The 72,089-nt window shown below is 42.7% G+C and overlaps 1 protein-coding gene and 1 long non-coding RNA gene across 5 annotated transcripts; one reads left to right on the top strand and one right to left on the bottom strand.

The window, feature by feature from the left end:
• Window positions 1–37,115: 37,115 nt before the first annotated feature.
• On the bottom strand, window positions 37,116–63,843 carry RAD23B (RAD23 homolog B, nucleotide excision repair protein). Of its 4 annotated transcripts, none has more exons than XM_083719407.1 (10): window positions 63,340–63,843; window positions 55,589–55,670; window positions 52,107–52,186; window positions 49,182–49,459; window positions 46,943–46,998; window positions 45,634–45,761; window positions 42,198–42,351; window positions 40,856–40,983; window positions 40,398–40,568; window positions 37,116–38,451 (listed from the first exon to the last, which is right to left on the bottom strand). In XM_083719407.1, the coding sequence occupies exons 1-10, from the start codon at window positions 63,403–63,405 to the stop codon at window positions 38,338–38,340; spliced, it is 1,257 nt and encodes a 418-aa protein (XP_083575533.1). In that variant the 5' UTR covers window positions 63,406–63,843; the 3' UTR covers window positions 37,116–38,337. The 4 variants fall into 4 exon arrangements, with proteins under 4 accessions (XP_083575533.1, XP_083575531.1, XP_083575534.1 ...); XM_083719405.1 differs by having other exon boundaries at window positions 40,398–40,587; window positions 40,857–40,983; window positions 63,340–63,758; XM_083719408.1 differs by having other exon boundaries at window positions 45,634–45,755; window positions 63,340–63,758.
• Window positions 55,636–61,999, top strand: LOC310835326. Its single transcript, XR_014559554.1, has 2 exons — window positions 55,636–61,290; window positions 61,663–61,999. It is a non-coding gene; the product is annotated as an uncharacterized lncRNA (long non-coding RNA).
• Window positions 63,844–72,089: the final 8,246 nt, after the last annotated feature.

The following is a 72,089-nucleotide window of genomic DNA, read 5'->3' as shown; positions in this document are numbered from 1 at the left end:
AAACATTTCATTATAAAAATTAATTAAAATCAAATTGTTCGCAACTATTAAGCTAAAATTCTGTGGAGATTGCCAAAGGAGGAAGTCAGGCTGCGCCCTGACCAAAAGCCTGGTGGAACAGCTCTGTCTTACAGGCCCTGCGGAAAGATGTCAAGTCCCATAGGGCCCTAGTCTCTTGTGACAGAGCATTCCACCAGGCAGGGGCCACGGCCGAAAAGGCCTTGGCCCTAATTGAGGCCTGCCAGGATTAGAGTAAGGTTACCAGATGTCCCTGTTTCCCGGGGACAGTCCCCGGATTTACAATCATTGCCCTGACAAAATCCATTGATGTTGAAAAGTGACCCTGGATGGATTGGGGGAAAAACCTTAGATTAGGGCATGTTATCTTAGCAAACAGAATGGGATGCAAAACAGAATGGGAAATACCTCTTCTATAACAACTCATATCTTGTGCTTTTTATATATAGTTTATGCGTTTTTTATTTTAAAAAGAAAGAAAGAAAGTCTCCAGGTTAATAAAATCAATAGAGATTAAGATACCAGATTATATTGATGGATATGTTTTTAATGAATTAACCGGCAAGGAATTGCAGTAATAAACTAAATAAATATCTGTTGGCGCCTCTTTTTAGTTTTAGTTTGCAATCCTGATTCATCTGCCCCATGCCTTAAATAACATCAAGGTTATAAAATGCTAACCTTATATACCAACCAGTCACTGGGAAGCCCAAAACATAGAGCACGTTTTTGCAAGGACAGATGAGCTGTTCACTACAGGATGACACATGCCTGTTTGGAAAGCGCCAACTTTTTAAATTCAAGGGGAAAGAAAGAAACCCAAGGCAATGAATAGCATTGTTCTTCATTAACCTTTCCTCTGTGTCTGCTACAAAGTCTGGAGAGGAACCCCGTGTGCATTAAAACAATTTAATTATTTGTAACTCAGCATAAATGCCTTTGGCACTCCCCCGCTAGGCAAAAACGCTCAGTCTTTTAATAAGATCAGCTTCTTTTCTAGTGGATCCATTACTCTTGTGAAGAGAGATTCCTGCTGCTATTGACGTGAACCGAAAAGACTCAATTAAGCCGGTGTGAATCACTCACTCTATCTAATTCTACTTCAATGAGTAAAGAACAAAGAAAAGCATCAGTACAAGACTCTGCTATGTAGGGAAACACTAGAGCTTGGGTGGATTAATTAGATAATAGGTCTAACTGACGGAAGAGTTTGTTTGTTTGCTTTAAACCCACAAAAGCTAGCTGTTGAAGAAGGGAGTCATTCAGGGGCGCCAAACCACCGTCCCACTCCCATTTCTCCAGCTCCACACAACTAGCACTTGTATTTGTTGCTACCACGCCGGTTCCAAACACCAAGTAAGTGCTACCACAATCAAATGAGCCTATTTACAAGGGATAATGGCCAAAATACGGCAAGCACCTTTGGAACTCCCTGCCAATTGATATTCGCCAGGCACCGTCACTGCATGCTCGCCAGAAACATTTGATTTGGTTCCTCCTGAATCAGTTTTCGATGCTAACATTGGGTTTTGTTGCTTTAAGATATTTTTAAATATTTCAAGTATATATTTATTATATTATATATTTTGAAAGAAAGAAAGAAAGAAAGAAAGAAAGAAAGAAAGAAAGAGAGAGAACCTCTGATCGATGGAAGAGCAGGAAATAAATCTAATGAATAAATGAAGTTCAATCAAAAGGAAGAGATCTATTTGCTTTAAAAAAGTGGGAGAAAGACAATGATGATCCTAGGTTGGTATCATTGCTGTAGCTGTAATTAGGTATAGATATATAAAAACCTAAAACAAAAGCTACTAAAATTGGCCACGTTCAGGAATCAGACTTTAAACTTAGCTGAGAATCACTCCCTTCCAAAAGAAACTCTCTATCCCATGCCCCCTTGTCGTCCTCATTCCCAAAATCTGATGTGATGCCTCATTATATCATCTGCAGGCTTCCACTGCCACCATCAGGTCCTTACCACTTTCTCCACTCTCTGCAGCTGCATCCAGCAACTAATAATAATAATAATAATAATAATAATAATAATAATAATTTTATTATTTATACCCCGCCCATCTGGCTGGGTTTCCCCAGCCACTCTGGGAAGCTCCCAACAGAGGACCAAAAACAGAATAAAACATCAGACATTAAAAACTTCCCTAAACAGGGCTGCCTTCAGAAGTCTTCTAAAGGTCAGGTAGTTGTTTATTTTCTTGACATCTAATGGGAGGGCATTCCACAGGGCGGGTGCCACTACTGAGAAGACCCTCTGCCTGGTTCCCTGTAACCTCACTTCTCACAGTGAGGGAACCACCAGAAGGCCCTCGGAGCTGGACCTCAGTGACAGGGCAGAACGATGGGGGTGGAGATGCTCCTTCAGGTATACAGAGCTGAGGTCGTTTCGGGCTTTAAAGGTCAGCACTAACAAGCCAAGTTACAGGGAACCAGGTAGAGGGCCTTCTTGGTAGTGGCACCCGCCCTGTGGAACACCCTCCCCCCCAGATGTCAAAGAGAAAAACAACTACCACACTTTTAGAAGACATCTGAAGGTAGCCCGGTTTAGGGGAGCTTTTAATGTTTAACAGACTATTGTATTTTAATATTTTGTTGGAAGCCGTCCAGAGTGGCTGGGGAAACCCAGCCAGATGGGTGTTGTATAAATTATATTATTATTATTATTATTATTATTATTATTATTATTATTATTATTTCCTGTCTTGATAGAAGTGGACGAAATTTGCAGACAGGGTAGATCCAGGGCCTTTTGTTCCCTGGACCAGGTATACTAACTAAAAATTCTTCAAAGAAAGTACATTTGTTTGTTGGAATAAAGACAGTGGCCTCTTATCCCATTACATTAATTGTTTCAGCAATGTTCAGATGATTGTGTTATCACCAGTTACTCTGTCATGAAGGGTCACTGGACTCATTTAGCAATTTAATTTCTGATTAAATTGTCATTTAACAACATCTTCTACATTTTGTACTTTCTGCATTTCCGTGCCATTTCATTATACCTTCCACATTTTTCACATGAACCAGGGGTGCCACCTTGAACAAAAAATTGTGGGGGGGGGCAGGTAAGCCCCTCCCTGCATAATCAAACACATGATGTGATGCATACACACCATTTGAATGGCAATGCCCATCAACTTTAGTGGGGCTGACCCCCTCAAATATTTTATTGGGGGGGTGAAGACACCCTCAGCCCCTAGGAGTTGGCTCCTATCTCTCTCACGCACACCTGCCAACCAAGCATTACACTCAATTTACGTCCTCGTGATGAGAATTCTAGTCCTCAAAAGCTCATACCATAATAAATTAATTAGTTTTAAAGGTGCCACAAGGTGATTCTGTTATTATTCCTCAAAGTGTTTTTGTGAGGATGAAAATTGGAGAATCACCTCAGCCATAATCAACTCACTGTGCAGGTTTAGCAGCAAGTCCTGCCATATTGCCTTCATCAGCAAATGGCAAAGAACACCTTGGCCTGCCCATAACATATATCAGATTTGTAAAAATCTTTATAAAAAGCCTCCCCCAGCTCCCTACGCCCCCAATTTTTAACCAATGTCCTGTCACATGTTTGTTCAAAATGGCTGCCAATCCTCTAAACATACTCCTGTTATGAAAGGGTTCAAAGACATGTCAAGACAAGCTTTAGCAAGGTTAAAAAAAAAGTAATAATATTTGGAGCACTCTGATGAAAATTAAGCATGCTGACATCCAAGCAAATTGTTCTGGGACTTCAGAACAAACCCTATCTCATTTATTCCAGTGGTACTGAAGCACGCTTATCCAATGCTCATTTTTCCACAGTCCACCGAGAATTAAAAATCAGTGTGACATAAATACGCCATAAAATGCTCAAGTTGACCATGGTTATTGTTATGTACTGAAGTTCTCACCCTGGGCCAGCAGGGGGATACTGTAGATAGTTATGCAAATAAGGGATCGAAAGTGACGTTCAGTGATTGGATAGTTTTAGAAAATTGTTACAGTTACGTTGTACTGGAGCTCTATATAAGCAGGCTGACTCAACCTTTCAGTTCAGTTCTGTTCTGTGAATAAACAAGAGCTGTTTGAAGAATCGCTGTGTCGTCTGATATGTTCACCCACAACTTAACAGTTATAAAACAAAAAGCATCAAATTACAAACTGAATCTAGGCCACAGACAACAGTCAACCAGGTCTTGAACTGCTGCATCAGCGATTTGTGTTTTCTATTTTCATGGGGCCTTTTCAGCAAAAGACCCTTATAAACCTCCCCTTCCAAAGTAGTGCCCCACATGCTATGTGGGGCTTCAACGTTGTTGTTGTTATTATTATTATTTAAGCTCCCAATCTTAGCATGCACACACACAGGACCAGCCCAAAACATTTTGCTGCCTGAGGCAAAGGACAATATGGTGTCCCCCTCCTCATTCCACATGCAGGAGCTGAGTGCAATGACAGATGAACTTCAACACTGGTAATGGGACAATATTTTCCACTTCCCCTGAAGAAAGAGCAATAGTTTAGGGAGGCCAGGGCAGGCTAGGCTGCGTAGCTTTATTTACATTTGCTTCCGAACAGAAGGGGTATGCCCAAAAGGCTTAGGAAAAACAGCTATAGGGCTGCTGCTACTTCTCTCCAAAATCCACTGCCTGAGGTGGTCGCCACATTTTGCCCAATGACAGGGCCGGCCCTGCACATGTAAGAAACATATTTGGGGCGAGGGTGGGTGAATTGTGGCCGTAAAAGAAATCGTGACCAGATTCCTGAACAGGAGGCCTAATGAAGCGATGAGCCTCTCTTTGTTGCAGAAACAGCAGTTTGCAGATGCATTTGTGCGGTTGTTAACAAGCAATTAAAGTTTAAGAAACCCCAAGCACATTTCACAGAAGAACTTAGTCAGATTGCGAGGCTGATAACGAGAAAATGTGCTGCATCGACTGAGCCATCGAGCTGCAGCTCAGAAACCTTTTTTGCATAATTTTGTTTTGGACTCGGCAGGCTTGATTTTGATGCATGTTAAGGCTTGCTAAATCCTGTTAGTCGGGTTCCGCGCTATTAAGGTTTCAGACATTCAATGAAAATGCAGTCTCTTTACATCGGCAGAGTCCCCTCCTCTCCTTGTGTTGTAAAAATGCAGTTACATGCATTGCGCGAGGTCACGGGCAACTCAGAAAACACACTTCCTTGTCACGAGGAGGATTGCGACAGACTGGAAACTAGGGTATTAATATCTGAATTGATCACAAAACAAAATCACATTGCGTTCATGGATGAACAGAGGGCACCTTCCAGCTGATGTAATAAACAGTGTCAGCATTGCAGCCTGCTCACTTTCCCTCCAGAAGCATCTGGCTTATGGAAGCAGAGAGGGAAAAAGAATATTTTTGTAGCTTGCAAAAAAAAAAGTTATTCTGTGCATAGCTTAACTATGGAAGTCCCTCCCACAAGACACAGGATAGCCACCAACTTGGATGGATTGGACAAATTCGTGGAAGATAAAGCTATCAGTGGCTACTAGCCAAGATGGCATTACTCTGCCATGGAAGGCAGGATGGGTGCCACTGCCGAGAAGGTCATGTGCCTGGTTCCTTGTAACTTCACTTCTTGCAATGAGGGAACCTCCAGAAGGCCCTCGACGATGGACCTCAGTGTCCGAGGCTGAACAATGTGGGTGGAGACACTCCTTCAAGTATACTGGGCTGAGGCCATTTAGGGCTTTAAAGGTCAACATCAATACTTTGAATTGTGCTCGGAAATGTACTTGGAGCCAATGTAGGTCTTTCAGGACCAGAGTTATATGGTCCTGGAGGCCGCTCCCAGTTGGCAGTCTAGCTACCACATTCTGCATTAGTGCAGTTTCTGAGTCACCTTCAAAGGTAGCCCCACATAGAGCATATTGCAGTAGTCCAAGCGGGAGATAACCAGAGTATGCACCACTCTGGCAAGACAGTCTGCAGGCAGGTAGGGTCTCAGCCTGCATACCAGATGGAGCTGGTAGACAGCTGCCCTGAACACAGAGCTGACCTGTGCCTCCATGGACAGTTTCTTATGCTTTAAGGTTCCCTTTGCTGTTAACTTCCTTGCTACTCTTTGGTGAAAGATGTCAGTTACAGCTGGAGAGCAAGTCAGCCACCTATATCACTAGATAGGAAAGCACCAAGAGCAGTTACAGGCACTTGAAGGCTTCTGAAGCCATGGAGAATCAATTACCTTGCACCATCTCACAGGCGAAAATGTGAACTTTTTTTTTTCCATTTATGACACCTCTTCTCTCATATCAAGAATCACTGAAGTAACTCTGTCCCCCTGCTATTGCAGATTTCTAATGCCTGCTTGCTCTTCAATATTCTGTTTCTATTCAAAGTGTTTACATTTTGCTCTTCAGCTAGGAAAGTTCCCAGTAGTAGCACAGTGGTTGGCAGTCTAAAAGGTCAGGGCACAAAAGGAAAAAGAGATGAGGAGGAAAGAGGAAAACAAGCAAGCTCTTGAACAAGCAAATTATTGGTGTTACAAGGTTCTTCTGATGACCAGCTTGGATATAAACAGAGGCTGGGGGGGGTCATATTCACCTTCATTAATGCTGCTTTCATTTCCTCTACATTACAATAATCTATCCCTTGCTGATTTAAAAGCAAAGAGGGTGTGTGTATTACTTTCATTAAAGATATACTACAAAAACATAACCATCCTAAAATGTATTATCAACAGTTTCATAATAATCTTCCATCAGCTAAATTGTGTGCCAACAATTGCTGATCCCTGGCACAATTTAATCCCAAGTCAATATGCATTCTCTTTTACATACATCCAATTTAACTCGAAAATTGGAAGTACAACAAACAATGTTTCTAAGATTGCAGAGGTCCTCCCAAAATGGAGACATGGATTAACCAAGGACTTGTACCAGGAAATAGGGAATGTCCTGGATAAATAAGAGGACGCATGGGAGATTAGTTTGCAAAGCAACTGTCTCAACCAAGGTTCAACAACTGATGCCATTTGCCTGCTGTTTTAACTGTGAGCGCTATGCGACAGGATAATGGCCTAGAGCAGGGCCTTCTCCGTTGTTGCCCCTCAGTTTTGGAACTCCCAAGAAAAGTCCCTCTAAGCCTGAAACTTCAGACACTTAGGAGGAAGACGTTCCTACACCAGCTAGGTTGAGTCAGGAGGCAATTATAATTAACAGAAGCTCTTGTTGCTGATGTTATACCTATTATGTGGTTACTAGCGCTCCTTCATGTAATCGCTTGTGCTAGCCTGTTTGGACCTTCATGCAGGAGGGAGAAAGAGGCAGATAAAATGTTATTAATAAGGAAATAAAATTGCAGTGTTGTAATTGGGAGTAAGAGATGTATCCTACAAGTCATCGGATGAGTTGAATGACTTCCGCTCAGCAGATCATTCTCCCTCTTTCCCTTTCTCCCTCCCGTCATGCACCCCGCCCATCTCCCAAATTCTTCTCAGAGGGAAGAATCCTGCAACCATCCAGAACAGATTTGGGGTGGGAAGGTGAGGAGTTCTGTTATATGAGTGGAAACTGGAAGTTGGAGCCAACTCTGAGTAATAATAAAAACAGGCGAGAGAAAAAGAGGCTGTTTTCAGCTACTAGAATCTGATTGCACCTAGAATGGGCCCAAGGATGAAAAGGGAATTCTAATGGGAGAAGGAGGCCATCTGAAAAGGCCCCTAGAAGACATTATATCATGCTTGGTGGACATGTAAAAAAGGCAAGAAATATTGGATACAAATACATATACTGTTACGGAGAATTTTGAAAATTAACTTTTGACTAAAACCAGAACCCTTCCTACTGGAGCTTGTGGATATGCAATTAGAAAAGGACTATGGAACTTGGTTTCAATATACGATTACGGCGGTGAGACTTTTAGATGCACAAAGATGGAAAGGCTCATCGTTACCAACAATGGACGAATTGTTGTTAAAATTAACAGACTTAGTTGAGATGGCGAAATTGGCATGTCTAATCAGAGAAAAGTCATTGTTAACGTTTACTAAAGATTGGGAAACTCTCGCAGAAGAAGAAAATGAAATAATGATAGTTGGATTTGAAGATTGAAGATAATGTTTGTTTATAGAAAGTGGTTTTGTTGGGTGTTATATTGGATTGGACAAAGTGAACACTGTTTTTATATAGCAGACAGATGAAGAATCGGAAGTTCTTTAGTTTCTGAACTTTATTCTTCTTTCTCATTTAAGCTCTTTTCTATCTCCTTCTCTTCCTCTCTCCTTTTTTCTTCTTTTTTTCTTATTTAGATTAATGTTGGATGAAAAAATATATTTGATATTAAGTTTTGTATTTCTCCTTATAAATGCCAATAAAAATGATTTAAAAATAAACAATGGGTAGGGACACCAGCAGAAAAGAAACAAAAATAAAAATGGAAAGGCCCCCAGAAGAAAGTAGGAAGTGTTTCCATGTTAGATCTACACAATCTGTACCTTGCTTCTTGAACGCCTTGGTACTTGTACGTTTTGGCTCCCGAACACCGCAAACCCAGAAGTGAGTGTCCCAGTTTGTGAACGTTTTTTGGAAGCCGAATGTCCAACGTGGCTTCTGCGTCTTCTGATTGAGCATAGGAAGCTCCTGCAGCCAATCGGGAGCTATGCCTTGGTTTTTTAACATTTTTGGAAGTCGAACGGACTTCCGGAATGGATTACATTTGAGAACCAGACTACAATTGTAATTGAGAAAGACACAGATGTTGTTCATTGCCCCAAACACACGATTAATCAGCAGTAGGACACGGGTGGTGCTGTGGGTTAAACCACAGAGCCTAGGTCTTGCTGATCAGAAGGTCAGCGGTTTGAATCCCTGTGATGGGGTGAGCTCCCGTTGCTTAGTCCCTACTCCTGCCAACCTAGCAGTTCGAAAGCACGTCAGAGTGCAAGTAGATAAATAGGTACCGCTCCGGCGGGAACGTAAACGCCGTTTCTGTGTGCTGCTCTGGTTCGCCAGAAGCGGCTTAGTCATGCTGGCCACGTGACCCGGAAGCTGTACGCCGGCTCCCTCGGCCAATAAAGCGAGATGAGCGTCACAACCCCGGAGTCGGGCACAACTGAGCCTAATGGTCAGGGGTCCCTTTACCTTTACCTTAGGAACCAGCATGCACCTAGCAAGCCACACATTCTAGAAGCTGGAGCTTTAATAATCTGGGAGCCTGTACCCAAATGTCATTGATTCTATTTGTACTGCAGATCAGAATGCTCCTATGCGTCTCTGCATGGCTCACAGCATAATATGGCTTGTCGCAAGCAGCGCTAAGAAGAATTTGGGCAAGTCAGTGGTAGGTCTATGGCCAATCAAGATGGAATCTGGTGTATTAGATGTGAAGTCCACCACAACCTGGTGTTTATTGATTTTTCAGACTGTGGGTCGAACTGCGATTGTTTTCACGTCTGTTGCAGGGAGAACCTTAAAAAAGGAGGGATTTCCATGTTAAAGGTCACTCTTTAGTGGTATACTTAAAATAATATTTTAATTACTTTAATAGTGCACATGTCTCTTCTTTGACGTTACATTTACTTAACAAAACAGTTTTACAGGTCAGACCAGTAAAATACTGTCTGGCTGGAAACCATAATTGACCTTGTGCTTAATATACTTTCTAATTAACATCTAGCTGTGCTAGTATAAGAACTGTATTATTATTATTTTTAAGTCTGTTCATGTGGCTCACAATTTTAAATCTGAGTTAAAGACAGACTTGCCTGATTATGGGTAAATTCTTGTCCCTCTGTCCCAAGTTGGGACTCCCAACATCCCTTTGTGCAGTTGGAGACCTTAATTTACAGCATTTTAAAAATCTAATTAAGCTGTAAGTTTAAAACAAACAAACAAACAAACCTCCCTCCATTATTCTAAACTTGAAAGTAACACAAGTCTAAAACAGAGCTGGGAAACAATGTGCCCCTTAGAAGCTGTTGAGCTAGGGGTGGTTGGAGTTGTCTAACCATCTCTAACCACTGACTGTGTTGGCTGGAGCTGATAGGAACTGGAGTCCAGACACCACCCATGAGGGGAACTGCAACCCCTCCAAGGGTCCCTATTTTCAAGGGACAGTCCTGGATTTACAGAAGCCATCTCAGTTTCTGATTTGATCCCAGAATGTCCTGCTTTTCCTTAAAAAGGTAAAGGGATCCCTGACCATTAGGTCCAGTGGTGACCGACTCTGGGGTTGCGGCACTCATCTCACTTTATTGGCCGAGGGAGCCGGCGTACAGCTTCCGGGTCATGTGGCCAGCATGACTAAGCCACTTCTGGCAAACCAGAACAGCGCATGGAAACGCCGTTTACTTTCCCACCGGAGCGGTGCCTATTTATCTACTTGTACTTTGACATGCTTTCGAACTGCTAGGTTGGCAGGAGCAGGGACCGAGCAATGGGAGCTCACCCCGTCACGGGGATTCAAACCGCTGACCTTCTGGTCATTGGAGAAATGTTGGAGGCTTTGAAGTGATGCGACACCCCCCCCCCCAAGCCGAGGAGATGAGTAACTAGACAACCTTTAGAAAACCTCTGAAGGCAGCACCATACAGGGAAGTTTTTCAATGTTTAATGCTTTATTACGTTTTTATTTAAACCCATTAAATTCCATGCAATATTTATCAATTACTAATACTAAAATTAATGAAGTTATAATAAATTTCAATTAAAATATAACTTGAGGTGTAAGACAGCTTAAGCTAAAGTAATTAGGAGCAGACTGTCATCTCAACCTTCTGTGAGAATCTTTTCTTCCTACTCTACCACCCACAGCTCATCCCAACATCTCTCTTTCTCAAATGTCACTCACTGTTCCTTCGTATCTGCTTTGTCCTTCCTTCCACTTTGTTCTTCCTTCAACCAAGCCCAAGTGGCTGGGGCGGGTTTTATTATTGTTATTATTATTATTGAATAGGATGTCCCTATTTTCATCAGAGAAACTTTGGAGGGTATGGAATTGAGGTAGCCATCTCGGGTGGCAGAATCCCAAGGTGCAGCAGTCGCATAGCTGATTTCCCCACTCTGTTGCCCCTGCCATAGAAGCAAGGAGAACCAATAGCTTCCGCTGAGATCTCGTGAGATCTCACAGAACACTGACAAGATCTCGCCACTGCCGCCATGTCTCACTTCTCCCGTGGTAAGGCATGCCCTACCCATTCCCACTGGCGCCGCTAAAGAAGCAAGGAGAAGCAGCTGTGGCTTCTGGCAAGATCTCGCAGACATCTTGAGGAATCTCATCGGAACCTGGAAGCCATTTTGCCTCACTGCCAACTGGAGGGCCACTGGTTCCTCAGCTGCAGCGACGGAGCAAGCCAATCGGGCGGCTGGGGCAGTGCGTACCCTGCGTCCAGGGGCAGGGCCCGCGGCCCATGGGGTGGGGCAAGCTGGGGCAGGACACTCCGTGGGGCCTCTGAGGAGTCTGCCTGCCTCCTCCCACTCAGTCGCCCTACAGCTGAGGGGGAGGTGGTGGGTGGACCGTTTGGGGCAGCATGGAGCCTGCGGGCGCCCAAGCTACCACGTCACTCCCAGGAGAGATGCGTGGCTCGGGCGCGCTGTAGGCATTTTGTCACCCCCCTCAGTGGTGACACCCGGGGCGGATCACCCCCACCACACCCCCTTCCTCCACCCCTGCTCAGCTGGGGTCTAAAAGAATCAAATATCAAGGACATTTTGAAACAGCTCACAGCAGACCCAATGATATAACTGAATTATAGAGTTGGAAAGGGACCTTGAGGATCTTCAATGCCCTGCAGTGCGGGGATATGCAGCTATCTCTTACAGGGATCAAATCTGCAACCTTGGCATTATCATTTCCCCCCTTGAACATTCGGCTGGATGTTGAGTCCTATGATGCTCAGCGGCTTGCACACTACACTGTGAACAAAGAGAGACTTTTCCCACCCCATAAGCCTTCTGCTAGAAAGCCTACCGTGATTAGACCTGTAATGATTCAATTCAGTGGTTGCTTTGGGGAATAGGCCTGTGAATTTAGCACTAAAATAAAGTGTACATCAACAATGGCTTGCTTCTGTAACTGAGCAGATGTGCCTAATTTTCTTACCTTATTTATTCTGCATTTTTATTTTATTTTTTTGTAACTGAGCAGAACTTACACCAATAAGTATAAGGAGAAGCATGGGGCTGCCCAAGGCATTGAAAACCCACCCCTCCCCTAACCACAGGAAATCTGATGTAGTAATCCTCCAATTTCTGAGTTTTCAGCAAGCATTATCAACATACTTGCATGTGTTTTGTTTCAATAAGGGTGAGAAACTTGCTTTTAAAAAAAATAACAATGAAGATTCCCAGGAATTCCAAGAACCATGCAACAGGCAATTCTTTTTCTGCAGTCTTGCATAAATGTGGCATCAGTGCTTTTCCCCCTAGAAAAATAGGTGCCTGTACTCATCATGAAGTTGTTACAATAAGTGTCACGCTTTGTAACAGCAGCTTAAAGAGGTGCCAGTACTGCATACCCCAAGGAAAAAAACGCTTTGTGTGGCATGCATGCAACTCATAGCTGTCAAGCGTCCCTTATTTGGCGGGAAACTCCCTTATCCCAGCACCTGCAGTCCCTTACTGATGTTGTTCCTTAAATTTCCCAAGTTTCAAAGGAAGCAGCTCCTCTCCCTCCCTCCCTCCCTGCCAGCCAGGGAGGAGGGAGGCTCCAACTGTGTTGCTTGGCTGCCCGGCCTCCTCTAACCAGCCTCGGTCCCCAGGAGCCCCCAGGGACCTTCCACCACCATCCTCCTCGCGGCCGCCAAACTGAGCGTCTCTGCCTGGGGCCTCCCCTCTGCCCATCACCACTGCTCCCGCTAGGCTGTACTGCGGCTGCGCTGCCAAAGGGCCCGGATGAGATGGGCAGCCTGGCGCGGCCTATGAATTGCTGAGGAGCCTTGAGAGGAGAGCGAGGGCAACCATAGAGAAAGCAGTTCAGGGAGAGGAGGAGGAGGAGGAGGTGCGGGCAGGTGTTCCAAGGGCTAACCATAGAGGGGGAAAGTGGAGGAAGGACCGCAAGCGCTTTTCCCACAGATTTGTAGTGGTAGACTAGCATAGATGGTCTGATCTGTGGGTTTACTTTGGGCGCTATTTCCCCTCCCCTCCTCCCGCCCCGCCTGATGGAACTGAGAGCTGCAGATGGAGCATGAGAGAAGAGATACAGAAGTGCAACAGCATCTTTGTAGCTTGGACTTCGCTTTGCACGAAAATTGGTTGCTGTTTGTAGTTACTTAATTGCAGTGTTTCATCAGCTGGTGTCTTGAGCAGCAACCTCTGGAAATGAAGGGCCAAAAACCAGCGCTGCTCTCCAAAATTATCTGGTCCCTTTTAACTTCATATTTCCGCTGGTTGACTAAAATCCTTTATTTTGGCTACTGATCCCTTATTTTCGAGGCTGCTGGTCCCTTATTTTCAAATCTGTAAGTTGACAGCTATGATACAACTGCCTAACCCACAGTGTTGAAGTTAGGTCATTTTAAACTCTGGTCTTTATGATCTTACAGCCTGTCCACCCCCCTTTAGATGCACAGTCGTACCTTGGAAGTTGAACGGAATCTGTCCAGGAAGCTCCTGCAGCCAATCGGAAGCTGCGGAAGCCCTGTCGGATGTTTGGTTTCCAAAGAATGTTTGCAAACCAGAACAGTCACTTCCACTTTTGTGGCGTTCGGGAGCCAAAACGTCTGAGTACCAAGGCATTCGGGATCCAAGGTATGACTGTAATGTGTATTACTTTATTTATGTCAAAATATAACAAACCAACTCTACTGCACTTGAAAGCCCTCCGAAGTGATGATCTGGGGTTCTGGCCCAAGGTCCTATTCTGACAGCACAATTGAACCTTAATATTGATGCTGTACAGTAAATTCATTGACGGAGAGAGACCCTTGCTCTTATCTTTTTTATGTATCGGAATGAATACAAGCAATTTTATTTCTTAATTTAGGGGGGGGGGAACCTGTATCCCTCTGAACAGCTTAAATGAAGAAATCTGTGTACAGTTATCTGCTGGTCAACTTCAACCCAATGTCAACTTTTCCCCATTTCTTTTAAACGTTGTTGGCAGAGGTCTGTCACCTACCTCAATCCCTCTGTTCTCCTTTTCCTGTTTGACAAACATAGTTCCTTGATTCCAGGAGGGAACAGACAAATCTCCTGAATTAAAGCCTGTTCATTAAAAAACAATAAACAAAAAAACCCTGTTGTAAGACCCTAATTGGTCTTGCAACAGTCTCACAATTACCAGGCCAATCGAGCTTTGGAAAATACTTGAAGAGGGGATTTTCTCCTCCCACCGGGAGTCTTTATAGCACAGATTTGTTAGCCAAAACTGCCTTGATGCATAGAAAATCTGATTTGCGCTTTGGGACCTCTGTGAGTGGATTAGCCACCCCTCCTCGTTTAATTTCTGGAGGTAAAAGGCGTGACCTTGTCAGAATCATTTCCACCCCTGCCTGCGCCCTTAATGGAATATATCATAGAGCATTAATGAATTGATTAACCACTTTACAGAAAGTTTGCTTTGATTAAGCGTGATTGTAAAATCCTCTCTGTCAGGAGTGAAAGCTTTCCTTCCCCCCTCCCCCTGCCCAATGCGCAAAGTCATTCATCTTTCACTTATTTCCTGCACATTGCGGTAAACTGATCTTAACAGCTTTTTTCAATCTTAGCAGTCATTTTAATCACTTCCACTACTAGGTAGTTTTAATGAAAACGGGGAAAAAAACTACTGGAAAAAAACCAGGACTTCTAAAAATGGGAAATCACCAGAAGACAACATGCATGAATGCGAACCCAAATGGTGACCTCTCTCAGGCGCTATTCATGTTTTGGTATTTACAGCTGCGCTGCTATCCATGTTCACCTCATTTTATTGATTTGGGATGACAATACAGCCTTCTGTGTATGATGTTTAACTACCTTTCCTTTGGTAAACAGCCTTTTTCTAACTAACATTTGCTTTGACAAAGTTCCCATGTTCGTAATGCAAAACCTACAGAAGAAGCTTTGTGCACTTGGAAACTGTCTCCTCGAAGGCCATTGTTCAGGCAATTTATGGCTTTTTTATTTTAGTTTATTTCATTTATTTACTTTATCTTTAAAAAACTTTTTTTTGTCGTCGTTTAAGAACAGAGATCAGAGAAGCAGCATCTTCATTTCATACAAATGTATAGTCAAAAAAGAAAGAAAAAAGGAGGGAAGAGAGACCTCTTTGTTGGCTTATATTTACACCGAAATATGTGTTCTTTTAAGCATATGGCCTCACTGACCAGCTGAAATTTCCAAATGGTTTTCATAGGCAGCCCCACATACAATGCATTATAGTAATCAAGCCTGGTTGGTATCAGGCTTTCAGAAATGGAAACATTTGTCTTGGTCAATCAAAATTTGTTAAGAAGATCCCTGGTGCCATAGGAGGACATGTTCCTACCACAGCAGTACCTATTTATCTACTTGCACTGGCCTGCTTACAAACTGTTAGATTGGCAGGAGCTGGGACAGAGCAACAGGAGCTCACCCCCTTACGGGGATTCGAACCGCCGACCTTCTGATCGGCAAACCCAAGAGGCTGAGTGGTTTAGACCACAGTGCCACCCACTCCCTGGAAACGGCGTTTCTGTGCTCTCTGGTTTCCGTCACAGTGTCCCATTGCGCCAGAAGCGGTTTAGTCATGCTGGCCACATGACCTGGAAAGCTGTCTGTGGACAAACGCCAGCTCCCTCAGCCTGAAATCAAGATGAGCACCACACCCCATAGTCGCCTTTGACTGGACTTAACCGACCAGGGATCCTTTAGTTCTACCAGCCAAAAGTACACCTTACTGTACCCAGCTTCATATAAATATGTTGAGAAAAGTGTAGTACCACACTTCTTTATCCAGACGGCTGATCTTATTAAAAAATCTTCATACAATTCAGTCGTGGTTGGGGAACTTCGTCCTTGCGTGTGTGTTTTCCGTTGAACCACATCCCTGGCCAAGTTGATTATTCCCCTGCAAAGGAAAAGTTTCAGATCCTGCAAGACAAGTTGTAAAACCGGGTTTACTCCATCAGTTGAGAATCCACTGTGACCATTGTTTAATTCAGTAGTAGGACTTAAATCAAAGCCTTCTTAGATTAACTTATGAATTGTGTAGAGGGAGTGGATAGAAATGATTTTCTTGCTGCCCTCTTCTATAACATTGGAGGTAAAATAGGGGATGTGGGTGGCGTTGTGGTCTAAACCAGTGTTTTTAAACCACTGTTCCGCGGCACACTAGTGTGCCGCGAGATGTTGCCTGGTGTGCCGTGGGGGAAATTGGAAAATTCGAAAGATTTAAAAATAAAGTATTTTATAATTTTTCATATTTCTGTTTACTTACTATTTCATAATAAAGTAATTATAAAATACTTTCTTTGTGTTTATTTGATTCCTATTCAAAAGAATTATTTTATATATAGTCAATATAGGCACAGAGTTAATTTTTTTAACATTTTCTAATGGTGGTGTGCCTCGTGATTTTTTTCATGAAACAAGTGTGCCTTTGCCCAAAAAAGGTTGAAAAACACTGGTCTAAAACACCAACCCTTTGGGGCTTGCTGATCGGAAGGTCAGTGGTTCGAATCCCCGCAATGGGGTGAGCCCCCGTTGCTCTGTCCCAGCTCCTGCCAACCTAGCAGTTCGAAAGCACACCCCTGCAAGAAGATAAATAGGTACCGCTGCGGTGGGAAAATGAACAGCATTTCCATGCACTCTGGTTTCCATCACAGTGTCCCGTTGCGCCAGAAGCTGTTTAGTCCTACTGGCCACATGACCCAGAAAGCTGTCTGCGGACAAACGCTGGCTCCCTCAGCCTGAAAGTGAGATGAATGCCGCAACCCCATAGTCGCCTTTGACTGGACTTAACAGCCCAGGGGTTCTTTACGTTTACCTTTACCTTTACCTTTACCTTTACCTTTACCTTTACCTTTACCTACAACATTGGAAATTACAGGTGGAGTTGAAATTGACCAGTAATAGATTTAGGAGAGGCAAAAAAGAACTATTTGTTTACACAACATGTAATTAATTTATGTATTGTGTTAATTCCTGGTAATATGAACTGCTCTGACAATGAAACAGATCCACTTGGAAGGTGGCACACTCCCTTTGTGTTGGAGGCTTTTAAAGAGAAGCTGAGTCAGAGATCCTGTGGCAGAAATTTCCTGCATTGGCAAGGGGTTGGCCTCAGTGACCTCAGAGGTACCTTCTTGCTCTGTGATTTTATGACAGCTAAATGGACACCACCCCATGCTCAGAAGCACTGTAACTATCTATGCTCTTAATCCCAAATGCTGGGGACAAACAACACGGGAGGGCTGTTTGTTGCCTTCATGCTGCGCTTATTAGTTTCCCAGAGGTATCTAGCTGACCACTGCTGGAACCAGGATGCTTGGCTAAACAGATCCCTGATCTGATCTCCATTGAGGCTCTCCTGTTCTTAACTGGGTTTGTGGCTCTCAGCCTAGATCTAGATGACCAATTAACTTAAGAAGTGATGACTTTTTAACTCTCTTTGACTGTAGGCTATTTGAATAGTTCATTACCCAACTAAATTATGCTAGTCAGGTAAATCTGACATCTGAAATAAATTTAGAGATTAATGTTGATTTGCGCCTGGGAAAATGAAACTGCATGGAGCAAATCCAAATCATCCTAAATATAATTAGGCTGGGAATATTTTTTTTTTCCTGAAGAAAAACAGTCTAAGGGCAAATCCCCTATCTCCATTAAAAGTTGTGGGAAAATTCTCCCCTGGTTTTGCTGCCATTAGGTTTTCTTTTTTGCTCTTCCCAATTTCAGATTGGAAAGTCAGCAAAGTGAGATGTGTCTCTCTCTGTGTGTGTCTGCATTATTGCATGAAAGTGTGGAATTGTAAGTTCTCTCCTCCACTGGCACTGTGGAGGCTGTCCTTTTTAAAAAAGGGAGGCTGTTTACACTAAAAATGAAAGTGCTTAAGTACTAGTTGTCTGTAAGAGACAACACACCAAGCTCAACAGCACAGAATCCAAAGACCACTCTTGTGAACCCAATAGTCATTTTATAATTATTTTGGAGGCACTGGCGTTAGAGCCAAACTAGATGCAAGGCTAAATGAAATGCATCATTAGAAACTGCATCAGGTTTAAAATGGAAAAAAATAACAAGTCTGGTTTTTAACTGGGACCACAGTGCAGGGGGGGGGGAGTTTTAACAGCCATGAACCCCACCCTCACCCCAAATTCTAAGAGCATGGTGCTCTTAGCCTTAGGACCATGGCAGGTGATCTTGTTTATGAGTGAAAAGGGACTTATTTGCTGTCCCATCTAGTTTGGACCTCAGCCAGCCCAATATTCTGCATATTAGGCCCTTAGGCAGGAAGCCTGTAAATGACTCTATAAAATGATGTGACAATCTTAATGCTATTTCTGTGGACACTGTATTAAATTTGATCTAATAATTTAATAATTTAGAAGGAAGGAAGGAAGGAAGGAAGGAAGGAAGGAAGGAAGGAAGGAAGGAAGGACCATGCTGTAAAATCTGGACTCCCTCCATCTGAATTCTGGTGTAAATATGTGAATAAATCACATATCTTAAAGCTTATCACCGCTTCCACCATGTCTCCAATTTTCCAAAGGAGCATAGACCTTGGTTGAGGGCCACAAATCGGCAGAGATTGGGGTGACCAGTAGTGTAACAGTATGCATTCACATTAAGCGTCTCTTAGCTTGGCAAAGACAAGCAGACAGGAACTTGTGTTTACTACAGGAGAAGAAGATATCTGCCTATCTGAGATAGTTCCCCTGACCTACCACAAAATGCACCCAGCTGTTTGCTGATTGCAAAAGCCCAACTGCCCGATATTTCACTTCAACTTAAGTTGCAAGAGTTATCAGCTTGGATATATGAAATTCCAAGAACCCATGTCCCTTTAGACCTACATTTATAAACTACATAAGCCACAAAACTTATTTAGGTGCTGGAATGCAGCGATGGCAGCCAGCTTGTTGTTGTTTAGTCGTTTAGTCGTGTCCGACTCTTCGTGGCCCCCTGGACCAGAGCACACCAGGCACTCCTGTCTTCCACTGTCTCCCACAGTTTGGTCAAACTCATGCTGCTAGCTTCAAGAACACTGTCCAACCATCTTGTCCTCTGTCGTCCCCTTCTCCTTGTGCCCTCCATCTTTCCCAACATCAGGGTCTTTTCCAGGGAGTCTTCTCTTCTCATGAGGTGGCCAAAGTACTGGAGCCTCAGCTTCAGGATCTGTCCTTCCAGTGAGCACTCAGGGCTGATTTCCTTAAGAATGGAGAGGTTTGATCTTCTTGCAGTCCATGGGACTCTCAAGAGTCTCCTCCAACACCATAATTCAAAAGCATCAATTCTTCGGCGATCAGCCTTTTTTATGGTCCAGCTCTCACTTCCATACATCGGCAGCCAGCTTGGAAGTCTTTAAAAGGGGATTCGTGGAGAATAAGACTATCAATGGCAACTAGCAGCCACAATGGCTATGTTCTACGAGGGGCATTCATTAAAGATTTCTCCTAATGTACTTCTCATGGACTGAGACAAACTGGGCACAGTTATTAGTCCTTCTCTACATAGCTACCCGCAAGAGTCAAACACTTCTCCCATCGCTTTACGTAGCTGTGGAGACTTCACCTGTAGAAGTCGGCAGGTTGCGTCAGAAGCCACGTCTTGAACTCAGAAATCAGCATTTCGTCATCTGGAAAAAGCTTGCCCTTCAAAAATAACCTCATGTTTGGAAAGAGGTGGAAGTCTGATGGTGCGAGGTCAGGAGAATAAGGGGGTGAGGAAGGATTTCATAGCCATAGGACCGTGCTTTCCTCTGAGCAACATGTGAGTTGTGAACCAGGGCATTATCCTGCAGGAGGCAGACACCTTTGGTCAGCATACCATGCCTTTTGATTTTGATGGCCTTCTGCAATTTCTGCAGCAGTCAAGCGTAGTATGTCCTGGTAATTGTGGTACCCTTTGTCAGGGAATCCATCATCACTAATCCACACTGGTCCCTAAGGGCTGTGAGCATGACATTGCCCCAGTGGCGTAGCGTGGGGGGTGCAGGGGGGTCGGGCGCACCGGGCACAACATCTGGGGGTTAGGGTTAGGGGGCGCAAATCCACGGGTTAGGGGGCGCAAATTACTTGCCTTGCCCCGGGTGCTGACAACCCACGCTACGCCACTGCATTGCCCACTGATGGTTGGACACGAGAGGCAGTGTGGTGTAGTGGTTAAGAGCGGTTGACTCGTAATCTGGTGAACCGGGTTCGCTTTCCCGCTCTTCCACATGCAGCTGCCGGGTGACCTTGGGCTAGTCACACTTCTCTGAAGTCTCTCAGCCCCACTCACCTCACAGAGTGTTTGTTGTGGGGGAGAAAGGGAAAGGAGATTGTTAGCCGCTTTCAGACTCCTTAGGGTAGTGATAAAGCGGGATATCAAATCCAAACTCCTCCTCCTCTTCTTCTTCTTCTTCTTCTTCTTCTTCTTCTTCTTTGGAGGTGGTGAGGCAGAGTGCTAGCATTGTTTGGACTGGAATTTAGTCTCTGGGTCATAAAGATGGACCCATGTTTCGTCCTGAGTAATTAGTCTGGCAAAGAAGTCATCATGGTTTTTGTGACACATGGCCAAAAGAGCCCATGAGCACGTGACTCGTTCCTGCTTCTGGAAAGGCATCAGCAGCCAGGCAACCCACCGTCCAGACACCTTTCCCATGTGCAAATGGTCATGGATGATTTTTTCTACAGAGCCCACACTGTAGACATGTGCAGCTAGTTGGCGAACGGTTACAGTATGCGGCGATCCTCCAAAATGGCAGCCTCCACTTGCTGGATAGTGTCTTCTTCAATGGTGGACTGTGGTTGCCCAGGAATGGGAGCTGTTCCACTGAAGTCTGACCACACTTAAGCTGACAATGCCAGTGCTTGACTATGTCATACAATGGGTCATCCTCCCCATAAGTCCCTTTCATCTCATCGAACGTCTCCCATGGTGTGCGCCCCTTCAAGTATAGGAACCTGATGACCCCTCTGCATTCAACTGGTTCCAATATCAGACATTACTCCATGTTAAGCTCCCGTAACAGAGAAACTGTTAGGAGTTCAGAGCTACAAATTACCACGTTACCTATGGAGAGATGTGTCATTATACATGTGCAATTTCATCCTCCTACAATAACCGGAAGTGGATCAGGGGAAATCTTTAATGAGCGACCCTTGTACCTCAGCAGCTGGAGGCAATGCACCTCTGTGCGCCAGTTGCTGTGTACACATGTGGAGAGAGAGGGGTGTTGAACTGAGGCCCTGCTTGCAAGTTTCCCATAATCCACTGCGACAGCAGGGTGCTGGTGTTGACCTATAAAGCCTCACACAGCTCAGGATCACCTTAAGGATCACCTCCCCCTGTTTGAACCAACCTGGACCCTGCTCTTGTCATCTAAGGCCCTTCTTTATGTCCCCCATCCCAGAGAGTTTTGGGGGTGGCAACAAGAGAACGGGCCTTTTCTCTGTTGGCTCCCCGATTGTGAAATGCAGACCCTCCAAGTGTCCCTATTTTCCAGGGACAATCCCAGATTTACAGAAGCCATCCCAGTTTCTGATTTGATCCCAAAATGCCCCACTTTCCCTTAGGATGTCCCTATTTTCATCAGAGAAATGTTGGAGGGTATGGAGTTATGCAACTCCTGAGTCAAGCAAATAAGTAACTATACTACCTTTAGAAGACTTCTGAATGCAGCACTGTATAGGGAGGTTTTTTTAATGTTTAATGTCTTATTGTGTTTTTATAGGTGTTGAAAGCTGCCCACAGTGGCAACCCAGTCAGATGGAGGTATTATTATTATTATTATTATTATTATTATTATTATTATTATTTGAATAGGCCATCCCTATTTCCATCAGAGAAATATTGGAGTGCATGGAAATATTGGAGTTCGCCTGGGGCCATCGCTACATATCTTTAGGCACCAGGCAAAAACACTGCTCTTTACCCAGGCCTATGGATATTCAATAATCTATGGCCTGTGAAAGTGAGGGAGAGGACAGTTATTATTATGACTATTTTATTATTAGGCTTATGCTTTGTATTATGTTTTTATCATTGATGTTCTGTAATGTGTTTTTAATGTTGTACACCGCCCTGGGATCTTTTGATAAAAGGCAGTATGTAATAATAATAATAATAATAATAATAATAATAATAATAATAATAATAGATGGGCCTTGGGCCTGATCTAGAATGACTCTTCTTATTAAGTGTTAGACAGAACAGTTAGCTGTTCAGCTTTCAGCTTTCCATGCATGTTCTTTGAATATCCATCTCAATCAGGTTTTAAAAACTCCGATGAATGGGTACAGTTCAGTTAAAAACATACTTTACTATCTCCCCTTGGAAATCCATGGAACTTAAATTGCTTGACGAGATGCCACCTAATATTTACACCAATATTAACTGAGACATGCGCCCCTCCTGGAGGGTCATTCTTTTGTAGGTGGGATCCAGCCACATACCAGCAAATTTAGTGCAGCATTGTTGAGCTCCATTCAGTCACTTTTTGCAAGGCATTCACAATGCCACCATCCAGTCATTCCCATCCTATATTTCTGTGTGGTTCCTTCGTCTTTTCTCAGAAGAATTGAAAAGGACTGCAAGCTCTATAGGTGTAGGTGCCTTTAGGGCTGCACTTCTCTTAAAATAAAAAAAAAGGTGGGGAAAAGGTTACATGAACAGTATATACTGGAAAGAGAACCAGTGCACAGTCGTTCCATCATTTCATAGAACCATCGAATTGTAGAGTTGGAAGGGACCATGAAGAAGAAGAAGAAGAGGAGTTTGGATTTGATATCCCACTTTATCACTACCGGTAGAAGTCTCAAAGCAGCTAACTGTTGGGTTGAAATAGAATCATAGCATCCCATCAGCTAACAATCTCCTTTCTCTTTCCTCCCCCACAACAAACACTATGTGAGGTGAGGGGGGCTGAGACCCTTCAGAGAAGTGTGACTAGCCCAAGGTCACCCAGCAGCTGCATGTGGAGGAGCGGAGACGTGAACCCGGTTCCCCAGATTCAAGACTACCGCTCTACACCACACTGGCTCTCATGAGGGTCATTTAGTCCAACCCCATACAACGCAGGCATATTTAGCCCAACATGGGACTTGAACCCACAACCCTGAGGCCACTGTATTCTGCTCTGGTCAGACCTCACCTGGAGTACTGTGTCCAGTTCTGGGCACCACAGTTCAAGAAGGACACTGACAAACTGGAACGTGTCCAGAGGAGGGCAACCAAAATGGTCAAAGGCCTGGAAACGATGCCTTATGAGGAACGGCTAAGGGAGCTCGGCATGTTTAGCCTGGAGAAGAGGAGGTTAAGGGGTGATATGATAGCCATGTTCAAATATATAAAAGGATGTCACATACAGGAGGGAGAAAGGTTGTTTTCTGCTGCTCCAGAGAAGTGGACACGGAGCAATGGATCCAAACTACAAGAAAGAAGATTCCACCTAAACATTAGGAAGAACTTCCTGACAGTAAGAGCTGTTCAACAGTGGAATTTGCTGCCAAGGAGTGTGGTGGAGTCTCCTTCTTTGGAGGTCTTTAAGCAGAGGCTTGACAACCATATGTCAGGAGTGCTCTGATGGTGTTTCCTGCTTGGCAGGGGGTTGGACTCGATGGCCCTTGTGGTCTCTTCCAATTCTATGATTCTAAGAGTCTCATGCTCTGCTGACTGAGCTGTCCCAGGGCTTTGATTCCTTTAAAAACAAAGACAGGGTCATAAAATGGCACCCACCTCCAAAGGTTACAGAGAATGTGGAGACACAACATAGAAAAAGTGCAGTTCCTCTAACAGTGTAAAAAGTAAATTGAGGCTTACATTGGAAGAACAATGACTAGGGATGGATCTACACAAAACGCTATAAATAAGTCATAAATTAAATTGTTATAAGAAAAGCGGGGGAAACCCCTATGTAAAATTGCATAGAAAAGTGTTGTGCTCTACAGCGCTCTCTAGTGTTGCATGCTTATAACACATTTAAAACACTGTTTTTTGACTAATGTACCTGAGTCCTAGGAAACACTAGAGATCACCCATCTGGAAGCAGTCTTCTTCCAATTGTTCCAAACAGAACCAGGCAATCATATTTAGAAGTGGGAATTGGCATAGCAGGTTGAGAGCAAATGTCAGTCCCTGGGAATTCTCTTGCTCAGATTTCACCTCATCCTTGAGAGTGGACTAAAGTGAGCCTCTCTCTTTCCCTCCATTGGAAGGATGGAAAATGGAATGGAAAATGAGAGCAATAAAGGATTGTGGTTTGTAATCCATGTTAGTCATATTCAGAGCAGGCCCAGTGGAATTAATGGACAGGACTGGTGTGGCAGAAAGCAGGGAAAGTAGGCAGGTAGGAAGTGGCTGAAAGCAGGCTGAGGTAAAATGTACAAACCAAAGGACATTGCGTAAAATAAGATGTTGAACACACAAATCAAGCACTTTTCCTACACAATACAGAACTAAACTCGTAAAACAAGACCAGAACAAGCAGTTGTCATGCTTTGCTATCCATGCTCTTTATAGCATGGGGTAATTTAAAGCGATTGCCGTTTGCCTTCAGACGTATTCGGTTCACGATAAAAATCTAGCGTCAAAACCTTCAGCGGTCACAATCAGATTGTTGCAACTTAAAAATAGAGCCAGGGTCGATTTGTATTAACTGTAAGGCCACTTAAGACTCTCATAGCCACTCTTAGGTGAAGTAACGGCATCCGGCTCCTTTGTATGATGTGTGGTGGAAAGAAACTTGGTAAAAATGAGTAGGTGGGTGTGATTTGGTTATCACCTCTTATATATTATATTATACAGTGGTACCTTGGGTTAAGAACCTAATTCGTTCTGGAGGTCCGTTCTTAACCTGAAACTGTTCTTAACCTGAGGTACCACTTTAGCTAATGGGGCCTCCCGCTGCCGCCCACCACACAATTTCTGTTCTCATCCTGAAGTAAAGCTCTTAACCCGAGGTACAATTTCTGGGTTAGCGGTGTCTGTAACCTGAAGCATCTGTAACCCGAGGTACCACTGTATATTTTTATATATATACAGTGGTACCTCGGGTTACATACACTTCAAGTTACAGATGCTTCAGGTTACAGACTCCGCTAACACAGAAATAGTACCTCGGGTTAAGAACTATGCTACAGGATGAGAACAGAAATTGTGCAGCAGTGGCATGGCGGCAGCAGGAGGCCCCATTAGCTAAAGTGGTACTTCAGGTTAAGAACAGTTTCAGGTTAAGAACGGACCTCCAGAACGAATTAAGTATGTAACCAGAGGTACCACTGTATATTATGCCGTGTGTGTGTATTAATTTTTAAAAGGCATTAATCAGTGTACCTAAAACATCATAAAACAATCTGCCCTACTGAAAGATTGGCTCCACACAGATGTGGAATGAACATTGCATGGCAGTTTCACAAACTGAAGCCATTGAGTAGGCACCTATAGGGCAAGTTGACTCTCCAGGTTAACTGGTCTCTACTTACCTGGCAGGGGAGACACCTTGATCATGAGCTGGTCTCAAGCTGTCAAGAGCTCTAAATAAAAAATAGTAAACACTGAATTTGGCATAGTAAACCTCTACCTTTTGTCACGAAACTGTATCTGATTGAGGACTACAGGCAAACAGGAGCTGAAGCACTTGAACAGGCCAGATGTTTAAATAACTCTGCACTGCCCTCTGGAGGGCTGTCATTGAGAATATTGTTGATGTCTTTAAATAGATGTGCATCCTCTGTGTTGCTCCTCTGAAGTAATTATTTTTATTGATTTTCTGTACTTTTAAACAAATTGTCACTTTTGAATGAATGGGTGACCTCACTGGAATATTGTTGGCTAGGTCAATACACTTCCCAAAAAACCAGGTGTCACATGATGTGGGGGGAAAGTGTTGTAGTTTAGTCGTTTAGTCGTGTCCGACTCTTTGTGACCCCGTGGACCAGAGCACGCCAGGCACTCCTGTCTTCCACTGCCTCCTGCAGTTTGGTCAAACTCATGCTGGTAGCTTCAAGAACACTGTCCAACCATCTCATCCTCTGTCGTCCCCTTCTCCTTGTGCCAACATCAGGGTCTTTTCCAGGGAGTCTTCTCTTCTCATGAGGTGGCCAAAGTATTGGAGCCTCAGCTTCACGATCTGTCCTTCCAGTGAGCACTCAGGGCTGATTTCCTTAAGAATGGATCGGTTGGATCTTCTTGCAGTCCATGGGACTCTCAAGAGTCTCCTCCAGCACCATAATTCATTATGGGGAAAATTAGACTGTGCTTAAAAAAAATTACATACACACTAAATTCAAATGTCTATAATTTGAGCCACTTGCAGTGTGGTTCACAAATGCATCAGAAAGTTATGCATGACCTCCACATCAGCTTTGATTAATGGTCGATGCTGCCTTCTAACTGCTCTATTTGACTGAAAGGGGGGGGGGGAGAGAGATAAAAGTGAAAAAGCAGTAGCATATTCTGATGTGGCAATAGACAAATGTTTTCATGCATCATGGCACCTTGGTAAAAGAAAGCTCTCCAAAACAGGATTTTCCTGTTGGCAAGGAGACACTATATTTGCTTAAAACAACAGTCGTATGTTTCTGCAGTATTCAACAGGTACAAACAAGGAAACATAGAAATAGAGGAAAGGGGGGGGGAGAACTATTGGGGAGGGTGGAATTATAGCCTGACATTTACAAAGATAGCTCAGAATGTTTCAGTGAGTGACAAATATAGTTGAAAGCTGCCCAGGTATTTTTACATAAACCTGATCGTTCCCATATGCTGATGTTTCCCAATATTGCGATAAGCCTGTAATTCTTGCTGGGTTTTATTTAGTAACATGATAAATTACTTTCCAACTGTCAGTAGCAGAAACTTTTACATCTTGGTTTTCTCTTCTTCTCTTCTTTTAAGTATCTTTGCGCTAAAGCCACTTCATTCCATTTCTGACAGGAGTTGTAATGTTGCCAATCCTTGTATTCGTATCGAAATCATCAAAGTGGCTTATGGGATATTTTCTATGGTGGAAGTCAGTGTGGACAGTCAGAGGTGGATGAGGTTACTAGCATGAGGTTTAGTTGGAGAACAAGAGTACCGTGCTAAACCATACATTTCCCCCCTTCTTTTCTTGCAAGTTAAGATTTTTCTTTATTTGACTTATACTCTGCTTTTCTGTAATGCTGCTATCCCAAGAGGCTTACAAAATGTAGAAATACAGAACAGACACCAGTAACTGGAACTGTAGAAATACGTTCAACATGGTGCTTAGCATATCACTCTGTCAGTGTTAGTATTTATGGTTGCTGTATGGAACAATCTCCCTTCTCCTCTGCCGATGTGCAGTTCTGGGGTTTCTCCTGACATTCCCCCTTGGCCAGTTTGAGGGATGTAGAGGTGGGAAGAAGGGGGAAACAGCCCATTCCTCCAGTAGAAGTCCTTCTTGGGGGTCTTCTACTGGCAGCACTAGTAAATGGAATCCAGCTCATAGTAAAAACAGAATAATTTGAATTACCCAGGAGTGCATTTAAGGTGTGTGTGTGTGTGTGTGTGTGTGTGTAACATTCATTTCATTTTATGTACAAGGTGTGACCGGAAAGTTTGGTGAATGGTCACAGAAATCCGACAAGGAGAAATATTTGAACATACAATCGGCATTGGAAACCCACAAAATGATCACAGTTCTGTACGGAGATGAAGCTGTAACTTGAAAGACAGTGTATGAGTGGTTTAAGCATTTCCGTGAAGGGCGGCAAACCATCAAAGATGGCCCTCGGTCTGACAGACTGTTGACAATCAGAACGGCGGCAAATGTCGACAGAGTTTGTGAGTTATTGATGCGAGATCGGCACTTGTCCATCTGAATGATGGTGGAAGAATTGCATATTCCATGTGAAATAATTACCAAGGTTACTGAGTTGTCCCACTGAAATATACTCAGAGTTGAGAGTGGATTTGATGCTCTTTATTCAGCTCATAGTGGTGAGGAGGAAATGAAAGTTTCCCCAAAGTATCTGCTTTATATACATTATTTACACAATGGGCTGCACGTGATTGGCTAATTCTGGAATTCTCCTGTAGGCCAATCAGGTTGTGGATTCACTTCCATCTGGAGCTGGATTGGGTGGCTCTTGCAGACCAATCATACTGCTGCATTGTTCTAGGACCAATCAGACTGCTGCATTTTGGATCCTGTTGTTCTAGGACCAATCAGACTGCTGCATTTTAGATCCTATTCAACTCAGTACATAACACCCACCCTCCATATTTTCCCAGTATGGCCCCACCGGATTTATTTCTTATTTCAAAACTGAAAACTGCACTGAAAGGGCACAGATTTCACAAGTGTCCAAGCTGCTGTGATGAGGGAACTGATAGCAGTACGAAAAGAGGACTTCTTCAGAAGTTTTCAACAGTTCTATGAACATTGTCAACAGTGCATTGTATCAGAGGGGGCCTACTTTGAAGGCCTGTAAGGTATGTATGTTTGACTATTTCTCACTGTCCGATTTCTGTGGCCATTCACCGAACTTTCTGGTCACACCTTGTAGTATACTTCTGTGCCACTTTTCACTCACACAAGTCACAAAGCGGCTTATATACAATAAATAATAACAGTGTAACAACAACAACAATGTATTATTTGTACCCCATGCATCTGACTGGGCTGCCCCAACCACTCTGTGGAGCTTCCAACATGTATAAAAACATGTTGTTGTTTAGTCGTTTAGTCATGTCCGACTCTTTGTGACCCCATGGACCAGAGCACGCCAGGCACTCCTGTCTTCCACTGCCTCCCACATTTTGGTCAAACTCATGCTAGTAGCTTTGAGAACACTGTCCAACCATCTCGTCCTCTGACGTCCCCTTCTCCTTGTGCCCTTAATCTTTCCCAACATCAGGGTCTTTTCCAGGGAGTCTTCTCTTCTCATGAGGTGGCCAAAGTATTGGAGCCTCAGCTTCACGATCGGTCCTTCCAGTGAGCACTCAGGGCTGATTTCCTTCAGAATGGATCGGTTGGATCTTCTTGCAGTCCATGGGACTCTCAAGAGTCTCCTCCAGCACCATAATTCAAAAGCATCAATTAGCCTTCTTTATGGTCCAGCTCTCACTTCCATACATCACTACAGGGAAAACCATAGCTTTAACTATACGGACCTTTGTTGGCAAGATGATGTCTCTGCTTTTTAAGATGCTGTCTAGGTTTGTCATTTCTTTTCTCATAAAAACAAAATAAGACATCGAACATTAAAAAGCTTCCCTAATACAGGCTGCCTTCAGATGTCTTCTAAAGGTTATATCGTTGTTCATCTCCTTGACATCTGATGGGAGCTCCATCGCAGTTTGTAGGGGAATTGGCATGTGAGGGAGAGTTGTTAGGGGGATGGGGAAAACAGGAAGGAATTGCTTATTGATGGGTGACTAGTCTCCCTTCTTCATTGGCTCTGAACTTGGGAGTCTTTTATTACCCTTCTTCTCCATGGGAAGCAATGTATCTCCCCTCCTAATAATAATATTGAGGCTACAAGGCTTCTCCTAATGAGAATCTAGATGTGGGGGTGGGGGTTCCCCCTCCAGTGTCTCACTCTTCCTGTTTCCATCTCTGCCCCATCCAGAAATCAACACAAGATTTAGCTGCTTCCTTCTCCCCACCTCTCTGTCTAGGTAGCAGCTGCCAGGACATTACACCCATTTGCTTCTACATGGTTCCATCCTTGTTCAGACATTGTGGTATACCACAATGGCGATATATCATGACGTTGACAACCGGATATTGCCCAACCCTTAGTCAATCATGGTGGCTGGAAACAGGAGTGAACGAAGGCAGTGACACCCAGGGCGGCAAACCACTGTGTACAGCGCATGTGGCGTACAGAGCAATGTCGTACATGTGCCCGCCCCCGGTGCAATGCCACTGGCTGGAAGAGGCTGCACTAAGAGACCAGCAGCCATGGCTGACTACTGCTTTGGAGCCAAGCTTGCTGAAGCTAAGAGAGAGGCAATGATATACAGTGGTACCTTGGAAGCCGAACGAAACCCATTCCAGAAGTCCGTTCAACTTCCAAAATGTTCAGAAACCAAAGTGTAGCTTCTGATTGGCTACAGGAAGCTCCTACAGCCAATCAGAAGCCGTGGAAGCCCCGTCAGACATTCCTCTTCCAAAAATTAGTTTGCAAACCAGAACAGTCACTTCCGGGTTTGCGGCGTTTGGGTCGAGAACTAGCTGTTCAAAAACCAAGGTATGACTGTACACACTTGGGTTATAATGTTCTATAGCTCTTTCGTTGCAGACTTCCATGTGTCAATGTGTGCTAATAAACCATATTACTCAATGACACCAGCTTCCACCGTGCCGCGATCCTCTCAACGGAAACACAACTCTGGGGAGGTGCCTGGACCCCTTGGAATTTTGCTACCACTCAGCAGAGATTGCAGAGGCGTGTAAGACCAGTAATAGACCCCAAGCTGGGAGAAGGCACTTTGGGCTGATAATGGCTCAGCAATAGAGCACAGGTCTTGTAGCATGCATAAAATGCCTCATTCAATCCCAGGCATCCTTAAATAGTGAGTGGGGGCAAAGGGAACCCACTCCAGACCCTGGAAAGCGATTGCTACCCTTGACTATTTTGAAGAAATATTGTATACACAACAGGCAGATGGATAGCTGAAGGTCTTTCTATCTATTTCTTTCTCTCTTTTTCTCTCTTGACTTTTATATTCCTCGATAGTTTATTTTTATTCCTGTATCATTACTCTCTCTCATTGTGCTTTGGTAAGAATTGTACGCAGATGAAGGGGAAGTGGCAGGGAAGGGGAGATCTCACAGGGTGAGGGGCTGTGAGGAGAGAGGGGGGAGCCCAGGTGAGAGCTGGCAGGGCACATCTTCCTTTGTAGGGGATGGAAGTTTAGATATCGTGCTGAAGGAGGAACTTACGGGGTGTTTTTTCTGTTTCTTCTTTCTTTAGTTTCTTTCTTCTCTTTATTTCCTGTAGATTAGTTTGTTTATTTTTATTGTATTGTGAAAAATTCAATAAAAAAATGTCAGAGAGAGAGAGAGAGAGAGAGAGAGAGAGAGAAAGAAAGAAAGAAAGAAAGAAAGAAAGAAAGAAAGAAAGAAAGAAAGAAAGAGAAAGGAATTGCTAGATGAACAAATAGATGAACAAATACTGTTACTCAGTGATTTCTCCTGTAGCTTCCTATTTTTGCCCCACATGTCCCAATTAAAGTGCTTCCAAAACAAACTCATGCTTCAAGGGGGGGCGGGAATGGAGGGAAGGCTACATGCATTTTTTCATCCAGCTTATCCATAAAAAGGTTTCGGATTTCATTTCTAGTGAAGGAGACCTTTGGGTGTGGTGGTTTCATGGGGTTTCTGATCCAGTTTAACTATCCCTAATTAAATCCTGTGTATTAAAATCTGTCCCTCATTAAAACAAATTCAGGAGACAGATAGTGCTGGAGATAACATAAATGTCTCTGGCGATTATGTAATTTTAAAAAAACCCTTTGTATTGAAATACGATTGGGCTCCTCTGAGCAGTCAGTTCCATCTCATACCTTGTTTGCTGGTACATGCCAGCATGTGTCACATTCAAATAACTTGCACTCACTGTTCAATAGCTCATTGGTTCATATGGTTCTGGGTCATTCTTCTGCAGCACTGCTTTCCAAAGTTACCCGCACTCAATAATCTGGCAATAATCCCTGCAACCATTTCTATTACATTTGTTTGAAAGACGAGAAGAGCCATTCATTTTTCGCATATTTCTGATGTTGTTAAAACACTGTTCGCTTGCAGTGTTCATTTTGGCAAGACAAGAAGTGTTCAGAACTTGACGACAAGTTCCCACTTTTCTTAATTGCTATTCAATTTCAGTTTACTTGATCTACAGACCATCAACGTCAAATGCAATGCAGGATTAACAAATCAACTACAGCAGAGAGAGAGAGAAATCACAATACACATACATAGAAATTGTGCCTTTTAAAGGGTATAGCAAAATCCAAAAACAGTCAGAAATATTTTTTAAAATGCAAACTCGAAATGCATCTGACATTTTCATCATTGTGATCACAGCAACGAACCTGATTATATATACCCTTAGGGTTGGAATGTGCCATCAAAACTGAAACATGGAATTTATCCAAGTTCCCTAAATGCAGAGGAAAATAAATCAGGATCTTATAACCTGTTAAAAAAATACATTGTAGAAGAACATGGGCTAATATGCCAGCTGAGCTGCTTTCCCAAGGATAAACTTTCAAATGCTGAGAGGCCGCCTCAAAAAACCACCTTCCCTGAATACAGACACCAAAGTATTGAACTGAGCCATCGAAAACGCTCTCCTTTATCTAGGAATGTTCGATCGTTCTAGAGAGAAGATTGATAACTTCCTTAAGTTTACAAAAACAGCTTTTCCGACATCTACAGAATAGCCAAAAAATCAGGACCGGGTTAACCATGGGCCAAGAACAGCCTCGATGCATGTCACCCGAGTTCACCCAGTTGGCTCGCCCAAAAACATACGGAGCTACTCTTAATGTGCCTGAATCACTTTGTGCAGATCAGTTTGTGTTGGTAGAACATGCCCCCCAGAAGAACATTCTCCTAGGCTAGCATATGTCCACGACTGAGCTACTACTGCAGTTTCTTAACATTCATAGCTCTCTTCTTGACCTTTCAAGTTAAGTAACAACCAAAAAGTGCAGGAAGAATAGGATGCATATAACATACCTTTGGCTGAATCCCTCTGGGAATTCGTCCTTCTCCCCCACCTCTCAAGATAATTACATGCTTTTAAAGGAAAGAAGACTCCGACTTGCTTTTGAAGTCAACGGAGTCCTCTATGCAAGGCTTTAAAAAGCTGTGCTATAGTGCCCCCCAAAGGAATAGGACTACTGGTACAGCTGTCAACTCCCCGGCGTTTAAAAAGTATTCCAGAGGATAGTAATTGATCCATGTGTGAGAGATCATTTTATTTTTCAAAAAAGAGGGGCAAAGGGCAGGGCTGAGAGCCCTGGAAGTTAGACTTGGGGAAGGCCGCCCCTTTACCATCTATTTCCAGAGCATCCCCTGGATAATAATCTGCACCTTCCTCTCACTTTAAAGGACCCAATGTTTTCCTGCTGCAAATATGCTGAATGTGCCATTTAAAAGTTGAAAGGGAAGTTTCTCCCTCTCTAGACTGCAGCCAAATCAAAAACAAAGGGCAGCATTGCCACTATTACTAAAAGGTTATCCTTAGCTCATTTAATTTTTTTTTTTAAAAAAACTTCCCTCCAAATTTAATGTGACTTTCTTTTGCCGGGCCCTGCATGTAATGGATTTTTAGTGCCGAAAACCAACATTTAAAGGAAACACACACATGAAAGAATGCTGAACCTGCAAAGCAAGCTGATGAAAGCCAGCGAATGTTCGTTTAATGGGCCATTGTTTCGCCATATGTCTTCTGATGCAAGGACAAATGCTCTGTATTAAATAACAGTTAAAATCAGGCAGGGAGCCACAGTGGGGGGCTGGATGGGTCACAGCTGTTCTCTGTTTTAAGAGAGCAACCTAGACGGCAGGGGGTGATCACAACTCATCCCTTTCCCACTTGGACTGATGGCTTTTGCACCTGATAGCTAGAGGACAAGTTACTTCTGAACACCAGGTGCCAACAAGGGAAGCCTTCATGCCTTGCTTGGCATTTTCTATTCTCATGCTGTGTTTTTCCTGTTGTGAACCACCCTGGGGTCTTTGGAGGAAGGGTGCTATACAAATTTATTAAATAAAATCAAAATAAAATCAAGTGCTGCTACTTGTTGTGTCTTCTGGTTTTCCAGTATATTTCTTATCAATAAAAAAATTGGTGTGGCGCAAGCAAATTTTAATTCTTAAAAGTGTTGCCCAGAAAAAGAAGAAGAAGAAGAGTTTGGATTTGATATCCCGCCTTTCACTCCCTTTAAGGAGTCTCAAAGCAGCTCACAATCTCCTTTCCCTTCCTCCCCCACAACAAACACTCTGTGAGGTGAGGCTGAGAGACTTCAAAGAAGTGTGACTAGCCCAAGGTCACCCAGCAGCTGCAGGTGGAGGAGCGGGGAATCAAACCCGGTTCACCAGATTACAAGACTACCGCTCTTAACCACTACACCACACTGGCTCTTTTCTCCCAGAGAAAAAGGTTTGAAAACTACTGGACTAGAATGTGGTACGCAATACTTGAAATCTTCCCCTGCTTTAGGAAGCAGTGCAGCCACCACCTTATGCCAAGCTGGGGTGTGTGTGGATTAAGTAGTAGTATCCTTCCCCTCACATCTGCAAGCACAGGCCTACCATTACAATTGCTCCAACATTTAGGGACATCCTTAATAATAATAATAATTATACCCCACCCATTTGACTGGGTTGTCCCAGCCACTCTGGGCAGCTCCAACATCTATAAAAATATAATTAAACATTAAACATTTATAAAAACTCCCCTATAGAGGGCTGCCCTCAGGTGTCTTCTAAAGGTTACTTATCTCCTTGGCTCAAGCGTCACATAACTCCAAACCCTCCCTTTCTCTGAAAAGCGGTTCATTCCAGGATCAAATCAGAAATCGGGACGGCTTCTGTAAATCCGGGGCGGTCCCTGGAAAATAGGGACACGTAGCGGATCTATAGTGCTTGCAGAGCCTGGTAAAGGGACCCCTGACCATTAGGTTCAATTGTGACCAACTCTGGGGTTGCGGCGCTCATCTTGCTTTATTGGCCGAGGGAGCTGGCGTACAGCTTCCGGGTCATGTGGCCAGCATGACTAAGCCACTTCTGGTGAACCAGAGCAGCGCACGGAAATGCCGTTTACCTTCCTGCCGGAGAGGTACCTATTTATCTACTTGCACTTTGACGTGCTTTCGAACTGCTAGGTTGGCAGGAGCAGGGGCCGAGCAATGGGAGCTCACCCCGTCGCAGGGATTCGAACCACTGACCTTCTGATCAGCAAGTCCTGTGTTCTGGTGGTGGGGCTGAGCCAGCCTGCAATGCCTTCTGCTGCTGTCTCTATGATAGGCCAAGCTGCAAATACTGCAGGGCTCCCCCCTCTTGCCTGCTCCAAATCTGCTGTGGAGGGTCAGAAGCTCCAGAACAGAACTTGGTAGTCAGGGGCAAGAGGGGAGAAATGCTTACACTGATGGAACAATCCATTCAATTCCACTCTGCATTACAATTGTAGGGTGCCTGAAAATGCTTAGTCCCTTGGCAAGAGCATACAGTGTACACGTTTAAAATATTAGCAGCACCTACAAGAAAACATTATTAAAGGCAAAAGTTCCCAATTTTAAAAAAAATGGGATGCAGAAGGGGAGGAAAACTCCTGCCAAATATATAGCTGTAAGATATTTAGCTGCATTCTTGGAACACATATCTAAAGGAAGTTCTTTTAAATTAAACGTACTTAGGATCAGCGTGTTAAGTCTAGACAGAGAAAACTGAAACAAATGTGATGGGGCGCTGTAGTCTCAACTACGCTTCTTGTGTCTCGCTGTTATCCCTGCTAAAAGTGGTTTCTCCGGTGTTTTAGGGGGCCTGTGAACTGGGATCAAAGTCTTCACCCATTCTGTGTGGCTGCAGGAAGCAAGCAAGTACCACCCACCCCCCAAAAAGCACAGACTCATGGGAACTGAGCACACTCAACATTCGTGGAAAACTGGCTGCTTCTTTTTTCCCAAGCAGAAGGGGTTGGAATTGCTGGAAGAGATCATAGCTGGCTAGAACTCTAAACAGGAACAGGGAAACATTTCTTGCAGGCTCCACACATATCAAAAAACGGAAGTTTTTTTTAAACAAACAGGTATCTGAAAGCATGCAACACAAGTAACACCTTACAGTGCGAGGAAACTGCCTTTTTTTGCTGTGCACCTGTGACTGAAAGGAGCATGCTTTTGCCCAATGATAAGTGAAATAGACCTTAATTTATTTCTGCTTTACAGGTGGTGGGCAATCCAAATCTTTAAATCAGAGGCTAATTGCCTGCACAATATACTCAAATATATCACGGAACTGGCCAGTAGAGGGCTCTCTTAGCTCTATAAAATATACAAAAAAGAGTTTTCTCAAGAGCATGAAGATATCAGATTATTTTTTTTATTCCCTTAAGAGAAACTGCTACAGAAGTAACATTGTGTTGTTTGATATAACAAGCTTTAAAAATAAAGCCAAGTGCATTTTTGCAGAGCTTTCAAAAACAATTTTCTATCCACAATCTGAAGTGGTATAGTCCAGAGCTTGAGCATGTCTACTGCTTGTAAATTAGGCAGAAGTTATGCAGACTAAATGTGGCAGAAAGCATGCTTTTGAAAAATCCAACTCATGGCATTCCATGCACTTACTTCACATTGAAATAAGCCCTAATATGTGTAACATGACCAACCTAATGTAATGCCTGCCACTCTTTTCTATAGACAGTGGACCCTTGGGTTACGTACTGCTCTGGATACGTAATTTTCAGGTTGCAAAAGTAGCAAACCCAGAAGTGTATTCTTCCGGGTTTTGCCACTCGCATGCACAGAAGTGCTCGATCACGCTGAGCGCATGCGCAGAAGCGATGCCTCTAGTTATGGATTTTTTGGCCCCCAAAACGAATTAAATTCATAACAAGAGGGTCCACTGTATCTGATTTTAGAACTTAGGAACCAGGCATCCTGATTTGGCCCAAGGACTGATCCTTATTGACATAATCAGTACAGTGGTACATTGGGTTAAGTACTTAATTTGTTCCGGAGGTCCGTTCTTAACCTGAAACTGCTCTTAACCTGAAGCACCACTTTAGCTAATGGGGCCTCCCACTGCTGCTGAGCCGATGGAGCACAATTTCTGTTCTCATCCTGAAGCAAAGTTCTTAACCCGAGGTAGCGGAGGTTAGCGGAGTCTGTAAGCTGAAGCGTATGTAACCTAAAGCGTATGTAACCCGAGGTACCACTGTATTTTCAAGCAGTAATTCGGGGGGGGGGGGGGAGACGACTATACAGAACCACTTCAGGATAATCAAACATACAGAAAGTATCTCTTTGTCAGTAAGAAAAACACTCAAAATCATACAATTAGATGTTACTTTTAATAGGAAGTAAAGGGTGTGTGTGCATAATCTTTAGGGATCCAATAACTTGATTGTTCATCTATTTTCCCATGTTCTGAACATCTCTTCAAGAGCAAAATATTTTCACAATGCTTTTAAAACAGAAGAGAAGGCAAGTTACTGGAACATTACAGTCCTTTTTAAAGCAATACAATGACGATAGCCTTTAGAGTCCCAGAGATTGAAACTATAAGATTACAAGCATTTAAGACACCTAGTTTTGAAATACTTGCAGCTGTATTCATTGATCAATTTCACTTTGAACAAAATATAGGTAGGATGGAATCTGATTTCTTCATAAATACTTTCACAAGGATGGAGAGTTTACATTTTCTTCATTGGCAATAAAAAAGTGCTCAATTCACAAAAAGGGATACATCAAACCCAAAACATGCAATGGTTGTTCATTTTTTTAAAAACCAAACTTTACTGTAATCCAACATTGAAGTAAGCAGTAATTCAGTTAACTTGTAGTATTTGCCCAAAAAGAAAAAAGGTCTAAGTTTAGCTTTGTGTATATAGCCTCTCCATTTATTATGAAAGGAAGGGGGCAGGGAAAAGAACATACCTCAAAAATCAGTGATCAATAATCTAAAACAATGAGTGGTTTAATTTGAATTTTTAATCCAGCACTTCATGTGAAATAATGGGTCTCTTGCAGTAATTACGATACTTCTGAAGCAGCAAAAAAACCCACCACCTACATTTTTGGCATATTTTAACGTTTATTCAAATATATTTTTTCCTTAAATTTATGAAGCCGTTATCCAGTGTTATCATGAAATACAGACTGTTGATTCTAGGTAGCCTTTGCTATCTCCAAGACCAATGTTAATTAAAAAGAAATAAAGCAGGGCACCACACTAATTTTGGGAGCTAGTACACTAAAAGAGTGAAAACCTGGGGGAGGGGGCATGAACTTACAATTTATAGAAGAAAGGAACTAAGTATCTGCAAAAAAGCTGGTTTTTGGTTGTATAGTATTTTACACTTTGATCTGCTACACCTGCCAATTTAGAGCAGATGTGCTTGTCTTTCCTTGTGTCCTTTCAATATTTTCTCTCCCTCCCCCCAACCTTACACAAAGTATCATGGATATGAGCCCAAGTATCCCAGACAATCCAGTGAACAGTAAGTGTAATGCACTGGTGTGATGTGTGAGATTTTAAAAGTCTCTCCCTTTCAATCTTCATCAAAGTTCTGTTGTAGAAGGAAGTTGGCTGCCAAGTTTTCATTCTTCTCACATGCAAAATACGCTTGTATCACAAGTCCTTCAGGAAATCCTAGCGCCTTTAACTGCAGGATGGAAAAAGATATTAGAATTCGCATTTCAGGCACAAGCCTCCTTGTTGAGCATAAATTCCAGGTAGACAATTCTGCTGCCATTTGCTGGCACTTTGTCCAAATAACTTGCTCCTACTCTACCTAGCAACAGGTCCCCTTCGCTTTCCCACTCCTCCCACAAAAAGCAGGCAGCTTCAGTTACTACTATCACTATTATTACTAAAATACACAGCAATTGTTGAAATAAATAAAAGAAAAATGTTCACATAGGTAAATTAAGCAATGTAAAACCAGAAAGGTTAACAAGTTCAAACTCCTTATAGCACAGCAATACAGTCCTGGAGAAGGAAAAAACCTCTGTGACCTTTCAATCACTAATCAATACTGCCCATAAGAAACAACTGCCTACAATTTGCACCTCATGCCTACAAGTTAATTAGTACCTTCTGTACAAACACCCAATTTGCAATCCACATGGTGCCATAAAGTCAGATGCTTTCACAAGTTGTTGGAATGACAACTTGGTCTTTGTACATACATGCTGTACAAATGCTTTTTTGAGGCAGTCTTGACATACCCACAATAAAGTTCCTGAGATCTTGCTTCCTGGGCTCTCAATTTTGAGGCACAACTGACAGAGTAAAAGATGGACTGATCAGTAGTGAAGACTCTGGATGGTCTGCCATTGTATAATATGGAATTACAGGATGTGTAATCCATGGCACCCCTCAAATCTTCACTGACAGCATCCAAGAGTAAGAAGAGCAGAATTCAGATCAGGTGAGGAAGTTGCAGTTTTCATAGATTTTTTTTAATCTCACGACATCAGTACTGGACTCAAGCAAGAGTTTAGGAAAGATGCCATTTTCACCTGGCTGTCTGAGATATGTCAGTGAGGTTACTACCACTTCGCCATCCAGGGCAGGGAGAAAATAAATGCCTTGAAGAAGTTCAACAAGAGCTCAGGAATAAAATCCAGGATGATGCCATATGGTAAGTTGGCAGCCTCCCTTTTAAGTAGGAGAAATGCAACTCCTAGCCTGTGGCATCAATCTTATCAATCAATGCTAGCTGAACAGACCCAGACCAGCCGCAGGCAAACGTTATCACTCTCACTAGGAACACCTGTCCAGTCAAGGAAGGCTCCCTTTTCACCTTAGGGACTTTGGATCAGGCACAGTTCCAACCAAGGTCACTACTTTCCATAACTGCTGTATCCATAACTCCATTGTCCAGAGTTCTACTTGCAAGATGCTACATCTTCAGGAACAGTCTGCATCCATTCAGGCTGAGGTTGGGTCCCTGTAGCTTCAGTGTGAGTCAACTGCATGTTCTGGCCGCTTCACAGCAATGTCAGGTGAGCAGAAGCAGCTGGGAATGACTACATGTAAGCTTCAACCTGCAACTCACCTAATCATCTCAAGATCCATCACCGACCCTGGTGAGATGCAGTTACCAATAGACTAGCCCAGAGCTTTCCAAGCTTTCATGTTGGTGACACACTTTTTAGATATGCACCATTTTGCAATGCAGTATTTCAGTTTTGCTAGCAAACTGGAGGTTAAACTAACCCCTTTCTAGCCCCAGAAGAGTGCGGACAGCATTCGTGACACTCCTACACACTGCTGCTGACACACCAATGTGTCGCGACACAGTTTGGAAAGCTCTGGATTAGCACTTAAGACACCTCCACCTGTATAACTAAATACCACCAGTGGTCTTCTAGAGTGAAGGATTCACTATACTTTTTCAACCAACAGGAAGACCACGCTGGCTTGATGTACGCTACCAGGATCTCCTACCAGACCTAGATAACCACAGTGTCATATAAGTGCACAAAATGACGCCACTTTGGCTATATACTCCTGCTCTCAACTTTGGAAATAGAAGGTATGGTAACAGAGAATGGGAAGCTATTCTCTACTTCAAGAACACAGAGACAAAAATGCTGCACTCACTCTTTCTATAGCTTCTTTTTCCTGAGGTGTTACTTGAATGTAATTCATGTGACGACTTCCAGCTTCAGCTACGCTTCCTCCTCCGCCACCGCTGCCACCGCCCCCTTGACCAGACTCCTGAACAGGTTCATTTAACATCTGAATAAAATGTTCTTGGTGTTGGCTTATTTGCTGTGGTGCATGGGAGGACAAAAGCAAACAATACACTGAAATAAAGCATATTCATTCCTACCAAAAGCCTTAAGCACAACCACTTCTGTTTGTACTAATAATGCAATCAAAAATGCCGACAAGTAATAATCAGGAGTGCCTTACGATGATATATTTATGCATGCTTTAAATTTTAAAAAGTTAACTGAAGTTAATGTGCCTCATCAACTTTACTGCCTCCCTCTCCCCATGCATATAAATAAACCACCCGAAAACACAGAGACAACCCAAAATGTTTTAAAAGTCACCTGCAATAATTGAGGATTTTCCCGCCCTATTTGCTGTAGCAATGCAGGCAGAAGAGATGGATTCTGCTGAATAATTTGCCTCATCTGCTGGAACTGAGGCTGGTTTCGTAAAAATTCAAGTGGGTGTCCTGAAAATGGAAAAGGTGTGGGTAGATTTTTTTTATATATCTATGCATACATATAAAATAAATATTTATTAAATATTTTACCATGGAATATCATGGGAGTTGTTGTCCTCCCGCCGAAAAGCCTTTTTCAACAGGTGTGATGCCCTGAATCATATAGGGCTGGCATGTCTTTAACTCCCAAGGCTTAGAACTTTCTTACTCAAAGTGACAAGAAAGAGATTAAAATAATTCCTCAGTTTCTTGCCTGAGGTGCATGACAGAGCAAATTGCTAATTTTTCTTGTGAACACCATGCTTACTGTCTGGTGTACAAGGGCGTTTTGTTTTGTTTTTTTTAAAAATTGACTTATAAACAAAAATCAGACCAACGGTCAGGCATCAGGCCCTACAAAATCCAAACTAGAGCAATGAATTTTATCAAAACTTTTAATACTTTGTCGTGATGTAGAAAAACCACTATAAAGCTCACTCTAGAGCATAAAATGTATATTCTAAGTACCGGTAATTGATATTTGTTTTAGAGAGGCTGAAAAGTGAGCAAGTGACAAATCAAGTTTTTGCTATCACATGTATTATTCATTTTTTACTGCCTACCTGAATCTCCCATAATATAGGCATTTATTTCTATTTATTGCTACCTTTTCGCTACAAAAATTAGTAAGTCATTTTTATGAGATGGCTAAGTTACTTGAGCCTTATTTTAACCTCAAAATCACAAATCCAAGAAAGCAGCAGCACACACACTGCTGGAATAGTTTTAGGAGCGAGGAGGCACCTAATTTTCAAGTGCGAAATTTTCAACGTACATTGAAAGCCTGCAAAGCAATGTATTAATAATGGCTGAACCTCTGCAGTAATAGTTCATTTTAGCTCATTCTAAATGGCATCAAGTATTTGCTTTCCACACACCCACACCCAAAAAATTCAACATTTCAGATACATGTTGGTGGTCAGTTGTATTTTACCAGTTATTACCAAGTGAAAAAATATTTATTAATCAGTCTGCATAGAACTGATTTCCAAGACAGACTGCAACAGAAACTACCGAGGGCAGTTGGTTGCTCCTACAGACATGTACTATGGAAAAAATACAAGTCAGAAAGTTCCAGGTCTTAAGGGAAGCAGTCACAGGGAAAGAATGTGCATACAACCATGTTATCCAAATTGAACCATCCAATGGATTTGTGCAGAACTTTTAGAGTATGGAAACCTTACCTCCTGTAGAACTAGTAGTAGTTGTGGTTGTGGTAGTTGCTGCTGCAGCTGCTGCTGCAGCCGCTGCTGCTGTTGCTGAAGATGGAGAAGCAACTGTGCTGGCAGCTTGAGGGGGGTCAGCCATTCCTTGACTCTCTCTGTCTCCTGGGATACCCTAAAATGAGCACAGTCGTGTTAAAAGAAATCAGAATTAACAAGCCTTCCAAACAGGCATAGTGTGTAAAGCGCTGCTGGGCAATGGCAAAGTGTTTATGTTCCAGTGAAGTCCACAGTCATATTTCTTGTTAGTGGCTTAAAATAGGACATATATTTGGCCACTTCTTGGAAATACACAAGTGAATTAATGGAGTCACATTTAGGCGACTGTAAACTATCACCAGTATATTCCCAAGTTGTCAGACACTCAATGTTTGTCAAAGATCATCAGCATTCGCTGTAATAGGTGAAATACAAGGCGACATACAAGTCCAAATCAAGCGCTGGATAAAATTCCACTTCTCTGAAACTGTTCCCCCTCTACCTCCAACTTCTTGCACCATTTGAGACAGGCCATATTTTAAAACAACAAACAGATCTGCATGCAGAGAATTTCAATTGAAGGTCAGAGGACTTGCTTCCAGAATCTGGGGGCTTTGAAAAATACTACGAATGTTACATCCAATTCCAACTAAAGGGATCTTGGTTTTAATAAAGGAAAACCTGTGGCCAAGATATGAAGAACTGTTCAACTAATACCCTGAACCAAAGGGCGATTTGGGCCTGTTCTTCTCACAAAGCCTCACACTTCTTGGCAACAGATTTTTGAAACTGAGGTTAACTAAAGGCAGTCTCAGACTGAACATTGATGCTCTCCAATACCAAACCCTAGACTGCCTCAGCCAGCTGGGTGGGCAGTAAGAGGACACCAAGAGGAGCCATGTTCTGACTATGATCTGGTGTCAGGTACAAACCCTTGAAACTGTAGCCCAAGTATAAAGGCTTTTCTGATTAATATAAAGTTATGTAAGTGACAGCCACACTCTAATTCTTCCAATCTATGCTGGTGTTGCACTAAGTACCTGACGGAGCACAGCTGGAAGAGGTCAGACCTGGGCAGCTAATCCACCCAAGTATTTGTGATGTATGCCAGGTCAGGCAACCTCATCCACAATCTAATTGTCAATTATACAGGTGGGAGGGCAGGTTGGCAAAGCTATCTAGGTCCCAAAGGCTGGTGGATGGCCCAGCAGAGGCAAGGATTTGCAGCTTTCCTGTTTTATGCTAAAAACCTTCTGCCATGCAGAAACAATCAGTGTGAAGCTTGGCTGTTGCAGGGATTGTTTTGGCAACTGAGGTTGCTTTTCAGATTTTAAGCCACACCTGCCTTTTCAGAAAAGTGTGCAAAGACAAACCAAGACCAAAATCACCGAAGTAGGAACACAAAGCTAATCAATGCCACACCAAAGAAGTTCAGGTAAATAACAGCCAGCAGACCTAAGCTAAATAAACAAATGTTTTATTGTGTACAGAAATTAAGATGCAGCAACGATACACAATGCCTATGATACACAAATCTGAAAGTCTGATAGACCCAGATCCCAGCTGAAGTTTTTTGCCCCCATAAGAGAACAAAAGGGCTGGAGTTGCTAACACTCAAACTAGAATGGAAGCAACTAGCAAGCATATCTTCTTCAGTATTATTCATTTACACAATTAGCATTTTCATTCTAAAGAGTTTGTGCCTCCATTTCCCCGCTCCATGAAAGGAATTTGCACTTCTTTATAGTTAAACTTCTTTATAGTTAAACTTAGCAAGCCTGTTCTCGAAGATGCATGACCACAGCTAAACAAGCAGCGACTTAGCTTTCCACCTAAACAATTCTGCTCAGCTTGATGTGACTAAAAAAAAAGTAATCTATACAAAAATGGGTTATAACATTTACTATCTAGAACTGACACAAAGGGGATGAAATGTATGAACGTTACTTAACCAGGGGTGAACTTAAGATTGAAACAGCTGAATTAGTAGAAGCAGACAACTTACAAGTAGTCTCCCATAAATGATTAGGAAACCTTGTCCAACCATTTTATGTATTAAATACTCAGATATTTTGCAATGCCAAGGTCACCAATATATTGCAGGTAGGGAACTTTACAAATGATTTTGCAATAGATGGTTCAGGAGTGGGCAATGGCTTCTGGAGCCAACGTGTACACTTTATAGTAAAAGAAACACACCACGTTTCAGAAGTCACCTTTACATATTCTCGGGATAGGGAACCTGCAGCCCTTGGGAGGTTTTTTTTGACTCCAAATGCCATCAGCATGGTCAATCAGGGAGTGTTGAATTTTTCAACTTTCCAATTCCAAAAATGAGGGGTGTTAAAAAGCTGTAAAATGACTTGGGAATTCAAAAGATATTATGGTTAAATTAATATAATTTAATTTTGCGTAAGAAATATTGAATATTTTAAATGTTTTGTATAATTTCCAATAATTTTAAACTTGCCCTATTAATAGTTTTTGTAAAAAAATGTGTGCAAAATCACATAAAAATCATTAAAAATGATTGCCAAGTACTTGCAGTTGTGTTATAAATTACTATTATTTTAATATTTATATATTATACATATTTTATATTAAACTGTATATTACAATCACACACACATATATATAGCATTCACTAATTTGAGCAGCAGCTATATTTCTTTCTTTCACAGGTTGAAGAATCTTCATCTGTGGGATAAAAATTGTTTGCGTGTCTGTGCTACTACCATCCTAACCAGTGGGGATTGACCTACAATGGCTTCTAAACAGAGAACAAGACTAGGGACATTCACACATATGAGCAACCTAATTGGAACTGGCAGAGAGTTGTTGCCCTCTGAACTCCCAACTCTGAGATGTTATGAGGTATGGGCTACTGCTAAGAGAACAAAGCACTGAGGATGTAAGAAAGTGCCCTGCCAATGTTGGTTGCAAAAAGGAAGCTCACATTATCTGTACATGCCCTAAGGAGATGAAGATCCCTGTGAAGGAACTTGTTTTCGTTAAAGGTCAGAGAGAGAAGACTGGTTTTATTGGACCATATCAAGATTGGCTTGCCAGATCTGCCTGAACATAAAAGACACACTTTTTTCACACACTTCTTTCTGGATCCAAACTCATTTCTCATATATTTGCCATTTCCAAAGCATCCTTCTTTCTTGCAAATCAAAAAGGCTACACATTTTTTTAAACAGTAAAGAGGAGAGCTGCAATCATTTGGATTATGGCTGAAAATTACATTTGTTTTAACAGCAGAATGAAAGATAATAGGTCAGCTATAACGTTTTATTTTCAGTTTTTATTCACCTCCCAACCTTTGATTTTTCTTTCTGTTAATGACTGTGCCACACCCAAAGTCAGTGGCAAAAGGCATAACAAGAAATTATGAATATCAAGAGAACATGCTCACCATGAGAAGATACTCCACTGCTCTATCAGGATTGTTGAAGCTGGCTCTCAGTGCAGCAATTACTTGCTCTCTCTCATAGCCCATCGACATGATCTCAGTCACCATATTTTCATAGGACTGACCTGTTACTAGGAAGAACAGAGGAGCAAAGATTAAGATGAAAGAAACATGCAGATTTAAAGAAGGTGGAGGAAAGGTGTCAAAAATATCCATTCCTTGCTGCAGTCATTAATTAATTATAATAATGTCTGGCTTAAGAAAGCCATTTGATGTACAAGGCTAGAAAGTGTTTTTCCTAGACAGATGCCGATCAGTTTGGGTTTTTTTACTTTTGAAGTATCAAGCTTAATGCAAAAGCTATTCAAGTGACCAACTGTAATTGAGAATTATTAGCCAATACTGTTAGAGAGGGGTGGGGGGAGAGAGGTGGAGGTGGATCCACAGTACAACAGGATTCTATGCAGCAATCTTCAATACATAAAGCAGACGAGGCCCTCGTTTTTCCAGAAGTACTTCTTAACAACATAGATAACAAAGTTTTAGAAAACTAGTAATAATTTATTAAGAATAATGTACTACTTATACCCTCTGCATCTGACTGGGTTGCCCCAACCACTCTGGGTGGCTTTCAGTACCAACAATAAACTCTCTATCATCAGATCCCCCTACTGATCCTACCCATTCCCCTACCCTAGCAACCCTCAACACCTTACAATTTGAACTTTCCTGTAAGTAACTGGCTAAGCAAAGTAAGAACTTAATTAATAAAATTGATCAATTCGGCAATTCCCCATTGAACACATCAAAATTGGATATGTATTATTCTACATTTCTAGAGTTGCCATCTAGGCAGCTGACAAGTGGTATTTACCCCTTAAGATTTACAAATGCCTTTGTCCCTATGGTTAAAAACAAGGCCAATGTACTTAATACTGGGGACATACTGTCTCCCTTCAACTCCCCCCCAGAAATCTACCCTCTTGTAATACTACCAACCTTAATAGCTGTAAACTTTGACTGCTTAATTATATGGCTTGCAATTAATTTGGAGCATGTGCTTTTGACACAGATTTAAGAAAGGCAAGATAGTGAAACCAGGAGGTGCAAGTAAAGTTTGTTGTATAATAAGAATGGAGATTGTTCTCTGCAGATAAACTCACTTGCCATATTAAAATATTCACTAACGCTGACATTTCAAAGTGTCACATTTTTTGAATTACAACGCTAATGTCTCAAGTAGGGTGCAAGTGGTGCTTTTTGCGAGTCTTTCATAGAAGAGGCACTCAAACAACTATCAGAAAATACTTACCAAGTGCACTTGTAGCATCCTCAAAGAGATTGGATCGCAAAATATCACCTGTGGTACTGTAACAGAACAAAAACCACTCATTTCCTTTAAAAAGGCTTAGAGTTCAAGGGGCTTATATTATAATTTTGCTTATGAATAATCAAAAATGGTTTGTCTGCAACATATACATCTGTTTTTACCCAAACAAAATGCTGCTATTAAAAGTTGTCCAAACTTCCTTTCCCACAGTAGTTGCAATCCATGGAGACACAAACTGGATTATGAAAAATACAGACTAGCACCCACCATTACAGGTATTGGCTTAATTGCTCACAACAGAAATTCAACCAGGGATATGAGGGTAAAGTACAAAATAATGCAAGTGGCACATTCAGTAGCTGTAGTCTACTGACATCTGACCAAGGGTCAAGCTTCAAATGCACACAAATTTTACCAACTCTCAGACTGACTCATTGTTTGCTGAAACTGACTAAACAGATGTTCATGCCCAGTTTCCAAGTAGCTTCGTTTGGTGCATCATTTAATCACTTTTCAGGGGGGGAAATGGAAATGTTTAACAACCTATCAACTTGCACTCTAGTGAAATACTTAATAAAACTAGAACATGGCTAAATCTACTGTTTTTGGTTCATCCTGTGGAAAAGCTACATTGCCATATTGTAAGTATTGCAGAATCACCTTGAACAAGTATACTTGCAAGCTACTGTTGTATAAGTTCTATTAACAAACATATATAAAAGCTCAAGGTTAACACCATATTGACAACTTCATACAGTAACTCAACTGGAAACCCAGCCAGATGGGTGGGGTATAAATAATATATTATTATTATTATTACTACTACTACTACTACTACTATTCATGGCATATTAACCATTTTCAGAAGTTAGTAAAAAGACTTGTATAAGATAAAAATGCATTGGTGCTCTATACTGAAGCATTGTTTTTTTAAAAAAAATAAAACAGGATTTTTGGAAGGAAGCATGTAGGAGGGTTGAAAATTAATATTTCTCGAGTGGAACAATTAAATTGCAGAGTTATGAAAAAATGAAGTCTAAAGTACGAGATTGGCTTCATTACCATCAAATAATGGAGGTGTTTAAACAAGACAGGAAAATTGGCTTCCAGATGGAGAGATCAAAATTAGAAACAGAACTGTTAGAACCCAATACTAAGAATTTGTCAAGAATGTATAACCTGCTGTTGAAGTGGAGTACACTAGATGAGACAGTTAAATCAGTTATGATTAAATGGGCACAAGACATTGGTTATGACATCATGTTTGCAGACTGGGAACAGTTATGGACCACCGGTATAAAATTCACGGCATGTAATGCCTTAAGAGAAAATATTATGAAAATGATTTATAGGTGGTACATGACCCCAGTCAAGCTTGCAAAAATTTACCATCTGCCCAATAATAAATGCTGGAAATGCAACGCGACTGAGAGTACCTTTTATCACCTTTGGTGGACTTGCCCGAGGATTAAAGCCTTCTGGGAAATGATTTATAATGAAATTAAGAAGGTACTTAAATGTACTTTTCATAAGAAACCAGAGGCATTTCTCCTGGGCATGGTCGGCCAATTGGTGTCAAGGAAGGATAGGACGTTTTTTATGTATGCTACCACAGCAGCAAGGATTCTTTTAGCAAAGTATTGGAAGACACAAGAACTACCCACACTGGAAGAATGGCAGACGAAGGTGATCGACTACATGGGATTGGCGGAGATGACGGGCAGAATCCGTGACCAAGAAAAAGAGACGGTGGAAGAAGATTGGAAGAAATTTAAAGTATATCTCAAGAACTGTTGTAAAATTAATGAGTGCTAAAATGTCAAGGGAAAGGAAAATATAGAATTACAGCCGTAATTGACTAAGTATGAGAAGAAGCTAAAAAAGAAAATGAGCAATTAGTTAATTGGAGTGAGGGGTTGTTGAAGAAATTTTAAAACAGGGATGCAGAAAAGGGGAGGTAAGGGGAAGTCTGGGAAGGAAGGTTTATGAAAAAGAGGTTTTGAAATTATACATATTTATATGTTTTGTTTGTCTATGTATTGTGTGTTGTTTTGTTTTTAATTTGTGTTGGAAAATCAATAAAAAATTATTTAAAAAAAGAAAAGAAAATTAATATTTCTCTTTTTCAGCAATTTTGATGCCCTCCAAGAAGTCCTAGTGCCAAATTTAGTATAAGTAGTGATAATAAACAAGACTCTGGTTTCTAATAATCTGCTCATACCTGTCTGTAGATGTTGGGCTAGTGGCAGCTGGTGTCTCTACTGGTTTATCTGCTGGTTTCTCTTCTACAGGAGCACTTACAGGCACAGGTTCACAAGCCACTGCAGCTGGTGTCGGGGCAGCTGGTGCAGGTGCTGAAACTGGCGCAGGGGCAGAAGCTGGAACAGGTGTAGGTTTGGGGGCTGCAGCAGCTATCGTAGAAGAACTAACAGTAGTGGTGGTATCATTTGACTGCTGGGTTGTAGTTGGGGATGGAGCTGGAGCAGCAGCTGCTTTGGGCTATAAAACAAAGAAATCTAAATGAATAAAATTCACAAGCCATCTTTTTTCATTTTTAGCATGCACCAGTGATTGGCCGTTTTCATACACCTCTCAGGGCTCATCTTGGAAGTTACATCCACCACACAAATACTGATTTATATCACTCCATATGCCTGTTGCAGTGTTAGCTTCTCATGAGCATATGTAAGATTCCAAAAGAAATCTGATGGGTTTGCATTAGCATGGCAAAAGCAGCCGCTGTACATGAAAGATATTACACACAACAGTAGCCCCTTGGAATTACTAAAACTGCAATGATGTGGTCAATGCAAAGCGATAAGACGACCTGTGATGTACAATGGTACCTCGGGTTACAAACTTAATTCGGTATGGAGGTCCTTTCTTAACCTGAAACAGTTCTTAACCTGAGGTACCACTTTAGCTAATGGGGCCTCCTGCTGCCGCCGTGTGATTTCTGTTCTCATCCTGAAGCAAAGTTCTTAACCTGAGGTACTATTTCTGGGTTAGCAGAGTACGTAACCTGTAACCTGAAGCGTCTGTAACCCGAGGTACCACTGTATTTGAATAGAAATATTCATTATAGGTTGTATCCAATACTAGTCTTACTCAGATTAGACCAATTGAAATTAATGAGAATGAGTAAATTTAGATCCATTAACTTCAGTGGGTCTACACAGATTAAAACTTAGTCGGCTATAACCCTTTATGGCTAGAAAACCACAGTGCACATTTTGTGTCACTTGGTATTACTGCATGCATCATGCAATACCCTAAGTGTGTTCTTATCAACATTCTTAAAACAACTGTGCAGTTATTATAGAAATATAATTTATACCCAATCGCATAAATATGGTTATGCTGTTTCTACCAGAACAGTAGTTTTCAAACTGTGTTCCAAGAACTGTTGACTTTATTTCAAACTTTTGGGGCATTTTTACAATGTGGAGATCAGTGGTGGCAGGTATTTTTCCATGAAAGTCAGCTGGCCCTTCACTACCAAACTTATACTGAAAGGATATTAAGTATGTTTCAGAGCATCCACAAATAGTGATAGTGTGAGCCAACCAATCTGATCTGATTCTTCCAGCACCATACAGGTTTTACTGGACGTATTTGTGCAGTTTACAAAACAGGACACATCAATGCAGAAAGGGTTAACAATCAAACCATCCCTGAATAGATCTATACAGTAAGCTAAATGCCTGCCAGTAAAGAAAACCTTTTTGCAGCAAGAACACAATCAGGTCATTTGAAAAGCAATTCAGGAAAATTCTGTTTAACCATTGTTGAAAACCATCAGTCATCAATATGTTCAAATAGACACAGATAATATGGCCACCAAGGTCTGGTTATGGGTTTAGTTCATTGCTATTTTTAGTGGCCTTGAGGAGGCCACATTCTCAGAAAGACAAACTGAAAGACTGTTGCCAATCAAGCAACAAAATGCACATTACAGAAAGCTGCAGTCATTGCTCTATTTCATCATCATCAAGATTTGTAGGCCGCCTTACCATACTTAAAATTATGTTCCAGGCAGCTTACAACGTAAGATGATTTACATAATTACAAAATAACAAAAGTATTCAAGCAATAAAACAAAACACATCAAAAAGTACACAACCAAATTGAACAATTTCCAGATACACTGTAAGATCTAAAAATAGAGATGCCAAAAGACTAATATCAACAATGGCAACAAAAAACCCTAAACTATACCCTGACGCAGGGGTAGTCAACCTTTTTATACCTACCGCCCACTAATGCATCTTTCTTGATGGTAAAATTTCCTTACCGCCCACCAGTGCTCAATGGAAGGAGGATTCAGCTTGTGCCGTAGACCCCCCTACCACCCACCTAGAATCCTGAAATGCCCACTAGTGGGCAGTAGGGACCAGGTTGACAACTCCCGCCCTAACCCAAGGGTCTGTTCAGCAGCCTCAGCTTTTGTAGCTGGTGTCAGTCAAGGACCCATCCTCCAAAATCAGGTGGAAAAAAGCTAGCAAGGCAGATCATTTTTAACCTGACAATTTTCAACACATCCCACCATAACCTTAACATCAAAATATAGTTTCATCATGCAGTCAATTGTAATACAAACAGAATGTGTCTCAAAGATGGACAGTTTTCAGTTATGTCAGCTGCCCATCTACTATCTGCTCTAATTTAATCTGACAAACAGGGGAGGATCTGATCAGAACTGTCTAGGATACCAGTATTTGAAATAATGAAAATTCACACTTAACAGTAATTTAGATAAAGGTGTATGTTAAACCAAGTGTATTTTTCAACAGATATATAAATAGCCAGGATCCAATAAAGTCCAAGAGATGTAAGAGAGAAGAGAATATAAACTCTTGAGTTAATAAGTAAAATTTAGCTACTTCCACATTTTTGAAAAATATATTCACCACTGCTACATGCACTTCACAGCAAAAAATTCTCACAAACCTTTATAGTATACATTTCAATATTCCTGTTTTTTCTGTTATTATAGTGCTGGATGTTCTCTTAATATATTACAAAACTAGAAAACCTCAGGATAAAAGTTACCAACAGCCTGTTTTCTTATGTTACAAGTCAATAAAGAATAAGAGCAACCCCCTGCCACCCATGCCAGAATATTACTGATTACACTGAGACTTACTTTTGTCACCATAACCACCACAAAGTTCTTTTCATCGATTTTGTATTCTTTAAGAGCAGTATCATCATTAAGAATTTTACCTAGAAAATTAAAGTCATTCATGTTAGTTTTTCTTCACATTTAATATAATCCTATAAATGCAATTGTAATGTGTTCACTCTGTGTAGAAATCTAAAGATGGCGTCAAATGGTGATAGTAATTTAGTTAAGCATATACCAAATTTTTCGGCCAATAAGATGCCCCCATGTATAAGACGCCCCCCTAATTTTTGACATTCTTTTTTTTGGGGGGGGGAACCTAGTCTTATACACAGAAAAATACGGTAGCTAAGGTAGCAGCACATGAAGTCAGTTGTCTCCAACCTCCAGACAAATGATTCTATCCAATGTCTCCATGTGTGTCACTTTTCTTGGCTACTATGGGGTGATAAAACATTTAAATTCTCCATGATGCAAGTTAAGTAAACACTCTGTAGCTCCTAGTCATCCTTTTTCATGCTATGTTCATTCACTGACTTTCTTAGTTTCTGTAGAAGCAGTCATTCAAAAAAAAATCCACCTTGTATTGAATTTCGCCTGAGTCCCATTGCTTGTTTACAATGTAACCTCCATTTGCTCGAACAATTTACCGTATTTTTCCCTCTATAACACACAGATTTTTTCTCCTAAAAAGTAAGGGGAAATGTCTGTGTGTGTTATAGAGCGAATCTGTGGTCCCTGGAGCCGTTTGTCCCAAGTGCATGGCAAAAATCAGGCAAAAATCATATTGCGCCGTCACGGAGGAGAGGAGGCTGCTGCTTTCCTGCATTCTGCCTCAGGGTCTTACTGCCCACCCTGTTCTGTTTCGGTTGCTGTTTGCTCAGACGGAACAAAGAGCAGTGAAGTCCCCTCCCCTCCAGGCAACCCCTCCCCTCCAGGCAAGTAGAGAGGAAAGCAGAGCGTCCGTGGCTCCGGTGCTGCTGCTGCTGCGTCTGGGGACTCGGCAGGTAGCGGAAAACATGCAGATGAGAGAGAGAGAGAGGGAGGGCTGGCTTGAGTGGGTGGGTGGACTTTTGCCTTCCTTCCCCCCCCCTTTAAACACCTCTCCTGCATTCTTAGCCAGCTGCTTCTCCACACACCCCTCTTGTGCTCCTTGTCCCTTCTATGTTTTTCCTTCCCTCCCCACTTAAAACATGGTTACAAAGCATGGATCCACATGGATCCTCAGGATCTTTGCATTGGGTCACCCCAAATTCACCATCAGATCACATAGCAATGATCTGATGCAAAAACAGGGCTGCAATGGTGCAAAAACGTGGTTACAAAGCATGGATCCACATGGATCCTCAGGATCTTTGCATTGGGTCACCTCAAATTCACCATCAGATCACATAGCATGTCCATGGCTACAGCCTGCCCCCCAAAAATCACGTACCCACTGTTGCCTGGGGCTGCAATGGTGCAAAAACGTGGTTACAAAGCATGGATCCACATGGATCCTCAGGATATTTGCATTGGGTCAGCCCAAATTCACCATCAGAGCACATAGCATGTCCATGGCTACAGCCTGCCCCCCAAAAATCACCCACCCACTGTTGCCTGGGGCTGCAATGGTGCAAAAACGTGGTTACAAAGCATGGATCCACAGGGATTCTCAGGATTTTTGCATTGGGTCACCCCAAATTCACCATCAGATCACATGTCTGTGGCCACAGCATGAAGCACAAAAATGATACATCTACTGTTTCATTCAGAATGTTTTTTCACTTGTTTTCCTCCTCTAAAAACGATGTGCGTGTTATGGTCAGGTGCGTGTTATAGAGCGAAAAATACGGTAACTAGTCTACAGAAGAACTTTTTCCAGCTTAATTGATTTTGAATATTGAAGAGGGAAAGCAATTTTTTTTTTACCTAATTAAGTCAGTCTAGTACACTAAGCTAGCCCAAATACACACCAGGCATTTTTAGCGAGTGACTCACAAAAGGAGGGATTCTTTAAAGGACAGCCACTTCTCACTTTCTGGCAGTTGTCTGTACTGTAGCTACAATATTGCTAAATAATAAGTTAACAGCAAACAACTGCTAATGTGATAGGCAGAAACATATCTCTACATTGACAAGTAGATACACAGGAATTAGGGCAGCTCCCTACACAAAAGCAAACCCCTCCCTATCTCAGGGCAGGATTCACCTTCGGAGTCCCATCAATGGAAGTCCTGCACAAGGACTTCCACTTGTGCAACAAGGTGGATGAAGCCCCCCACTCCTAGAAACTGGCTCAGGGGCACACACAGGAGAATCTCCAGAATAGCGTGCAGGAGTAGGAGAGTGGGGATGCTCTCTGGAGAGTTGAAATGCTTGTACTGATGGTAAAGCTTGCCTTAGTGGAGAACTGAGTTCCTTCCAATCTGTTTCCACCTGAGAAAACACTATTGTTCCATGTTAGTAGCTATGGCAGTAAGGAAAATGTGAGTCAGTTCTAAAAAAACTTATTAAATTAATGAGCTTGTTCATGTTTCTTTAATGTGAGATTAAAAACTTCTATAACTCCCACCGCATCTGCTGGTATGCATCTATAATTTGGCAATATAACTAAGCTATTGGGCTTGATATAAGATACATCTTGGTGTTAAATATCCATTCAACAATTTAAAGTGAATCTTCTGTAGTAGTTGGTGGCAGAGATTTATATTGTGCTTTTGTCCATAAATTGTTCCATTTATCCCCTTCAGTGTTTATATCCCACTATCAATTAGCGACAGCTTGTTGTAAGGGTACGTAACTGAGATTATGTATGTTAAGTGCTTTGTTGGAATATGCTATACAAATGCTATAGATCAGGGGTCAGCAAACTATTTCAGCAGGGGGCCGGTCCACTGTCCCTCAGATCTTGTGGGGGCTGCACTATATTTTTTTTTTGGGGGGTGAACAAATTCCTATGCCCCACAAATAACCTAGAGATGCATTTTAAATAAAAGGACACATTCTACTCATGTAAAAAACATGCTAATTCCTGGACTGTCCATGGGCTGGATTTAGTAGGCGATTGGGCCGGATCCAGCCCCTAGTTTGCCTACCCATGATGCAGATTTTGTAATTTAGCTGAAGCATCAGATGCAAACTAAGTTAAGTCCAAAAGGAAGCTGAATTCCTAGCCATATACAAATTCTTTAATAAGTTAAGTCCAAAAGGAAGCTGAATTCCTAGCCATATACAAATTCTTTATTCTGGGAAAACAATGGTCAAGGAGAATTCTTCTATCAATTCCATATATTACCCAAGAGATTAACTCTTGGTTTCTTTGGGTGTGATCAAGCCCAAAATTAAGCATTTATTAAGCCCCACTGGTAGTAAGGAGAGAGTTAAGTATGTGCCTAAATCCCTCCCCAATAAGATTGAAAAGCTTCTCATGTCAGCTGGATGGAACTCTTTGTAACCTGCCAACTTTTTTTGTTCCTCTTACAGTAACACCTAGAAATAATTTCTATTTGCAAAAACATTACCTGCATATATTAATTTTTGGCCTGCTACTGGAAAAGCATCTTTCCCCTTTTCTGATTCAATCTTCTCTTTCAACGCTTTCACCTACAACAAACAGTTTAGTTAGAAAGTTTAGTTAGAATTCTTATGAACAGTGTTTTCAAATATATACATATATAAACATTAGGACACCTGTGATGGCAACATTCTTTGTCTGTGATACAAAGTTTTGTTTCCTCTATGGGGAACTTGTGGCTTTCTATATGCTGAGGAAATACAACTCCCATGAGCCCCAGTCAGCATGGCCAATGGCCAAGGATGATTGGAAACTAGAGACATCTTAGAGAGCCACAGGTGCCCATTCCTGCTCTGCTGGAAGCATTTTCTGTATTAGTAATTCTTCAACAATTAGATAATTCTGTCAACTGAAAAGATTACATGTAATCCAAACATTAAATACACACCTATGCTCAACACTTCAGTTTAAACTTTAAAAATGTTCAGCCCATAGGACACAGATTTAGTTAATCACATTTGTACCCCCCACCCTTCTGCTCAGGGTCTCACTTTACCCTAAAAATTCTGCAAGGCAAATTAAGCTACTCAGCGAAGCTGAATAGGAATTTGATTCCCACATGCAAACCTAAAACTCTAATCTAGCGGTAGGGAATCTTTTTGGCTCCACAGACCAGAATCATGAGCCAAATTTGACAGGTGGGCAGGTCATCAGATGTTTTTGGCCTACAACTCCCATAATACCTAGCTCACAGGACCACTGGTCAGGGATGATGGGAGTTATAGCCCCAAAACATCTGGGGACCCAAGGTTGAGAAAGGCTGAGTTAGTGCTAAAAGAGTTTGCCCAGATATACTTTGCTATCAACATCCACCCCTTTTCATAGATTCATTTTATGAATCTATGTCGCAGTCCACAAGAGTGTGATGTGGCATGCTCTCTCAGTTTCAGTGTTCTTATATTCCTTTTGCCAAGTGTCAGATCCTTAATGCTATTTTAGTGATCAAGGATGAAAATCTGAGAATTCAAGATGGTAATTATGTTTCAAGAACCACAAAACTCTGTGCATTAGTTTGGAGCTCTTGCCTGTGTACTGGTGACTAATAAAAGTGAATATATATACCCTGCCTCTTCACAAAAAATGCCTGAAGTGGTCAATAACATTTGCAAGAGATCAACCCCCACAACTCGATTAAGAAGTTAACACAATAAAATCAGACAATAGGAGATAACGTATAAAAAATACCAGTACATTTTTCATGTGCATTTAAGCTTTTTGGTACAATTTTGTGTCTGAATTTACACCACATGAAGGTCCAAAGATTCCACAGTATTAACTTAAAGAACTGAGCTTATACAAGTCTATTTAATGCAGCATGTTGTCCTTCGGTCTCAGGAATACATAGGCAGCAATAGTTCCAGAAGTACTCATCAGCATTAAGAGTAACTAGACAGCACTGTCTTTCTATAAGGAAGATACTGCCTTTAGTTTAAGTCCAGATCTTTATTAATAAGTCTGATGCAATTTCCCTTCCCATGACAAAAGCATATTCATTCAGTAGCATGTAGAACACGCTGACAATAGCAAAAATGCCATGACCAGGAAGAGTTTTAATTTGACTGTCAATCTGCCAAGGGAGTGGGGATATGAGAAGAGAAGATCTTTCAGGAATGCCATTGATGACTTTACACCTTTATACTTCATGGCAGCATGCCTGAGAATCTTGTATTGCCAGGCAATAGGAATTTTCAACCTTTCCTCCTGCCCTCCAATTTACTTGCTGATCTCATATTTTAGATGGGTGGAGGTCCAGATTAGTGCATACAGTAGGCTTAGTACCAAGGATGGATGAGTCCATCTCCAGTCCTAGTAACTTTCAGAGATGCTCACCCACAGTTCTGTTCCAACATATTTCCACATTAATCTGCAATTCTTGTAATCCACATAAATATTAGTATTCAAAGTTAATGGTTTAAACAAGTATTTTAAAACAGTCTCTCAAAACTTAAGAGAGAACTGCTTCAGGGCATTCAGAAATACTTAAAACTAAATTTCAATCCATGCATTAATCCAAGAGGCATGGATCAAATCAGAATTCACGAAGTCATCAAAGTAAAAGAAGGTACAATGTACCAGGGACCGACAAACAATTAACAATATGGGATGAAAAATCTGAAAATTCAACTTTACATTGAGCCAATTCAAATATATTTTCAATTCTGCACATGCACAAGTTAAGAACTTTACTGCATAATCACTCATGGTTTTGCCAGAAAGAAAATGATGAACAACTGCCAAGCATATACTTTTATCTATCTTTGTTCCAGCATCATCCCTACCTTTGTTCAAAACCATGGTCACCTAACTACAATGCTGCATGTTTGTAATTTCTGTAATTTGGGTGCGAAATACTTGGAAGCTGCCTCTGGAAAGAACATGTCCTTGAAAGGACTGTAGAAGCACAAATGAAGAAAACAAAGACTTGTAAATGAACACTGCTGAAAGTGATCTGAATAGCATCTGAACTGCCATGCGTAAGTCTATTCCCTGAAAAAGTAAAACTGTCCCATAGTTTTGAGATAAAAATAACAGTGAGGAAAAGAATTTGCAGATCCATTCATCCTACAAAGATTTTCATTTACTAAGGCTGCAATCTTATGTTTACTAAGGAGCAGTGGTAGACTGTTTTATTTGATGTTCACCGGGTGGGGGGGGGGGAGTTGACTAGACAGTGCATTGTGGCGACCAAAACCTAGGTTCAAATCTAGGTGCCATTTGGCTATTAGCTTATATATCCGAGTTTCTAATACTGGTTGGTAACAAATTGAAAAGCCTAGATACAATGCAGAATACAACTGAACAGAGCACCAACATTAGATTCCTTAACATTTACCCTGAACAATTTCATGAGTTGTCCAGTTTCCAGAAAATGTATTTGCTGGCTAAAAGGACTGCAAGCTATGATGGGCAGGACATTGGCAAGTGAGCAGTGTTGCCTGTTTCCGTTTACTAACTCCTTGTGGTCAGTAACACACCCCTTCTCTTGACATTTTGAAGTAGGTACTTCTCAACACTATTTTAGCACCTGTTTGCTGTGCTGCAGTGAAGCTGTGCTACATCTCTGAATAGAAGCAAGCGATGACATAATCTGCTGGAGTAGCAAGGTAGATCCTCCCCACAGTGAATGAGGTGATTCACTGAGGGGCGTGGATGGTACCATGGTCTAAACCATTGAGCCTTTGGGCTTGCCGATCAGAAGGCTTGGCAATTCGAATCCACGTGATGGGGTGAGCTCCCATAGCTCTGTCCCAGCTTCTGCTAACCTAGCAGTTCGAAAGCACACCAGTGCAAGTAGATAAATAAGTACTGCTGTGGCGTAAATGGCGTTTCCATGTACTCTGGTTTCTGGCACAGTGTTCTGTTGCACCAGAAGCAGTTTAGTCATGACCTGGAAAACTGTGGATAAATGCCGGCTCCCTCGGCCTGAAAGCGAGATGAGCGCTGCATCCCACAGTTGCGTTTGATGGGACTTAACCATCCAGGGGTCCTTTACCTTTATACCTTTAATGTGGCTTTCAAGTCTGAGACAGATAAATTAGAGAATGAGGAAAATAATCAAGCAGAGGGCTGGACACTTCTTATTTGCATGGGGTTCCTACTTCATGCTAGAAGTTTAAATAGTTAACATTGATGTGCACATCAAATTAGAAGATAAAACTTTATTTCAATGTGTTGAACATATTTTGTTATAATATGTTTACTATTTGCATTTATTATACAAAACTCTATTTGATGGTTGTGAAGCAAGCATCAGAACCCCAGGAAATAGTGCCTGCTCTATCACCCTTTAAAACAAAAGAGCTCTTGAGAGTGCTCCTTGCCATGAGGATTTTTATGAAATTATCTGAATGACAAATTTGCTCAACACAGACTTTGGCTATCACCAGCCTTGCCTTAAATATACAAAGTTACTAAGAAAAACTGTATCCACCTTGTGTTTTCCTTAGCTGAACACAGAACCACTGAACGACTCCAAAAAAAAAGCCATGAAGTAGGCAATAAATTACTGGCGTTTCTTTCATATTTACTGAAATCTACAGCTCATCAAAATGACATTTTCCAAAGATACACTTCTAAATACGGAATGCAAAAGACATCATAGAGGTGAAGCCTGCAGCAATCTACAGACCAGCAGAAAACATTCAAACAATCAACCTTTAAATGTCAGTGGTTCCAGTACTGTAGTGTGGTGAAACGTTTTTCGCCTTAGCACCAAGGTTGCTCAGTTGAACTGCTCCCCACCCCCCACCTGCCCAAACCAGGGGTTTGTATACTATTGTTATGATTTTTAGTCCACATCTTCAATGTACATTTGGCATTCCCAAGGCTTCAAATAAAGTTTAAGCAATGCTAGAAGTGGTGAGTACCAACAATTCAAGGACACTGTTTATCCAAACAGTATTTACTTGTTTAGTGCCATGAGTACTTAACATATAACCATGTCATCCTTACAACAATTCTGTAAAGTAGTTCGGCATTATCCTCATATTACAGAAGAATGAAACCTAGTGCACGGATGGGAAACCTGTGATCCTCCTGATTTTGCAAGAATCCTAACTCCCATCAGCACTTTTTCTTGGTGACTGAAATCAGTCCACACAATACATACACATAATTTCTCCTCCGTATAAACATCAATTTGAAAAAGTACAATAGAAACATTAACTGTTCAAAGTACTCTCCATTGATCCTAGTAATCCTAACAACTTCATACAATAGCACTATATGATCCCCAAAGTAGACAAACAAAATATTTGAGGTTGAGATAGTAGCTTGCCTAAAGACAACCAGGGAGTTCATGATGACTGAAGATCAAAAATACATCATTCCCCATACTCCAAAGCAATGTTTATACATTTTCTACCTTCCAAGCACAATGATTAAAACAGTTCTGAGATCTTACTGATACATCCGTTCGGCTTGCAAAGCCAAGAACAGAACTGCTACATCCAAAATCAACATTGTCTATGGAAAAAGCTTTCATAGCTACAGGTATGCCAGATTTGTCCCAACTTCCCACAAGTGCCGCCACCACCTTCCTTGGTAATAAATCTGCAAATGTAAGGCTATAGGGTGGCTTCAGGAAGGTGTAATAGTAACTATTATACAAGCACCCAGTTGGTTGGGGAAGCATTTTAGCAAACATGAAGCAGTATCAATGGAGCTGCACATAAACCTGACAGGAAAAACTGGACAGAACCATCCTTCATGACAGACAGCCATATTCTATATTACTTCAGAAAGGGGCATCTAATCATAATTTTTAAAATCAGACATGAAGAAACATTTTACAGCAGACCTACCAGTTGTTCTACAGTTTAGGTTATTTTATAAGCTTACTTAACCTATCTATAGATACATGGTTGCAGAGGTATACCAAGAAAGGTTTCAAGATAGTTATGACACAAAATACACTACTAAAGCTGAAAACTGCACTCTCAGAGCAACACCCAGTTTTGCTAGTCTGCATGCGGAGCAGGCTTCCACCAGTGCCCATGAGACTTCCCTTTCCCATGGTTCTCTCTTTCCTATGCAGCCCCACCACCCACAAAATCTTCTCCAGAGGACTGAAAGACCCTCTGGAGCAAAGACGGTTGTTGTTTTGTTTGTGGGGATAGGAAAAGAAGGAAAGGTCTGGTACAGTCCAAGGTAAAGGTAAAGGTACCCCTGCCCGTACGGGCCAGTCTTGACAGACTCTGGGGTTGTGCGCCCATCTCACTCAAGAGGCCAGGGGCCGGCGCTGTCCGGAGACACTTCCGGGTCACGTGGCCAGCGTGACATCGCTGCTCTGGCAAGCCAGAGCTGCACACGGAAACGCCGTTTACCTTCCCGCTGGTAAGCGGTCCCTATTTATCTACTTGCACCCGGAGGTGCTTTCGAACTGCTAGGTTGGCAGGCGCTGGGACCGAGCAGCGGGAGCGCACCCCGCCGCAGGGATTTGAACCGCCGACCTTTCGATCGGCAAGTCCTAGGCGCTGAGGCTTTAACCCACAGCGCCACCTGCGTCCCTTACAGTCCAAGGAAAATACATCAAAACAATGTCTTCAAATTTATTTGTTTCCTGCACATTTTGCAATTTTAAGGAATGATTTGCAACGTCTACCTTCTTGCTGAGATTCTCTATAATTTATGGTATGCAAGGAAAACATTAAGCTTTTAAAGGGTCAAGTTTCTAATGGAATTCTATACAACTTCCTTTCTTACAAGTTTTCAGAAAGTGTGCTTTCTGTGATGAAGTACCACAGTGAGAGAGAAGAACTCTGGAAAGAGGAGTGGAAAGACACAGAGCGCAGCTCAGTGCAGAATATTAAGGGTGTTGTATCTACCCCTCACATACTAATGTGAAGGGAGCAACATTTTTTAAAAAAATTGTGTGACAATATAGGTTCACTTTCATTGACCACTTATAGCTCAAATGTCACAAAGTGCAACATGTCTATATACCTTTCCCCATTTTCTCCAAAAGGTTCAGCATTCAGGTCACCGAGACTGCTTAAAGTGCCACAATTAACAGAACAACATTCCTGCTTCCTAATCACCTTTCTGAAGAGACAAATCAATACAGCTCACACCAGGGAGAGGAAAAACACACATCCCAACACTTACATCACACTGCCTCAAGAATTATTTTAATATGCGAGTGCAAAGATTGCTCCTCTGCTACCTACTTATAATGTAATGAGGGTTTGGCTTGGAATAACCATTTGGAGCAGTCTATGGAGGAGCCTGCATCGCCCTATTTTCTCCAGCACTAGGCACACCAGTTTAGCAACCGGGCATAAACTTTAAGAGACACAGATATATATATAAAAGGAACAACTCCCTTGCAGTCTACACTTCGATGCGTAGCGCGTCCTTTTCTGATTCAATCCAAAACAGGAAAAGCACGGATCGCTGCACAAGCGGGAAAAATATAACCTTCAGGAAGAACCCCACCCCCACCCCCCCAAAAAACGCATTAGCATACCCTCTCACTGCCCACCTCTCACGGACACGGCCCTTTTCCCCCACTGCATACCCAGAGGGCGGGAGCGCGCGCGCGGGCAGCCAGGCAGGCAAGCAATCCAGCCAGCAGGCACCCAACTCGCACACGCCCCTTCCTCATGCGAAGCGAAATAATGCACAGTCATGGCAAAGCCCCGCTCGAGGACGCCGCCAGAGCCACCCACCAGCCCCCGCTCTGCCCCTCCAACCACCGTTGGAGCCCCTTGCACGGCAGATATACAAGCTGGACGGGCATCGACTATAGATTGCAACGGGAGTCGCCTCCTTCCCAGGCCTGGAGGGGGGTCGGCGGAGGAGGGGGGAGGAGGAGGCACATCCCCTTCCCCGCCTTGCAACGGAGCCTGCGTCAAAGGCCTCGCTGGGGAACTGAACCTGCAGCCTAGGCTCAGCTCAGAACCGCCGGAGGGGCCCCGAGGCCTCCCGACCACCAGCCCGCGCCATGGATTCTTCTCTCCCTCCCCCCAATAAAAACCAAACACCCCGGTTTCCCGGCCTCCCTCCCTCTAACTTTCCCCTACCGCAACTTCTGAGGAAAACCACCTCGAAGGAGGCCTCGAAACGGGGCTCTCGCTCGCTCCTCGCCACCCCAAGACTCCTGTCAGCCGAAACTTCCCCTCAGACCCCGCCGCACCGCCCAACCCCAGGGCTGGGCCTAGCCCACAAGCTCGGCTCTCCCGCTCCCTCAGGCCGCACCGTCTCCTCAGGGTCGATGTCTATCTTGAAGGTTTGCTGCTGCAGCGTCTTCAGGGTGATCTGCATGGCGGCAGCTGAGCTGTAGGCCGCGGCGAAGCCGACCCCCGCAGGCTCCCTCAGGGAAGGTGGTAGTGGTGGTGCTACTGGTGGCGGCGGCGGCGGGAGCTCCCCCTGGGTCCTCCAGTCACCGCTCCGGCCTAGGCTGGCTCGGGCTATGGTGGGTGAAAGTCGGGGGAGGGGGGGAGGGAGGGAGGAGTTGTGGGCGGAGCTTAGGAGGAAAAGGAAACGTTCCCCTCCGTCGCTCTCTCGCGCTCAGGCGGGCCATTGCGCACGCGCGGCCCAAGGAGGCGTTGAAGGGATCCTCGCGCTCGGCTCGCGGCCCAGCTGCTGCTGCGGCCGCCGACGCCGACGCCATGATGACAGCGATGACGAAAGGCACCTTCCGCCACGGAACCCCCTCCCCCTCCCTCGATAAGAGGAAAGGAAGGCGCGAGGGAGCGCGCATGTGTAAAGGGGGGGGGGGGGAGGCGTACGTGCGTGTTCGTTTGTTTCCGCCCTTCTCTTTTTTGAAAGGGTGGATGGGCTGCGCATGCGTATGCGCGGGTGGCGAAGGCCGGGCGGAACCGAAGCAGAGGGAGGAACAGTTGCGAGGCGGGGATCGAGGGCCGAAGGCGGGAAGAGGCGGGATAAATGGACGCGGGGGGAGGGGAAGCGAGTTTTCGATCACTGGGGGGGGGAGGGGTGTTACTTAGTGGTTTCGTTGGGGATTGAGGGTTCCCCCCCCCCCCCCGTATCCTTATTGTAGATCTTGTGGTGGTTTGTGTGGAAACAATTCGTTTTGGTCGTGTATTATTTATTATTTTGGTCGTGTATTATTTCGTATTATTATTTAGGTTGGTTTATTTACCGGCATTATTATTCATTAAATTTGTAAATAACCCCTTCATCCCAAGATCCCAGGGCGGTTCACAGAAGAAAAATATAAATGGTCCATGACTACTTTTTGTTTTGTTGTAAGCTGCCTTGAGCATGGTTTGACCTGTGGAAAGGTGGTAGAGAAATAAAATTATGTATCTCCTCCATTGTCTCCCAAGACAGACTTGTGCCAACAACAACAATGAATGTATGTATGCATGTATGTAAATAAATAGCCTTGTGCAAGAGAAATAAATGATAAGAATTGTTTACAATTTTAAAACTAGTACACACACTCACATATATACAATACTGTATACACACATACACACACACACACACTTTCTCTCTACCTGTGTGTATGTGTGTGTGTGTTTTGGGGGGAGTCCAATAGTGGGTCCAATGGGGTCAAGAAGGTGGTTTCTGCACATGCTGTAGAGGGAAATGAGGGGCAGATGAGGCTGGTCCTTGCCTTGGGGTTATAGTTCTACCTTGGTTGTCAAACACCTTGGTACTTGTACGTTTTAGCTCCCAAACGATCAAAACCCGGAAGTGAGTTTTCTGGTTTTCGAATGTTTTTTTGGAAGTCAAATGTGGCTGCTTCTATTGTTTCCAGCATGCCTGCGCAATTGGGAGCCTATGGAAAGCCACGCCTTGGTTTCCAAACGTTTTGGAAGTTGAATGGACTTCCAGAACGCATTCGGTTCAAAAACCAAGGTACGACTGTATATTCATCCATGAGAAATGCTTCAGGAGTAAACCCTGAGGAAAAATCTATACCCATGACCTTATTGTAAGTCACCCTTGAGAATCGCTGCTTTGAAAGGCAGGCTGCAAATCGAAATAATGATATATGAACAGAAATTAAATTGGCTCACTTTGCATTTTGTTGCCACTCTCGGGTGCTACTTCAATCTCAAAGCTATGTTCATAAATGTTTCCTTCCCTTCCTCCAGCCACATGCATCTTAAAAAGTAAATTCTGACTTTTTAGTATTATAGTGAAGTTAAATTTACACCCCAATTATCTGTTCTAGTGGAATCTCGAGGATGTTTAGAAAGCAATTTATGCAACAAGGATTAACCCAAAACACAGTCCATCAACATACCGGGTAAAAATAGGGAATACAGCTTTTAAGTATCTGTGGCTAACTAAAGTTAGAGCAGAAGATTGGGCTTCAGTATTGCTGAGGACTCCAGAACATAGACAACTTAGCAAATTAAACCTAGGGCAACTCTGCAGATTTACAAATTAGAATCTTGAATTAATGGATGATTTCCAGCGTTAGTCATACTCAGACTTAAGTCCATTAATTTAAATGGATATTACCAGTTCAGGGTACCTCGGCACTTTTGGTCATTTGGTATTACAGTCTATGGAGAGACAAGCAGTGAGGTTTCTCTCTCACAAGTTGTGATAGCAAAGGAGATAAAACAAACCCAAAGTACAGCGCTGGCTATCAGCCTAGATAAATTAAAACTGGATAAGGTATGTGCTAGGTGCAAGAACAGTTATCTTATGCATTGAATATAAGAAATTCATATTCCATTCATTGGCCAAATGTGACAATCTGCTAGGCTTTCAATTAGAAATAATTGGAAGAACTTTCAATTACAAATAATTCTTCATGCAGGAAGAACAATACAATTGGCATATCTTAGAACAGGCATGTCCAACTGAAGAAGAAGAAGAAGAGTTTGGATTTGATATCCCGCCTTTCACTCCCCTTCAGGAGTCTCAAAGCGGCTAACAATCTCCTTTCCCTTCCTCCCCCACAACAAACACTCTGTGAGGTGAGTGGGGCTGAGAGACTTCAAAGAAGTGTGACTGGCCCAAGGTCACCCAGCAGCTGCATGTGGAGGAGCGGAGACGCGAACCCGGTTCCCCAGATTAGGTGACTGCCGCTCTTAACCACTACATCCACGATCCAGTATGAAAACTGGCAGTGATCTACCACCTAGGGATGGGTGCAGGGTGGGCAGGCGCTGGCTGCTTCCCCTGAGGGGGCAGAGATGGGCGCAGGGAAAGAGGGCACACCACCTGCTTCCCCTGACGCCACCTGCTTTCCCTGACATGGCAGGGGTGGGTGTAGGGTGGGTGCGCACCAATGGGGCAGGGGTGGCACGTGCAGGATCAATACAGCCCCTCCCAGCAGATGGCGGTTGGCGATCGACCAGAATACATCGCAGGATCTACCTGCTGCAATTGACGCGTTGGACATGAAGGAGCATCTCCACCCCCATCGTTCTACCCAGACACTGAGGTCCTTCTGGCGGTTCCCTCACTGCAAGAAGCCAAGTTACAGGGAACCAGGCAGAGGGCCTTCTCGGTAGTGGCACCTGCCCTGTGGAACGCTCTCCCACCAGATGTCAAAGAGAAGAACAACTACCAGACTTTTAGAAGACATCTGAAGGCAGCCCTGTTTAGGGAAGCTTTTAATGTTTGATTCATTACTGTATTTTAATATTTTGTTGGAAACCGCCCAGAGTCGCTGGGGAAGCCATGCAGATGGGCAGGGAATAAATAAATAAATAAATAAATAAATAAATAAATAAATAAATAAAATAATTTATGTTTTAGAACATTATACTATTTGTTTCCCAGCTATTGTAGGTACAAATCATGACATAGAATCATAGAATTGTAGAGTTGGAAGTGCCCAGGGGGCCATTTAGTTCAGCCCCTGCAATGCAGGAATAAATGATATAACTACGAAAGCTGGTGTGAACTGTATTTCACACTTCTCAGAGCCATTGAAAATTCCATGGGCGGTCTTTTAGGGTTAGGTGAGATATAAATGCATTCAATCAATCCACCAATCCATTTCAGGTGGCCAGTTTCCTTGAAGGACAGATTGCTGAATATTGCAATAGTGTCTTTGCAATAGTCTGTTTATTCATATGTGTGCTGAACAGGTAGCAAGCAACCAAGCACAGGAAGAGAGTGCTTAGATTACAGCATTCCAAACATTACCTATTCCAAACATGCCTGGAGGACAACTATTCGTCTTAGAAAAGCTATTTTTATGTGTTTCTGAGCAAATGCAGAGGTCGGCATTTCCTAATCAATGTGATTAAAGGTGGAGGGGAGATTTGTCTATATTTAGGCGCCTAATTATAGATTTGGTTACATTGCCCTGGGCGTCCGTATTTCTACATCATGGGTGTAATGACTATAGAATACAGAACAAGGCAACATGCCTTGCGGCTGCTACCACATTATTAAACAAAAGCATACCATCTGCTATGGAATAAATGTAGTTTCTAAAATAAATGGTTCTCTTAGTATATGGGTGTTTTTCCAGCCGGACTTCCTTGAGTTCATTGGGGATAGAGCTGAAATATTCAATTTCTTGATTGCTTTCTCTGTTACTAATAAGTAATGCCATCTCTTAAGTCAGAGTGGCTGCCAAGTATATTACAGCACAATGCATCTACAATATTCTGAACCACTTAATAGTCATAGACCAACATATACAAATCACAGATCCTATGGTAAATTAATTCTTCGACTGCACTAGTTCAGATAGGAAAGGGGTGGTCCCAGTTTTGAATACACCCAGGGAAGGAAGGAAGAAAGAAAGGAAGGAAGGAAAGAAGGAGAGAGAGAGAGAGAGAGAGAGAGAGAGAGAGAGAGAGAGAGAGAGAGAAAGAAAGAAAGAAAGAAAGAAAGAAAGAAAGAAAGAAAGAACCATCTTGCACATTTAAAAGAAGAATAGAATCATAAAACACTAGTATTTTTCTAGAAAAAGAGGTGTCAGAACTCACCGTGAACTCACCTTGTTCTCTTATAATGGGCAGTGGAACCCACCTAAGAGTTGCCAGAACTCAGGTCCTGTGAGTTCCAGCTGGGGGGAAAGCGCTGGAAATACGGATTTTGAAAATGTGGGATTTTCTGCACTGGCAGGGAATTGGACTAGATCAGTTTGTGGGGAACCTTTGGTCCTCCAGTTGTTGCTAACTCCCCTCATTGCTGTCCATTGGTCATGCTTGCTGTCGCCTAGAGGCGTTGCAGTCCAGCAACGTCTGGAAGGCCAAAATCTCCCACATCTGGACTAGATTACCTTCAAAGTCCTTTCCAGTTCTCTCATTCTGGGGATGGTGCACACATATACATAAAATTACATAAGAGGAGGAGGGGGCAAACTATGTCAGAATCATTTTTATGATAGGACATTATAACTTTGGTGGTGTATTGAAGTACCATCGAACAGGAATGGGTGCAGGAGTTATTGTCATTTTGCTGCCTTCCTTCCTGTAAAGATACATGTGTGGATTCTGCTGAAATCATAAAAACAAGTTTCCCCTGAGTCTGATCTGAGGAAGAAGAGCACATGTGTGTCTCAAAAACAGTAAATGTACAGCTTGCAGTTGTGCCCATCAGGACATTCCCAGACTAGAAGCTTTAGCTAAAAGGAGCAGATCTCAGCTGACTTGGTTTCAACTCAGGCCTCAAAGACTTGTGACTCATCTTCTGGCTGAACCCACCCCTGTTTTATAGTTATAGGCAGGCATGAAAAACAGCAGACAAGGGAGTCCCTCATCAAACACGGCTTGTGAGTTGTGATCAACTTTGGCTTGCTGAACTACATGCTTGGCAGACTTGCTCCTGACTTCCTGCACCTGACTTCCTGTTGGTTTCTGGGTACAGTGCTAGTCATAGGTCCCAAGGCGCTAATCTTGATTTATGCATCCATTTCGCTTGCGCTGTTGTGCAGCAAACACAGAGCCATCACCCCCATCACACTTCCAAAATATAATTAGTGACGTCTGAGATTTAGGCCTGAAGGTGGCGGCAGCTGCCTCTGTACAGCGAGTCTCCTACTGAAGTCCTGTCCATTTGAGCTGTTGCCTTCACTAATGGTTTTGCAGCAGCCACAGCGGGAATCTATGCTGAAAACTTCTTTGAGGTGCAGAGCTGACTGACATATTCCCTCCCTAATGTCAGAATAAAGAAAGTTGCCTAAGAAGATATTTTTTTTTTAAAAAAAAAAACTATGGGCAAAGAAGAACCGCTAACCTGCAACAGGGAGTTTGAGAACCTGAGTAATCCATCACAATAGTTGTAGTGAGACGAGAAGAGAAATCAATATCTCCCCCTTCGGCCTGAATGTTACGAACAGGTATGTGTGCAGAGAATATACAACAGCAGCATTTGTCCTATGCTTTCAAGAGAACAAAAACGAAAGTACTGCAGATGAGCTTATGCTTCAATAGCTAGGAACACAAAGAAACAAATGAATAAAACCGTTGTCAGAACAAGCAGCCATTACAGTGTGTTGTTTCATACATATATGTATTTGCAAGCTAGGGCCCGCATTGCCTGGAGGTCATCTGTGAGCAAATCAGAAAAACAAAATGTAATCAAAGGCGTCCGTGTGTGCTACAAATTCAAAGTGGCTCTGATCTGACACGACTCCCCGCCAGATCATCTGCAATCAGTCCTTATGACTAGCTAGAATATTCAGAAGCAACATATTACTGAGAGGATGTCAATGGAAGAAGGGTATTTCCTATGGGCCCTGTTTGTGAGCATCCTGTCAACATCTGGTTGGTCGCTGGGAGGTGATTGATGAATTAGATAGACCAGTTGGTCTGATCCAACAGGACGCTTATAGCCTTAGTGTTGTGAAGGTGCTGACAGTTCTTCGCTTGTGTTCCCTACTTCATAGAACCCTGTTCCCAACATTCCTTGTTGTTGTCATTTAGTCGTGTCCGACTCTTCGTGACCCCATGGACCAGAGCACGCCAGGCACTCCTGTCTTCCACTGCCTCCCGCAGCTTGGTCAAACTCATGCTGGTAGCTTCAAGAACACTGTCCAACCATCTCGTCCTCTGTCGTCCCTTCTCCTTGTGCCCTCAATCTTTCCCAACATCAGGGTCTTTTCCAGGGAGTCTTCTCTTCTCATGAGGTGGCCAAAGTATTGGAGCCTCAGCTTCAGGATCTGTCCTTCCAGTGAGCACTCAGGGCTGATTTCCTTCAACCCTTCAACATTCCTTAGCTCAGGGGAAAGCGGAAGGTAGAACTTGGTTCAATGGTAGACCGCTCACTGTCCAGTTCTCAAGGACTACATAGCTGCTGAATTCTTACCAAGAATCCCAGATGAGGTAGATTTCTAAGCTACTATTCCATGTTCTTAATCAAGAGGACATTCTTGGAAATATATGGTACAGTTTAGTTCTATCTTCTCCATCAAGAGACTTTGATATGCCCTCTCTTTTTTTGTACATTTAGGACATCAGTATTTCACAAAGATAAAATTTAAAAAGTAGAACATGCAAGACTAAAGTCAAAACACACACGCTTTAGAATGGAAGCCCCAATGTTCCTTCTTTAGATGGTAGACCTGATCCTATGTGTGCATCTTCTAAAAAGTACCATATTTTTTGCTCTATAAGACTCACTTTTTCCCTCCTAAAAAGTAAGGGGAAATGTGTGTGCGTCTTATGGAGCGAATGCAGGCTGCGCAACTATCCCAGGAGCCAGAACAGCAAGAGGGATCGCTGCTTTCGCTGCACAGCGATCCCTCTTGCTGTTCTGGCTTCTGGGATTCAGAATATTTTTTTCTTGTTTTCCTCCTCCAAAAACTAGGTGCATCTTATGGTCTGGTGCGTCTTATAGAGCGAAAAATACAGTAAATTCCTCTGAATTTAATGGGACTTATTTCCAAATAAGCATACATTGGTTTGACAGTGGTTTAAAGATTTCATGTAAACCTGCTCTAGAGCTTTATCTAAAGGTTGGGCTATCAAAACTGGAAGCAAGGCATTTTCGTTTGCTAACAGGATGGAGCGGATAACTATGTGCCAGTTCTGATCCTGGCAGGCAGGATCACATTCCAAAGTAATTCCTGCAGTAACCTGTAGTGCAATATGAGAGCAAACCCAATTTACATAACATGAGCTTGCAGTCTGAATCTTCTCTTTTGATCATTGGTTTAGAGGCAATGCTCAGCAGCCCTGCATGACATCCTCAGTCCACAAAGTGTCAGCATTTTGCAAAATGCCACCCAGTAACAGAAGAGATTCTCCTTTGGCCACAACTACACAATTGAGTAGAAGAATCCCAATGTTGCTGAAATTGACTTCCTGTGGAAACCCAGGCAGTGGCGTAGTGTGGGTTGTCAGCGCCCGGGGCTGCGCAGGTGGGGGGGGGAGAGGGAAATGGTAAATGGCATCCACATCACCCAGGAGATCGCAGCTGCGGAGAAAAGAAAAGAAGAGTTGTTACATTGTCTGGAGAGGTCACTTACTGGTTTGCACTGGAGAAGCTGTTTTCAAAGGAGACCAGCAATGGAAGCACACAGCTGTAGATTGGTACCTCGGGTTAAGAACTTAATTCGTTCTGGACGTCTGTTCTAAACCTGAAACCGTTCTTAACCTGAGGTACCACTTTAGCTAATGGGGCCTCTTGCTGCTGCCGCGCCACCACACAATTTCTTTTCTCATCCTGAGGTAAAGTTCTTAACCTGAGATACTACTTCCGGGTTAGCAGAGTCTGTAACCCGAGGTGTTTGTAACCCAAAGTGTTTGCAATCCGAGGTTCCACTGTATTCAGACACCAGGTGTTGAAATTTTGTTTCCATAGCAATTTGCACCCGGGAAAGCACCCCTGTGCCCCCCCACCAGTGGCGTAGCATGGGGGGTGCAGGGGGGGCCGGCCGCACTGGGCGCAACATCTGGGGGGGGTGCGCTCGCACTCGCAGCTCTCTGCCCCTACCGAGTTAGGGGGCGCAAATTACTTGCCTTGCCCCGGGTGCTGACAACCCACGCTACGCCACTGCCCCCCCCCCACACTATGCCACTGAACCCTGACGTTAAATAGCTACATTTTTG

The sequence above is a fragment of the Podarcis gaigeae genome (genome assembly GCF_964106915.1).
Source record: "Podarcis gaigeae genome assembly, chromosome: 17".
Taxonomy (NCBI): Eukaryota; Metazoa; Chordata; class Lepidosauria; order Squamata; family Lacertidae; genus Podarcis; species Podarcis gaigeae.
Note: the sequence above shows the minus strand (reverse complement) of the source record. Positions and strands in the feature narration are given on the sequence as shown.

Bases quoted from the DNA above. Each gene is read 5' to 3' on its own strand.
- RAD23B (XM_083719405.1), bottom strand. From the start codon at position 63,405: ATGCAGATCACCCTGAAGACGCTGCAGCAGCAAACCTTCAAGATAGAC. The intron at 52,187-55,588 runs GTAATGTTTTTG...TTAATTTTCTAG, and splicing joins CCAAAAATTAATATATGCAG to GTAAAATTCTTAATGATGAT. The intron at 40,588-40,856 runs GGTGACTTTTAA...TTGTTTGCTTTT, and splicing joins GAAAATCCTCAATTATTGCA to GTCCTCCCATGCACCACAGC.